This window comes from Musca vetustissima, unplaced genomic scaffold (genome assembly GCF_032173495.1).
Source record: "Musca vetustissima isolate MV318-11 ecotype Yass unplaced genomic scaffold, APGP_CSIRO_Mvet_v1 utg12267, whole genome shotgun sequence".
NCBI classification, from domain to species: Eukaryota; Metazoa; Arthropoda; class Insecta; order Diptera; family Muscidae; genus Musca; species Musca vetustissima.
This window is the reverse complement of record NW_026883932.1, coordinates 1-52,714: the sequence shown is the minus strand read 5'-3', so window position 1 is coordinate 52,714 and position 52,714 is coordinate 1. Positions and strand designations below refer to the sequence as shown.

General features: G+C 34.7%; 1 protein-coding gene across 1 annotated transcript; it reads left to right on the top strand.

Annotated features, from left to right (window-relative positions):
• Positions 1–13,787: 13,787 nt before the first annotated feature.
• Positions 13,788–49,573, top strand: LOC133330924 (CUGBP Elav-like family member 1). The gene is made up of 3 exons (XM_061539323.1): positions 13,788–13,797; positions 14,174–14,320; positions 49,276–49,573. Exons 1-3 carry the CDS (start codon positions 13,788–13,790, stop codon positions 49,545–49,547), a joined length of 429 nt encoding a protein of 142 aa, XP_061395307.1. The 3' UTR covers positions 49,548–49,573.
• Positions 49,574–52,714: the final 3,141 nt, after the last annotated feature.

Here is a 52,714-nt window from a genome sequence, read left to right as displayed (position 1 = left end):
CCAGAAGCTCTGCAGTTCCAACATGTTCAATATCTCATGCTGGATTTCTGGCAGAAAGTTCCTGCGTAGAATCTCCACAAGAGTCCTGTCATCTAATGGTTTATCTAGACGATCTACCAAGTCAATGACCGAGTCATAAAAATCATCAAATGTCTCATTTTGTTTTTGCTTCCTATCACGTATAAGCTCACGAAAATCAATGTCGGTTCTGGAATCCCTATATTGTTGTCTTAAGGCGGTACAAAGGACCTCCCACTGTACAACACGCACTGTTCGATGGAACCTCCAGAACCAATCACTGGCTTTTCCATCGAAAAGTGCACTAGCACTACGGCAAAGAACATCGAAATCCCCATTTAATGTCTGTCTCGTCAAGGCTTCTACACGATAAATAAAACTATCGACTGGTAGACTAGAAGAATTGCCACTAAACTTCAATCTCCAATTGGAAATTATCTGACTAACCTTGTCAGGACGAGCAGCCAAATCAGGATTCATGTTGGGATTGCTACTGCGAGATCTATTAAATGATAAACTGTCATTATTCGTTGGACCAAAACCATTACCATTATTGTTGCTAGAAGAAGGTAGACCTAACAATTGTTCCAAGGTCCTTTGCTCAACTTCGCCTACGTTTGCTATTGTAGGATTATTATTGACTGGCGAAGAAGCATCAACCATTTGAGTACCGCTGTTTAAATTTAAACGGGCTAAACCAACGTTTTTTTCAACTAAAGATGATATTTGACTAGCTATTGTCTGAACAATCTGAGCTTGCTGATTTCCCATTAATGACGTCACTAACTCTCTAACATTATCCAAAGTCAAAGGCTGAGGCGCACTTGTAGTCGCAGAAGGATTCTGGGAAATATCCTGATTAGAAGTTTCATCAGCTCTGCTGGCATCAAAATTTCTTGCCTTTGAAGACGACCTGGTATTAACTCTACCTGAGACTGAAGGATTCGATTGTTTACCGTCCTTTATTATCCTTGCTCCACAAACAGGACAATCAGAATGGGTTTTTATATAGCTGGTTATACATATTTTATGAAATGAGTGTCTACAAATGGTTTCCGAGAGGACAGAAGGATTCTGAATTGGAGAGCTGCAAATCTTGCTTATTAATATGTTATCTATGCTCAATGAACCAGGAGTAGGTGCCTCTTCCGAACTTCGATCGAGAGGCATCGTGAATAAATTCAATAATACCGCCGAAAAATAATAAAAAAATTTACAAAGACAAAAATCAAAACCAATAATAACCAGAAACCAAAAATAATTTTATTAAACGAGTTTGATTCTATTAGGAAATTGGGTCAAAAATTAGGATATTACAATATAATCAAAAAGTCAACGATGTAGAACAGAGAGAAAAAGGAAATAAGTTTGTAAAAGAACAATAGAGTAGGGACTATAGACTTACACCAACAACGGCTCAAAACATCATCAATAATATTATGAGATTCCTTATCGGTAAAATAATAAAAGCATCTATTCAGTTGTTAAAGTCGAAGACAAATTCTAGAGTACTTTCCAAAAATAGTTTTCATCCAACCAACAACCTCACAGAAAGCTTTCACACAATAGAGTTTTAGAAGGATAACATCATAACCGGTTAAATGTTTCAGCACTACTGCAATTTAAAACATAAAAATTCCGAGGAAATTCTGCTAACCTGATAGAAGGAAGGCCAAAAATAATACCGTCTAAGTCGCTCTAAGCATTTGTTGATCCCACAATGTGCTGATAAAGGATTATCATGATGCTTATGTAAGAGTTCAGGTACCATACTCTTGGGAATCCACAGCTTCCATGCCAGATCATCAGTTATAGGATCACCAACGGCATGGTCTGTTCTTCTATATAGATATCCATCCACAATCTTCAGGTCTGGGGTAGAATCGATGTTGCTTTCAACCTTTCTTAACAATTCCTTATATTCGTCTGAAGAAAAATGTTGAGAATTCAAATCTACAAAAACACCAAGTTCATTCTCAACCTCTGATATCCAACCTAAGGCGGACAAGTCCTCCGTATTGACACGCGAAAGCGCATCAGGAACTATGTTCTGCGACCCTTTTCTGTGTTCTATCTTAAACCGATATCCTTGTAGCTTTAAAGCCCATCTAGCCAGCCGTGTACTTAAGTCGGATTGGGACATGAGCCACTTTAGGGAGGCGTGATCAGTGATCACCGTGAACTCATGTCCCTCGACATAAGCTCGAAACTTCTTAATGCAAAGCATTGCTGCTAAGCATTCTTGTTCGGTGACGCTATTGTTACGTTGGGCTTGGTTGAGTTTCTTAGACATAAATGCTATCGGAAACTCGTCACCCTCCGTATTCTTTTGCACCAAAACACCTCCTATTCCTGTCTTGCTCGCATCGCAGTGTATAAAAAACGGCTGCGTGAAATCAGGACTATGCAAGACAGGGGCTGAACTAAGTATGGATTTTAATTCTACAAAGGATTTCTGTGCCTCATCGGACCATATAAACTTGCGGTTTTTCAGTAAATCGGTTAAAGGACTTGAAATGGCAGCATAATTCCTAATGAACTTCCGGTACCAACCGGACATCCCTAAAAATCGTCTGACCTGTTTAACAGACCTTGGTGTGGGAAATTCTGTAATGGCTGAAATCTTTTCTGGGTCGGTGCGAATAGTTCCATCACCCACTACATGACCTAAGTATCGAACTTCCGACATGCAAAACTTACTCTTCTCCACATTTATCGTTAATCCTGCAATTCGAAGACATTTGGCAACTTCTCTAAGGACCTCGATGTGCCTTTCAAAAGTGGGAGATACCACCAGAAGATCATCCAAGTAAACCATCCAGGGGTATCTGCCAAAATGCATCTTTTAAATCTAGACTTGAAATATATTCTGCCTTGGGCAGTCTACTTAAAATTCCTTCTATATGAGGCAAAGGGTACGCATCCCCCTCTGTAACTGCATTAAGCTTTCTACTGTCTAGGCACAATCGATTCTTGCCAGGTTTTCTGTGTAGAACGATTGGTGAAGACCATGGGCTTGTGGACTCTTCAATAACATCCATGGCCAACATCCTATCAAGCTCCTCGTAGATAAGCTTCTCGATTGCCGGAGAGACTGGGAAATGACGCTGTTTAATGGGTGGTGAATTACCCGTATTAATGGTATGAGTAATAAGGCTTGTTTTCCCCAGACCCTCTTTCGCAAATGAAGGAAAAATATCAATAGCACACTGAAGCTTATATTTTTGGTCTAAGGATAAATTCTTCTGGCCCAAAACAATGTTATTGTCTATCGAAAATGCTAGAGCAGATACACCGCTCAACAAAGAGGGTGGCAACAAATGGAACATCCTCCAAAAGTCAATGCCTAAAATTAAATTCTGAGACAAGTTTGGGACAATATATACGGAAAGTACTTGGCTATCGCCTTTAAAAATTATATCGGTCGAACAAACTCCCACTATATTCTGAGGTTTTCCATCCGCTGTTCTAACAATGGTATTCAACTTCTTGTAAGGTATATTGGAACTAAGAAAATCTATAGCAGCCTGTGATCCAAGACAGGTTACAGACGCACCTGTATCTAAGAGACCTGTCATAACTTTACCTAAAAGCTGTACTTCGGCATAAGGGCGAACGTCTCCTGATCTTTCCAAAACTGACACTGAAAAATTCTTCTTCACAGCCTTTACATTTTTCCAAAATTTCTTCATCCTGTTACTTGATCGACTATACTTTGGTTCCACGTTAAAAATTCGTTCCCTTACTTTCTTATAATTCTCCATCCTAATATGAAATGGAATGATAGGGCGAGGTCCAATATTAGTATGAGAATAAGAATTGTTATCGGATCGGATATTATGTTGGACAAGTTTGTCAGGTTCTATATGTTCCTGTTTGCAATCATCTTTAAAAGGATCACTATGTCCTTTTGAGGAAATGGTGGTATTTTGAGCTATTTTTATATGGTTTGGGAGTACTGTTGAGAGGTTTGGGGTTTCTGTTTTGGTGCACTTTTCAGCGCACTGTTTTGGGAGTTTTTTGGCCTGCTGTTACATGTTTGACAATTTGGCTTATAAACTTGAGGAGTACCGCAGCCATAGCAAAAGACCGTCCGTTCTCCTAAGCACTCATGATACCTATGACCAGAAGCTCTGCAGTTCCAACAAACAGTGGACACTTCTGAAACATCTTCAGGATCAAGCAGTTCAGGTTCTTTTGCATCGCTAAAATCTACTTCCGCAGCACGTCTTGCAAAGTTGCTACTCCTATTGCCATGTCTTCTACTAACATCCTGTAAGAAAAATTCTCGGCGTCTGCATATCTCCCTCAATTTACCAACAGAGTCTATTGACATATTCAATATCTCATGTTGGATCTCTGGCAGAAGATTCCTGCGTAGAATCTCCACGAGAGTCCTGTCATCTAATGGTTTATCTAGACGATCTACCAAGTCAATGACCGAGTCATAAAAAGCATCGAATGTCTCATTTTGTTTTTGCTTCCTATCACGTATAAGCTCACGAAAATCAATGTCGGTTCTGGAATCCCTATATTGTTGTCTTAAGGCGGTACAAAGGACCTCCCACTGTACAACACGCACTGTTCGATGGAACCTCCAGAACCAATCACTGGCTTTTCCGTCGAAAAGTGCACTAGCACTACGGCAAAGAACATCGAAATCCCCATTTAATGTCTGTCTCGTCAAAGCTTCTACACGATAAATAAAACTATCGACTGGTAGACTAGAAGAATTGCCACTAAACTTCAATCTCCAATTGGAAATTATCTGACTAACCTTGTCAGGACGAGCAGCCAAATCAGGATTCATGTTGGGATTGCTACTGCGAGATCTATTAAATGATAAACCGTCATTATTCGTTGGACCAAAACCATTACCATTATTGTTGCTAGAAGAAGGTAGACCTAACAATTGTTCCAAGGTCCTTTGCTCAACTTCGCCTACGTTTGGTATTGTAGGATTATTATTGACCGGCGAAGAAGCATTAACCATTTGAGTACCGCTGTTTAAATTTAAACGGGCTAAACTAGCTTCAACGTTTTTTTCAACTAAAGATGATATTTGATTAGCTATTGACTGAACAATCTGAGCTTGCTGATTTCCCATTAATGACGTCACTATCTCTCTAACATTATCTAAAGTCAAAGGCTGAGGCGCACTTGTAGTCGCAGAAGGATTCTGAGAAATATCCTGATTAGAAGTTTCATCAGCTCTGCTGGCATCAAAATTTCTTGCCTTTGAAGACGACCTGGTATTAACTCTACCTGAGACTGAAGGATTCGATTGTTTACCGTCCTTTATTATCCTTGCTCCACAAACAGGACAATCAGAATGGGTTTTTATATAGCTGGTTATACATATTTTATGAAATGAGTGTCTACAAATGGTTTCCGAGAGGACAGAAGGATTCTGAATTGGAGAGCTGCAAATCTTGCATATTAATATGTTATCTATGCTCAATGAACCAGGAGTAGGTGTCTCTTCCGAACTTCGATCAAGAGGCATCGTGAATAAATTCAATAATACAGCCGAAAAATAAAAAAAATAACAAAGACAAAAATCAAAACCAATAATAACCAGAAACCAAAAATAATTTTATTAAACGAGTTTGATTCTATTAGGAAATTGGGTCAAAAATTAGGATATTACAATATAATCAAAAAGTCAACGATGTAGAACAGAGAGAAAAAGGAAATAAGTTTGTAAAAGAACAATAGAGTAGGGACTATAGACTTACACCAACAACGGCTCAAAACATCATCAATAATATTATGAGATTCCTTATCGGCAAAATAATAATCTAATCAGTTGTTAAAGTTGAAGACAAATTCTAGAGTACTATCCAAAAATTGTTTTCATCCAACCAACAACCTCACAGAAAGCTTTCACACAATAGAGTTTTAGAAGAATAACATCATAACCGGTTAAATGTTTCAGCACTACTGCAATTTAAAACATAAAAATTCCGAGGAAATTCTGCTATCCTGATAGAAGAAGGAAATAGTAGAGAAACAAAATTAAAGTCAAAAACCAAAATTGAGAATGAACCCAGAGTGAAATCACTACGATACGATGATATCAAGAGTTATAATTTCAGAAATCTAGACAAATTTGTTAATCACTCGGGCCCCACGTTGGGCGCCAAAAACTGTAACGTGCGTGGGTGAAAATCTGTTGAAAATATCATGTGAGCTTCTGATGAACTACCTGGCCTGGCACGCATGTATCTCCGGCCTTATTGCTCGCCAGATGGGGTGGGTTTTTGCCATGGTTCATCATTATAGATCGCCAGCTACAAGTTTTAAATTTATTTATACGTGCTCAATAATGCCGACATAATAAAGACACAAGCAAAGAAAATAATAGTGAGAAGAATGTCTATAGCCTAAGGAAGTAGAAAGATCTGTTCATCCAACTGTTGACTTACACGTGCATAGGTGAAAAACGCACGCTTGCCCACCCAACCTGTTTACCATACCAATCCAAAATGAAATTGAAAATGTTTCCATGGTAAACCCATATGAACTTATCCTAAATAATTTTTCCCAACCCCTTTTGCGAATCAAACTCTATTTCTGTCTTATTCCATATTCATATTAACAAAATTTATTCAAAACAAATCCATATTAATTTATTCTAAAAGTATAAGCAATTTTAACAACTAATTATATCATTAAATTTAATCTAGAGAACTAAAAACTATAATCAAGAACATAATTATTAAGCATAGAAAATGAAAAATCTGTATATAGGTATGAAAGATCAACAAAATTAAATAACAATATTCAAGTAAATATGAGATCGATTTCAAGAAAAAATATAGTAGACAAATGATCACCTCAATAAACCATCATCCTTACTAAGCAATAACTAGCTTTGATAAATACAAAATTCGAAAACAAAACAGCAAATGATATTAATTAAAAGTATACAAATTAATGAGAATTCATATTCAAATCGCAGAATATTAAATCATAGAAAACAATCGACGATGAAACAAATTTATAAAAATATATAGCTGAAAATCAATGTAAAGCATTAATGTTATATTTAAATGTGTGTTTGTGTGTATATCTGCTTATGTTTCTTTTGTACAGATCAGCTGTGAGTGCATTGACCTTCGCTCATGCTGATGTACATTGCAGAATAATATATGTATGTGTGTATAAAAATTTGATATGAAAGAAAAATTAAAACCAAAAATTATAAATATATTCAATAAATTATTATGATTAGAATATCATCATAATAAACAATGTTCATTTTCTTTTGTGTATAAAATAAAATAAAAATCAAATCGCTTTGTTTTGTTGTTGTAACAGAAGTACACAATCGAAACAAAAGACTTCTAAGGGAAGCAGTGCATCTCAAACTGTGTACCCTCGGTCAATAATTCAACAGAGCGAGGTATTAAGTTAACAGCCAGTCGCCTGTTAACAGAATAACATTAACATAACTACTGTTGTTAAACATACACAGACCAGAAATAAAAAGGAAACAACAAACAAACACAACAGCAGGGTTATATCCTCTTTTCAGTAAAATAAATATTTTGCACAATTTTAAATATTTAATTAATTCAAATTAATTAGAAATATTTTATTTTAACAAATAAAAAAAAACTGAAAATAACCCAATAACCCAGAGAGAGATAACGGTTTAACCCTCTCTGAATTATATATTGTTGGTGTTTGTCTATTGCCAGTATAACAGTTTTATGACTTACGTTGAATTGCGGTGCTCCCACGATGAAAGGCCTTTCAGGAGGGGGATGGTGGATGTAACAAAAATCTCCGCAACTTCTCTTGAAATTTAATTATTATGCAAATTTTTATTTCGTGTGGTCCGTATGCCAGTTACCAATAATGAACTTTGTTAATTATGTTTCTTTTTTATACATTTTTGTTGTTAAGCTTTTTTTTTTTTTTAGTTTCAATAATTTTTTGTTTGTTTGACGATTTCTCAAACCATACACACAAACACATGTAACACTATATTGTTTCTATTTGTTTCACTTTCGATTGTTTCTATTTTCTTGTGCTCATATTTTTGAAACAACAATATTTTATTAATATGCTATACTTATTTGGTGATCATATTATTTTTTTTTTTAATGATTTTAACAAATTTTTCCAAGACTTGCTTGGTTTTTCTGGGTCGATATTGATTTTTTTTCGCCACCAAACTATTTACAACGACTTTTTCTATTCATTTATGGAAACAAAAGTAAAACTTCACTACACTTTACACTTGTTTGCACAACTGAACCACAGCTATACTGGAGGTTTTGGTAGCCACTAAAACTGACAAAATTTTGCAGTCTCTCTCCAAGAGAAAACAGCTTGTGGACTTGAGAGGGGTATGGTTTTTTTTCCTTATGTGCGGGGGGGAAAGGAAACCTGAGAATAGTGGACAAAAACATACACACAAACTATTAGCGATCAACTAATACAAAATTTTATCAATTTTTCTTTGATCTTACCAGCGATTGTGTAATCAAAAGCGATTTATATGGAAGAAAATATGCACAGCAAAGGTAGAAATAAAATCAACCTTATATATTACGGCAGTAATTTCCAAAAATCAGCAACAATTCTAGATCAGGAAAAACACCAAAATTCAAACCAAAATCCGAAGAAAAATGTGCAGGACAGGATTAAAAATCCAATCTCTGGCACTAAAAAAAAATATCCTTTTGCCAGGATCAAAAAGCAGAAATTTTTCACTTCAAAGAAAACTTCCTGGGTTATACGAAGTGTAGTGACGGTGGCAAATTTCAATCAAAATGACCAATATGTCTCCTCGTTCACTACCATTTATTATCTCGGTTAAAATAAAGGTCAAATGGCTGAATCACCAATACTAACCCGAAATTCAAAAATTAATATGGCTTCTTCGACATTTCATACACCCAAAATACATAGTAGTTAATTGGTGTTGGTAGAAGAAAGAGAAAGTATGATCATCATAAATTTTCACCACTTTCGCCAAGGGGAAATTTGTGACAACATTCATGGCATCACTGTTAATAACAGGAAGTAGTCTTCAGAAAAAACTTACAGCAACCCATAAAACAAAACATTTTTGCTCAAGCAATTGACTGGCGAAAATAAAAAGGGCAAAAAAAAAACGATAATATTAGAAATGAACCACAGCGGGGTTGAACCTGCAACCTCCCGAACGGGAAGCCACGACGCTACCTCTGGCCCAAGCAAGTATTAGACGAAGGTTTGTTTAACTGCGCTATCAAGTAAACTAGTATAACAGTTTACAAGATCAATATAGAAAGAGGGAAGAAGAAGCATCAGTGTAATAAAGAGCTTTTCAAAACATTATTCTAAAAATAGAATATTACAGAATATTAACAACATAACATTCTACTTCTCATCTTACATAGCACCTGTAACAAAAATTATTATTTAACAGAAGAGCTTGTGATGGCCAGGTCAGAGGTGGGCGAACTTCAAATATTGGGGGCCAATAAAAATAAAATTACCAAAATTCAACAATTTATCTACATGCGCCCCTACAATATAAGGTTCCTGTGCAAAATGTAGATATTTGAAAGTATATTTTTCCAAGGACCATTCAATGCGTAGACCTTTTAATGAATATAGTTTAAATGACAATACGAGGCGTATATTTTTTAAAGAATATTATTCAAGGACCATCCAAGGCCTATATTTTTTAAAGAATACTTTTCAAGGACTATCCAAGATCTAGATTTTTTGCAGAACATTTTTCTGTGTAGTTTTTTTAAAGAATATATTTTCAAGCATCCACATAAGGCCTAAATTTTTTAATGAATATTTTTCATGCAGTAACATAAGACGTAGATTTTTCAAAGAATAATTTTTCAAGCATCCACATAAGGCGTAGATTCTTCAAAGAATAAGCATCCACATAAGGCATAGATTTTTAAACAATGTATTTTCTAGGATCTATACAAGCCATAGACTTTTTAAGGAGCATCCACATAAGGCGTAGATTTTTTAAAGAATATTTTTTCAAGCATCCTCATAAGGCGTAGATTTTTAACGAATATTTTTTCAAGCATCCACATATGGCGTAGATTTTTAAACAATGTATTTTCTAGGATCTATACAAGGCATATACTTTTTAAGGACTATCCAAGACCTAGATTTTCAAAGGAATATTTTTTTAAAGGCTTACCATGACCTAGATTTTTTATAGCATATCTTTTCAAAGATCCGCACATGGCGTACATTTCTTATAGAATATTTTTAAAAAGATCCATACAAGGCATATATTTTTAAAAAGATATCCACACAATATATTTTTAGAAAATATTTTTGTCAAGTGTCAATACAGGGCTTAGATTTTTAGTGAAAATTTTTTAAGAGTCCAAAAATTGCGTATATTTTTAGTAAATATTTTTTCAGGGATACACACAAGGCGTAAATTTTGTATAGAAAATACTTCCTCTCCTTCATATGCTTTGAAAAATACTAATTTTAATACCTATACGCCTTGACAGACTTCGAAAAAAATGTATACCCGTCACCACACTGTGGTACAGGGCATTATGTCTTTGTACATATGTTTGTAACAGGCAAAAGGAAACGAGTTCCTTTTGAGAATATGCATAGAATCACTTTTTATTTTGATTTATGCATGTCCGTACATCCGTCTGTCCATGTTAAATTGTAAACAAAGTACAGGTCGCTTTTTTGATTCGAATTGGGTGAAATTTGGCACTATTGAAATTGGGAAAAATCGGATCAACTTTAGATATAGCTCCCATATATATCCGTCTGATTTGATATAAACGGTATACCAAAGTCCTTACATATCTTTCGATTTGCAAGAAATTCGGCAGAGCGTACTGAATTAGATCTAGAATAATGTGTGTTAAGTTTCCTGAAAATCGGTCCAGATTTAGATATAGCTGCCACAAATACTTCCGTCCGATTTAAAGTAAATGATGTACCAAAGTCCCTATATCTCTTTCGATTTGCATGAAATTTGACACCGCGTGAATTAGGTCTAGAATGTTGTGTGTTAAGTTTCGTGAAAATCGGTCCAGATTTAGATATAGCTCCTATATGTATATATATATATATATATATGTATTCCACCAATTTAATGTAAAAGGTTGCCCAAAGTCCCTATATATCTTTCGATTTGCACGAAATTTGCCATAGCGCACTGGATTGAGTATAGAATGTTGTGCGTTTAGTTTCGTGGAAATCTGTTCCGAATTAGATATAGCTCCCATATACATATATAAATGGTATACCAAAGTCCCAAGATATCTTTCGATTTGGACGAAATTTGGCATAACGTACTGAATTGAGTCTAGAATGATGTGTGCTAAGTTTCATGAAAATCGGTTCAGATTTCGATATAGCTCCCATATATATTTTCAAACGATTTAATGTAAATGGGGCGCCTACGTCCCTATATATCTTTCGATTTGCACGAAATTTGGCATAGAGTACTGGATTGTGTCTAGAATAATGTGTGTAAAATCTTTTGAAAATCGGTTCAGATTTTGAAATAGCTCCCATATATATTTTCGCCCGATTTAATGTAAATGGTATACCAAAGTCCCAACATATCTTTCGATTTGCACGAAATTTGGCACAGCGTACTGAATTTGGTCTAGAATGATGTGTGTAAAATTTCTTGAAAATCGGTTCAGATTTAGATATAGCTGCCATATATATTTCCCACCGATTTAATGTAAAAAGTTGCCCAATATCCCTATATATCTTTCGATTTGCACGAAATTTGGCATAGCGTACTGGATGGAGTCTACAATGATGTGTGTTAAGTTTCCTGAAAATCGGTCCAGATTTAGATATAGCTCCCATATATATATTTTTGTCCGATTTAATGTAAATGGTTCACCAGGGTCCCTATTTAGTTTTCGATTTTCACGAAATTTGGCATAGCGCGCTGAATTGAGTCTAGAATGATGTGTGTACAATTTCTTCAAAATCGGTTCAGATTTAGATATAGCTCCCATATATATTTTCGACCGATTTAATGTAAATGGTACACCAAAATCCGCATGTTTGTAATATTGACATGGAATTTTGAACAACTTATAAAATTTAGCATAGAATGACGTAATTGCGTTCTGTAGAAGTTCAGATAGGGTCCATATAAATTGCCGACCGAGTTCGTGTTAATTGGGCTCCAAATATTCAACGGGTGCCCGATTGATTTGATTGAAATCGATTTACATACTTTTGTCCCATTGTAACATACGAATGGCATGTTTATTGAGAGATCTAAGTCGGTTCACACTTTTAGATTAAGGTCGTGTTAATGGCCCTCTGTTAGGATTCATCTGTTTAATATACCCATAGTGGTGAAGGGTATCATATAATCGGCCCCGTCCGACTTTACTACATTCCTTACTGGTTTTTAATAAATCCACGCCTTGTTGATTTCTTGGAAAATTGTTTGCTTTTAATAAATTCACGCCTAGTTGGTTTCTTGGAAAAAATATTTTTTATACCCTACACAACTATGTTGTCAGGGTATTATAGCTTTGTGCAGCCCCAAAAGTTTGTAACGCCGCGAAATATTGGTCCTAGACCCACCTTTAAGTATACCGATCGTCATATCTCGACTAGCTGAGTCGATCTAGACATGTGTGTCCGTCCGTCCGTCCGTCTGTCCATTATAATTTGTAAACACGATACAGGCCACAGTTATGGACCAATCTTCACGAAATTTTGCATGTAGGATGGGTTCTGGCCAATGAAGACCCCTATTGTTTTCGGGAAAGATCGGTTAATATTTAGGGGATGAAATGGACCAAATACTAAATTTTTGTCGGTTTTTCTGATCGCTCCAGAGGCCGCAACAATGGTCCGAACATCGTGAAATTTTGCATGGAGAAGCGGATCGGGCCAAAGAAAAAGCATGCCTGTTTGGAGAAAGATCGGTCAATATTTAGCGGGTCAAATGGACCCTGACTTTTGTGTGAAAAATGACAAAATTTGTATTCTATGGCGTATATATTTACCCCTGAAGGACATATACCCGAGAAGTTGATATTATATCCAAGAGGAGTGGTTGACCTTTAAATTAAGACCAATTATATTGTTGTATGTGCTCGGATGTGGGAGTTACATCTAAATATTTACAGGTATCTCCGTATTCCTATATTAGTTAGTAACCCATTATGACTCTGGAGTGCGGAACTATAGCGCTGATCGCTTTGAAATGTTCCATGAGGTTCCAGTTATGGTCAAGGACAACACCTATAATTTTCGGCGATGATCACTTAATTTTTTGTGTTATTTTCGAGTCGATCTATAGACCTCAAATGAAAGCCGAACATCACAACACAACCCACGGTGAAGGGAATCTGGATAATAGCTGTACTGAATACTCGTAATATTCGGAAAATATGTCAGTGTGAGGAAGAGGTGCTGTTTACCTCTAATCGGGCAAGAGGGTGCAAATATAACGAAATATTGCCCAGTCTCGGAATAAACATCCGCAGAAAATTTGAGTTCCGTGGTAGTTGTGTAGGGTATCGTATGGTCGGCCCCGTCCGACTATACTGCTCCGCTCACTGGTTTTATAATATTTTTGTATAAATCCACCCCTTTGAAAAAAACACTTACGTGGTTTTCCTTGTTGTGAATTGAGTCACAATTTCCTGCAATACCCCATATTCATATATTAGTTGTGCACTAATTATGTTAGAATAGCGCAAAAAAAATAAAACTATATAATGTGCTTTTTAAAGTAGCAACAACTTATGTGGTTAAATATAATGAATATGGATATATGTATGTATGGGTGTACACTTCACACACGTTATGCTAATTTTGTGCGTTTATAATTTCCTAACGTGCAAAAAGTTTCCAACACTACGACCTATATGTGGAGAAAAACTAGGTTGAAATTTGAATACAAAATTATGTTAAGTATTATTGTGAGCGTTTTCTCTAAAATAAAAATAAAACAAAAAAATTAAAACTTGTTTTGTTTAAAAATTGTTGAACGTTAAAATTTAAAAATCTGTCATGTGAAAAGGAAATGTGATATAATATAAAAAAGTAGAAAATTATTTTTTGTTGTAATATTTATGTTAAAGATATTTGTTTATATTTTCTTTAAAATTGTTTAAACAATTTCTTAATATAAATTTGTTTTTTTCCCTAGGGGCTGATGCCAATAATTTTGCATCAGCTTATATGTCAACAGCAGCCGGTTTACCACAATTTGGTAGTACCGCTCTGACCACATCACCCTTAGCCAGTGTTGCCTTAAGTTCAGCAGCAGCTGCTGCCGCTGGAAAACAAATTGAGGGTAAGTTTAATTCAAAGTTAATTTTTAATTATATAACATTTATTATGAGAAAGGGGGAATGTGATTTTTATAAAAATATGGACTCTATACCTTAAAAATATTTCTTTCTTTTTATAAAAAATTGGAAATATTTTCGCTAACACCCCAACCCAATACCATGTTACCTGAAATTATTTTACATCTAAAATATCAACCAAAATACATTCTGTCAATAAATATAAATTCATGCATGAGTGAAAATATTCGATTTATCCTCCCGGAAAAAAACACCATAAAAAATCTCACCCACAACAACTGAACGGAACAGATTTCCAGTTGCCAGTGACAGTTTTAAGATATACATTACACACACATACTCACGGAAAGGAAAACGAATTCGGTATTACATTATTTGTGTCATGGTATGAATAAGCGATTGAATGACTCTTCTCCATACACATGCAGTATTTTTTGGGAAGCAACAGCTTTGTCATCATCGTCGTCATCAGCCATGGAGAAAGCAGTGTAATCTTCGTCACTGCCATGGCTGCTGCTGCCACCACCATAATAATCATCATCGTCGTCGTCGTCTTTGGCATTGTCAACATTCTCAATATGCTGTTGGTGGAATCTGTTTGCTGGCTCACTAACTGCATCAGCAAATATGGCACGGTGACACTGTTCCACTGCCAGGACACAACCAGAGAAATGTATTAAAGTATTTTTATTTCCTGCATATTTTTCCGTTTTCCTTCTGATCATCGTTTTTTCAATGCTTTTTGGGGTACACTACACGGTCTACAAATCGATACACTTTTTGAAAAGTAATGTTATACGAACCAAAAAAATATTTTTAACAAGAACAAAACAGACGTAGATCTATTAAAAATATTTTTCAAATAGGCAACAAGGCGTGGATCTATTAAAATAACCAAGCCTAGATTTAAGCCTTGTGTGGATGCTTGAAACCAGTAAGGAAAGTAGTAAAGTCGGACTGGGCCGACTATATGATATGATATACTTTGGGTATATTCTACATATGTATCCTAAAATACGTCGCCTTTTCGAAAGAACATTGACATGACATTGAAGGCACTTAAATATGTGATTTTTATTCTAAACATAATTCAGTACGCTATGCGAAAATTCGTGCAAATATAATAATTTTAAGTGACTTTGGTCCACCATTTACTTAAAATCGGACGAAACTATATACGGAAGTTATCTAAATCTGAACCGATTTTCACGAAACTTAACACACATCATTCTAGACAAAATTCAGTACGCTATACCTAAATTCGTGCAAATCAAAGGATTTGCAGGGACTTTGGTACACCATTTACCTAAAATCGGGCGAAACTATATATGGGAGCTATATCTAAATCTGAACTGATTTTTCCAAAATTTAGCACACATCATTGTCGACTTAATTTAATCCCTGCAAATCTATTGATTTTCAGGGACTTTGGTGCACCATTTACTTAAAATCGGAGGGATATATATGGGAGCTATATCTAAATCTGAACCGATTTTCACGAAACCTAACACACATCGTTCTAGACATAATTCAGTACGCCATACCAAAATTCGTGCAAATTAAAAGATTTTCAGGAACTTTGGTGCACCATTTACCTAAAATCGGACGAAAATATATATGGGAGCTATATCTAAATCTGAACCGATTTTCTCAAATTTCAAAAGGGTTCGTCCTTGGGCCAAAGCAATGGGCTGTGCCAAATTTCATCCAATTCGGATCATAAATGTGACCTGTATTTTGCTCACAAAAATACATGGACGGACGGACATGCATAAATCGACTCAGAATGTGATTCTATGCATATTCTCAAAAGGAACCATGGGTCTATCTCGATTCCTTTTGCCTGTTACAAACATATGCACAAAGACATAATACCCTGTACCACAGTGTGGTTAAGGGTATAATAATATTCTTTAAAAAATCTACGCCTTGTGTGGATGCTTGAAAAAATATTCTTTAAAAAATCCACGCCTTGTGTGGATGCTTGAAAAAATATTCTTTAAAAAATCCACGCCTTGTGTGGATGCTTGAAAAAATATTCTTTAAAAAATCCACGCCTTGTGTGGATGCTTGAAAAAATATTCTTTAAAAAATCCACGCCTTGTGTGGATGCTTGAAAAAATATTCTTTAAAAAATCCACGCCTTGTGTGGATGCTTGAAAAAATATTCTTTAAAAAATCCACGCCTTGTGTGGATGCTTGAAAAAATATTCTTTAAAAAATCCACGCCTTGTGTGGATGCTTGAAAAAATATTCTTTAAAAAATCCACGCCTTGTGTGGATGCTTGAAAAAATATTCTTTAAAAAATCCACGCCTTGTGTGGATGCTTGAAAAAATATTCTTTAAAAAATCTTTAAAAATCTATGGATGCTTGAAAAAATATGCTATAAAAAATCTACGCCTTGTGTGGATGCTTGAAGAAGTATTCTTTAAAAAATCTACGCCCTATGTGGATGCTTGAAAAAATATTCTTTAAAAAATCTTTAAAAATCTATGGATGCTTGAAAAAATATGCTATAAAAAATCTATGCCTTGTGTGGATGCTTGAAAAATATTCTTTAAAAAATCTACGCCTTGTGTGGATGCTTGAAAAAATATTCTTTAAAAAATCCACGCCTTGTGTGGATGCTTGAAAAAATATTCTTTAAAAAATCCACGCCTTGTGTGGATGCTTGAAAAAATATTCTTTAAAAAATCTACGCCTTGTGGGGATGCTTGAAAAAATATTCTTTAAAAAATCTACGCCTTGTGTGGATGCTTGAAAAATATTCTCTCAAAAATCTACGGTTGGAGTGGTTCACTTTATTCGACTTCATATCCCCTTTTTAGGATATTTGCCAATGTTAAATTTTTCCCAAGGTTGTGTTTTTTTTTTCATTTTTCTTATTTTGTTGCAATTTCCTCCATATATCCTCATATTGATAAGCAGCTTCCGTTAAATCATGTTCAAATTCACTTATACATTGTGTTCGGGATATGGAGGAATAGTACGAAGTGGGTCTAATGTGTGAGCAGCAAAATTTTCATGATTATTTCTTGTTTGTGTTGTCATAGGTTTCATAGTTTTTTTCACATCACTTGGATGTTCATACATACTTTCCGACTTTTTCATCCTTTCATTTCATGTTTGTATCATCGTATCCTATCGCAACATTGGCAACAATGTTATTTATATCACACAAGCGAGCATTGAGAAGTTTGTGTGTATGTGTGTGTTTGTGTACATACTATAATTTTCCAAAGGATTTCTGGTAGATCATTGAAGTGCTGAAAGCAAACACACAAAAAAAAACGAAAACTTTCATAATTTCTATATGCTTCCGATTCAATATTTCCCTTCTCCTGGTACGGTAGTAGAAAAGGACAAAGTCATTGTGCTAATGTGAATTAAATCGTTAAATGATTTGGCGGAGAGAAAAATGTTGGTTATTTTAATCGAATTTTGTTTTTAAAGAGATGGCTACCTTTAAAGTACTATTGTAGATAAATGCACTTCTAGAGGCCTTAAACATATATATGATAGAACTTTCATAAAATTCTATCATGAGGTGTATTACATGTATTAGAATATCAAAAGATCATCAAGGGGAAGAACAACAGATGTCCGCAATTGATAGAAACCCTTTTTTCTGTTTTTCTCTACAGAACCGTAGGCTTGAAAAAGTTTAGCAAAACAAAGTTTTTGTTTAAAATTACCAAAAAAAATTCTTATTAAATATTTTTGTGTCGTCATGGATTATTACGATGAACATAAATTGCTGCATTGCGATAAAACACCACAGACCCCATAGAGGCATTAAGATATTTTTCCACCAGCACTTCGACCAACAACTGTCTATAAACAAGCTTTCTTATCGGTGGATACACCAAAATTATAAAATCGTCACAGGTGATGACGCATAGATATATGCGTAAGAGCTCGAAACATTCGGCATTTTATGTTTTGGAAGATAAGTCAAATACAGTGGCATTTATTAATTCGAAAAAGATCAAAGAAATGTCCTTATTTTTGATGGAAATTCTAACAGTTAGAAAGACTACATGTCTGGCTTTCGTATGGACTAGGATTATTGACTTCGCACAACAATTAACAAAATGACGGAACTTTGGGATTTTTTTTTTTTTTTTTTTTTTTTGAAAAATCGCCTTTTTTTGACCACAAACTAAGTTAAAAAAAAAATAAGGAAGATCTTCACGCGTTTAAAGTTTGTGAAGCCCCCTTGCAATCAACGGATGCTAACACAATAAATCGGCTATATCTTAAGAAATTTTTGAGATTTTCACTTGAAAATTTATAGGGATATTCTTGAATTAGTGTAGGATCAAATTAAATCAAAACAAAAAATTAAATTTTTTGAAACCGAGAATGGGTGGTAGGACCCCACCCATGGGACGGTCTATTCTAAGTGATACACCATAGCTCTCACAAATCGGCTTGCATATAATGTCTTATTTGTATTCCATGTAAAATGATCAAGGTTTTAACAACTACATTCGTCATGATAATGAAATTAGTCTTAGCCGAACTTCTTATATCATTCATCATTAAATATGCATTCAAAATCCGTTTAATCGATAAATAACTTTGAATGGGGAGTATGTCTATGTTCCTCGAAACTTGGCTAGGAACTTCTTAACAAAAGATATTCAATACCCAGACCAATATTTAATATTTAAGTATTTATTAACAGAAATTTCAGCCAATTCGGCTAAAACTTTCATTTGGGTCCCGCTTTGTTTATAAACGGACTATACCGAAAAATTGAACCTATATAAAAATTCCATACCCATCAAGAATTCGAAATGACAGTTCGGCTAAACTATTGGCAATACCGAAAATTAGGCGTGACAGTGATAATTTTTAGCAGAGATGATCAGAAACGACCCATAATACCAAGTTACAGCACCTCCAGTTCAATAATGCCACAAGAATCACAAAAATATCTAACATTGGGCGGGATATGTATATGGGCGCTATGTTAAAACATGGCCCTATATCGTTCAACTTTTGCGAAGAAGTTTTTCACTCAACAGAAGAGAGAATGTCAAATTAAACTACAAGGGTTGGATATCTGTCCAATATAATTATATTTTGTTCCGATTGTCTGTAGAAATCACGACAGAACCTGAAATACTTAAAATAGAGCTTTGAACGTTAGCACGTGCCACCCCTTGTCAAATGTCTAATATTCCTGCAAAAATTAGAAAAAATTGGTCAAAAGAAATTGGCCTTCAGCCACCATTTTAGGACAGTAGCATTATTCGGGTAGTCATCATATAAGGATACCTTCCAGATGTCGATGTTTCGGAGAGATTGCACACGTTCTTAAACAAAATTGACTGTAACGTAGTATTTTGGATTTTCATTTATTCCTATTTGGAAATGAGCTACATGATCGGAGTTGCAATGAAAAGGAAAGTCAGATAGATACTACATTCCTAGCATATTGTATTTATATCGAATTTGTTGCAAAATTGCAACTAGGAATTAAATTCAACCGTGTCATGGTTCGGGCATTTGGCATCACACCAGAACATTATTTTTTTCAGAGCAGATTTTTCTTGTAGTGACGGACTTTTTTTCATACAATATTTTTCTTCCATGGTATACAACTGCATATTGGGCAATCTTAGAAAGTTAAGAAGGTGGCCTTGAACGTTAAAACGCCGGACAACAATCGAGAGATGCCATAGGAACTAGGTTTAAATCCCAGACAGGCTCAAGCTGAGTTCTTGTATTATTTATGCCTTTTTAGGGTGAAAGATTATTCATGTAAATGTTTTTATCTATTTCTTCACATTTTCATCCAAATTGACTCATTGACTGTCGAGTGTTCCTTCCAAAAATCTTCAATATTGGTCATATTTATAGGTTAGTTCCCATATAAACAAAATTGCCCATAATTGTACATTTGGATTCTAATTAACTAGAAAATCTAAAACAAAATAGCAGTACTATCTCAAATTTCGGTACCACCATTATGGACATTTTTAGCTACGCTTTTCAACAGAATTAACTCTAGTTTGATAATACGAATTTTTATTAGGAAGAAAAATTATAATTATGAATATCGATCCATGTTCTGATATAGTCTGCGTATAACGGTAGCCCCAATTTTTGACATTTTTCGGATTTCCGGCACGTTTTCAAACCAATTAGCTGTACTTACATATGTTGGGTTTAATGGGAAGCAAACCTCTCTTAATAGAAATTACCAATTCCGTCCATCATCAAAAATCCTGCTAACAAAAGTTATAAATATTGGGCGATTTGATAGTGGTATTTTGATAGTGTAAGGATAATTTTCCAACTGTTGTGGCTATATTTTGGCATTGCGAGGTGTCTGTAATTTGACAACCCGGAACCTTGATGGGTAAATGACGTATTTACAGAACATTGTCGATATAAATCAATGATTCTACATAGCCCCCATATTCATTTCACGCATCACTTTTAACCGTCCCCCTTTTCTCACCTGAGTACGGTAGTTTAGTATATTGTTTTCTCATGGCAGCAACATGCCATTGCATTATCTAAAATTAGCGATCGATTTTTATACTGTCTTAATATCCTCCTCATGGTGGAGGGTATAAAAAGTAGGTCCGAATGATGTCTGTTTTAAAAAAATAATTTATAGGTACAAATTCTATACAGAAATAGATAAATAGTTCTAAGCTGATTTCGGTATATTTTAAGATATTTAATTTAGAAATGTAGCGCCTGGGAATTGAGCTACGGTGGCTTTCATCCTCAAATGGAATTACACACCTGCCAAAATCTTATTGCACAATGTTATTAACTACCTTCCGGTTAGTTCATATCCCATGTTAATGCGACATTCACTTTTATCACAAATTATATGGTCCGTCTATAGAAAGGGATTTAAAAATTGTTCTCAATTGACCCTTATTTTTTATTTTAGTAATAGTAGGTTATTACAAATCAAATATATCTCGGCTGTTTAAAACATTTTATACAAAAGACAACGCTCTGACTGCGGCATCTGTGCACATAGCCACATATCTGTTTACCTTAAACTTAGCACCACTTAAAAACGATGCAACTTTCCCGACTCCATGTCCACATACTTCTTTCGATATCAATGCTCCTTTTCCATTAACATTGATATAAATATATGTATATGAATAACAGTCTACAAGAGATACCCTTGAGTATTGAAACGGAAAAGAAGACGAAGAAGAAGAAAAAATGCAATATCATATTAAAAACATAAAAGCGGCTGTATAATATTTCAACACTCGTACTCGCACCAATAAATATCTGCCATAGAGTTTTTTGTTGAAATATCGCTGTATTTTTTCACTCCTTGAAACCAATACGTATAACAACCCTCCACCGCACCGCACCGCACACCAAAAGCTTATATTAATCCATGCTAACATAACGTGGAAAATGCATTATATTTCCCATACCCTAGTAGGGCTCAAAACTTTAACACTCCGGTGGTAGATGGAAGGATGAAAAAACACTAACTCAAAGGGATTTTGAGTAAACAACCTAAGTAAGAGGTTTCTGACTGCGAGGGAGAGAGATAGGAATAAACTTAAGCCAAATGCAACTTTCATCGTTGCAAACATGTGTCGGGCGGTAGGGTAAACAGTTTTCACTGCATCGACTCCTTTATAAAAACATGTGTGCTATGCACACACACACTCACATACATGCTCACTACCAATACAATATGTGTTTCCTTTGGAGTTTTGTTACCACTATTGTTGTTGTTGTTCATGTTGCATCCAGTGTAACTATCTCTGCCGATGTATGTGTACACGTGTGCGTTTGTGTGCCTGTGTTTACACAGGAAATACGTATTGCCAGCATAAGGAAGTATGTTACTACTACCGCTTTTTTCTACCGTTGTTCGCTTTCTTCGTTTCTTCTTCTTCTACGTTTGCCATGCAAACCTCCAATACTCCAAACCCAAACAGGAAGTTTATTTGTAACAACTGGAAATCCTTTTACTCTTCTTCACAACAACGACTACAAGATATAATAAAAAAATAGCATCCACAACAACTACAACTAATAATACGAATGAACCTAACAAAACCTACTTGAACTGAACTAAGGAGAAGTACCCAGAAGGACGCAGAAAAAAACCATGCCGGTTAACTCAACTTCAAAGTGGGTGCCAGTACTGGCATAAACTCATCATTTGGCCACATGTTACTCTGTGTTGTGGTATAATAGAGTGGGGAGGACATTATGTAATGTTGCGAAATAATATGATTAATTCTCATTGAGAACAAAATCACATCACCAAAAATTTTCAATATTGGTTCAAGTTTTAGGGTAGACCCCATATGTGTTTACCCAGAATCCAAGCTTGTCCTGCCTCTTAAAAAAATATTTAAAACTGACCTTGAAAAACATTTGAAAACCCCAAGCTTGTATTCGTCCTTAATTTTTATCTTAAATCCACGCATTGCGTTGGTGCTTGATTTTTTAATCCTCGCGTTACGGTGGTCCTTGGAAAATATGTTCCATGAATCCTGGTCTAGTGTTGGGCCTCGAAAAAAATATTCTATACAAAATTAACGCCTTAAACTCGTCTTAAAAACATTTTAAATATACATGCCTATCTTGGCTCTTGAAAAAATAATTTTTAAAAATATTATCCTGTCCATCGAAAAAATAAATTAAAAAAAAACACTCCTTGCATTTCTCCATGAAAACGAATTTTTCAAAAATGCAGGCCTTGAAAAAAATTCTCGAGAAAAAAGTTCTATCATTTGAAAAATATTGTATACAAAATAAATGCTTTGATTTTTTTTAATCAGCGCCCATCCGTGTCGTTCAAAAATAATTTTTTTACCAGTAATGCAGTGAAGTCGGACGGGGTCGACTATATGATGCCTTTTCACCACTTTGGGCATATTCAACAGATGATTCCTAACAGACGTCGCATTTTTAAAGGACCAGTAAAATGAAATTGAATCCATAACCATGTCATTCTGCAACCTATACTAAATTTTTCATTTGGTCAGATATAGAAGATATATCTAAATCTGAACCGATTTCAGATTTAACACACATCTTTCTAGACCTAATTGATTACGCTGTGCCAAATTTCGTGCAAATCGCACCATTTAGATTATATCGGACGAAAATATATGGAAGCTATATCTAAATCTGAACCGATTTTCAGGAAACTTAACACAATTATTCTAGACCTAATTCATTACGCTGTGTCAAATTTCGTGCAAATCGAGAGATATATAGGGACTTTGATGCACCATTTACTTTAAGTCGGACGAAAGTATATATGGGAGCTATATCTAAATCTGAACCGATTTTCAGGAAACTTAACACACATCATTCTAGACCTTAGTCAGTACGCTGTGCCAAATTTCGTGCAAACTTAAAGATATGTAGGGACATTGGTACACCATTTACCTTAAATCGGACGAAAATATATATGGGAGATATATCTAAATATCGACCGATTTTCAGGAAACATAACACACATCATTCTAGACCTAATTCATTACGCTGTGCCAAATTACGTGTAAATCGAGAGATATATAGGGACTTTGATGCACCATTTACCTTAAATCGGACGAAAATATATATGGGAGCTATATCTAAATCTGAACCGATTTTCAGGAAACTTAACGCACATCATTCTAGACCTAATTCATTACGCTGTGCCAAATTACGTGCAAATCGAGAGATATATAGGGACTTTGATGCACCATTTACATTAAATCGGACGAAAATATATATGGGAGCTATATCTAAATCGGAACCAATTTTCACGAAAGTCAGCATACGTCATTCTAGACTCAATTAAGTTGGCTATGTCAAATTTCGTGCAAATCGAAAGATATGTATAGAGACATTGGTGCACCATTTACTTAAAATCGGACGAAAATATATGTGGGACCTATATATAAATCTGAACCGATTTTTACGAAACTTTGCACATTTAGTCTAGAACTCAATTAAGTACTCTGTGCCAAATATCGTGCAAAACGAAAGATATTTGCGGACTTTGGTACACCATTTACCTTAAATCGAACGAAAATATATATAGGAGCTATATCTAAATCGGAACCGATTTTCTCGCACATCATTCTAGATCTAATTCATTAAGATGTGCCAAATTTCGTCCAAATCGAAACATATAAGGACTTTTGTGCACCATTTACATTAAATCGGACGAAGATATATATGGGAGGTATATATAAATCTGAACCGATTTTTCCCAATTTCAATAGGGTTCGTTCTTGGGTCAAATAAGTGACCTATGCCAAGTTTCATCCAATTCGGATCATAAATGCGACCTGTACTTTGTTTACAAATTAACATGGACAGACAGACGGGCGGTTGGACGGACATGCATAAATCGACTTAGAAAGTGATTCTATGCATATTCTCAAAAGGAACCATGTGTCTATCTCGTTTCCCTTTGCCTGTTACAAACATATACACAAAGACATAATGCCCTGTACCACAGTGTGGTGAAGGGTATAAAAATCCGAGGTTATCCTGGTTCCCGGTTGAAAATATTCTTTAAAAATCCACGCCTTATATTGGTCGTTGAAAATATTCTTTAAAAATCCACGCCTTATATTGGTCGTTGAAAATATTCTTTAAAAATCCACGCCTTATATTGGTCGTTGAAAATATTCTTTAAAAATCCCCGCATTAGATTAGTCCTTGAAAAAATATTCTTTAAAAAATCCACGCCTTGTGTGGATGAAAAATATCCCATGAATTACCACGCCAGTTCTAGTTCATGAAAAATATTTCCTAAGTTTTAGTCCTTGAAAAATAGTTTTTTTTTAATTTATGATTTTGTTTCCTACCCCCTCTAATAAACACATTTCATCCATTGTACTCTCACTGACATTCCTTGTGCAATGATATACATTGTTATTGTCTATTTCTGCGGCTGTTCGTCTTTTCTTCCTTTTGACTTTTGTTATGTTGTTTCTTTAGGCCACGAGGGATTCCATGGTATTTTTTTGCATTTTTTCCTCAGTTGTTATGTTTCTTTTTATTCTTGCACTCCCTCAACATGAGTAAATGTTGTTGGTTTTGTTCTTCTTTTGCTACAAAATGCCAACTTGAAAGTATTGTTCGACTTAAAGAAAACCAAGAGATAGAAAATATCATTACGTCTATTAAATTGTTCATAAGATTACAGACAAACAAAAACACACACACACCCTCACACATCGACGCAATCTCTCCATTGAATGTTACAATTTCTCAAAGTCTCTTAGGGATTTCGGAGGATATATCCCATTGTGTGTGTGTGCCCTGCCTTCCTACCTCTCTCTCAGCATTCATCCTTTCGTTGGCAAGAAGCTAGCAGCTAACAGACCATTCAAAAAATAAGGAGATTATTTTAAGCATGTGTTAGATTGCTCATGTGTTGCTGTTGTTGCTATTGCTGTTGCTGTACAACAACATGATAAAATAAACCAAAAAAGGATTTAATTTTATTGATTTTGTTCGATGATGTTAGCTAGAGATAAAGGCAAAAGATATTTTAAATCTTCTACTTCTGCTTGTGTTTCTTCTTCTACTTCATCCTGGGAGAATGAAATCGGATTTTTATTTAACTTTCCTATGGAGTTCGACATTAGAGACTTGGTTGGTTATTAATATCACCTGGGAATCGTCATTTGTTCAGCTTAAAGCTAGCATTTTTATATCGATAATCATTTTGATAATGTTCAAGGATTTGCCTTCCCCGAAGGAGAAGGAAATATAGAAAATTGTCTGCTCACAAATGATTGAGGTGACAATTTGTAGAACGTTTTGTTAGAGCATTAAAAGAGATTACGCCAGGACAAAGTATACACATGTCTGCGTGTGTGATTTAGTAGAGGATAAGAAGCAATTAATTTTCTATAGTAGGATGTTTTGTAATAAAAAATGTAATAAAAATTTTAGAATAAATAACAACAAAAAATATTAAAAAAATTCGTGGCTCTATTGGTCCTGGAAAATACTATTTAAAAAATCCAAGCCTTGTTATGGTCCTGGAAAAATATTCTTTAAAAAATCCATACTTTGTTAGGGTCCTTAAAATATTCTTTAATAATCCAAGCCTTGTTGGGGTCTTTTTAAATATTTTTTTCAAAGTCCAAGCCTTGTTATTTCTTACAAAATCCATGCCATGTTATGGTCCTGGAAAAATATTCTTTAAAAAATCCAAACCTTGTTTGGGTCCTTAAAATATTTTTTCAAAATCCAAGCCTTGTTATGGTCCTAGAAAAATATTCTTTAAAAAATACATGCCTTGTTAGGGTCCTTAAAATATCCTTTAAAAACTCCACGACTTGTTATAGCCCTTGAATAATATTTTTTAAAAAACCACGCCTTGAGATTGTGTCGAAAAAAATTCTTTAAAAAATCCACACCTTGTTATGGTCCTTAAAAAATCCACGCTTATGGTGGTGCAAAAATCCACGGTTTGATATGTTGTCACAGGAAACCTGTTTTTGCAGATGTCGACGTAATTACAAAGTAAACCATATTTGTAGCACGAAATAACCATATTATTATATCCTTGCAACAAGGTACATATATATGTACGTACGTCTTACTTCTGATACCTCATATTCAAGCTCTCATCGTTGCCAACATTATTATATTTTCTTGCTCAGTCTTTATGTTTCATAAATTGTCTGTATGTGTTAACAAATTTATATTTAAATGCATACACATAGGTATGTGAATTTATTCCAAATACATACAATGCAAGGACGTATGTACGTATCTGTGTGTTGAGGGACTTATTAAACTGGCTCATAGGATAAAAAAGAACAGGAAAGTACCAACTGTTTGTATTTTACAATTTATTTGGCCACATTGGCTGCCTTTATTATATTCCAGAGAATTATGCGAAAAAAAGAGAGAGGGAAGATGGGTTTGCCTGAAATGATTATGGAAATTATTGTTGCCATCTTTGTTGGGTTATTTTTAACCGTAGAAAAAGTTAAACGTAGAGAGCGTAGCAAAAAAGATTTCTTGTTTGCCTGCTACAGGTGCGGGCTGAAGACAGTATTTATTATTATCATTTTGATGAGGTAATTTAACAAATACAAAAAGCAACAGCTTCAAACGACAACGGATGAATAGAAGGACGAAGGAACGAACGAATGAAGGAGCAAATATAAATGTTACCGGTAATATAAATTTAAATAAGTGATATTTAAGGGAAGCTTTTTTTCAAATAAATGTCTATGAAAGACTATTTTGTTATATTCTATGGATGTTATGAATGAGGACGAAGATAGAATAAGAATATATATTTTTGTAAATTTTATTATATATTTAAATAGATAAATTTGACAGAAAATTTTAATTTTCTGTAAATTTTGCGTTATTTGATTTTATCAGGATAGCTTGCTGTTGCGTTTTAATAACATTTTATATTTGTGTTGGCTTTTTTAAAATATTATCCTATAGTGCTGTAACGATAATGTGGGACAATATTATCTTTTTCCAAGGAAGTTTTCTCATTTCTAAAATTCCTAAATACCAAAATATGACCAACAGTTGGTACAGTACATGTGCAAAATTTAGTGTTAATCGAAAAACCTTTGGGTGTTTGATCCACCATTTACATGGAATGGGATGTAATAATATATAAACCGTATATACGTCTGACCGATTTCAATCCTTTAATCCAGACCGTTAATCGAAAAACTTTGGATAGCTTGCTGTGGTGTTTTAATAACATTTTGTATTTGTGTTGACTTTTTAAAATATTATCCTATAGTGTTGTAACGATCATGTGGTACAATGTTATATTTTTCCAAGGAAGTCTTCTCATTTCTAAAATTCGTAAATACCAAAATGTGACCAACAATTGGTACATGTAGAGTCAACATTAATACGCCCCAAAGTACTCTAAATATGGCCCTCAAAACAGTCTATGAGAATTTGACCAATTTTTCTTGAGTCAAGTTCGCTACGAATATTTTTACTCATCTCCAACACAGATGGTAAAACAATTTGTATCATATCAATTCAGTTTTTTAGTGTCCTATATTAATTTTGTTATAGAAGAAATATGGGCGACTGTATGCGATGTCTATATGATTCCAATACCGTGCTCATTCTCCCCTGCTTGGGTTTCTAGTAACTCTCTGATTACTGATGTCCCCTCTAAGTAGAGGAGATTCAAGGTTTACTTTCGCCTCATATGGTTGAATAGGGGGACCCAAGTGTTACAGACACATCATAGACTTAGACGACTGATACCGAACAAGCAGGAAGTCCTTTTGACACTTGTTCACTGATTTTCCAATTTAATTTTCTCTTCCTTTGGAAAACAAAACGTTTCTCTTCGGAAAACGAAAGGATTAACAATGATACGACCTGGAGTTTAAGATAGATACATTCCGAATCGTTGGTATGTCAATGCCCAGAATGCTTCGTCCATGTATTGGTGGTTGACGATTGATACGTTGGGTGGAAATAGGACCTTCACGTTGATGTAGTGTTCATTAAGGTAGTATTCAATGTTTCTCTTCATAGAGAAATAACGTAAATGCAATAGCTGAAGATTCACCGTGAAAGTTTCTACAGATTTTGACAAGTTGTATTGATTTACGTATTCCACTTCTCCAAATTGTGATATTTTTGTTATAAGGAGTACCTTTTGACTCGATTTTGACTTCGTCGAATAGTGCACTTTCGGCTTTTGACGGGACCTAATTGGTCGCAAGTACGGTAATAGCAAGCTTAGAAGTACCAAGGGTAGACTATTTTATTTCTGTAATAACATTTGGACCACCACGCCGATGTCGATAAATACATTATATAGATTTTATGCTTAGTGTGTGGTATTGAACCCTAAGCCGAAAGTGGCGGTAGAAAACCGAAGTCAGACTAAATTTGCATAATGGTAGAAGGCAAAACTTTCGGACCTTCGGAACATTATGCATTTTTGCTTATTCAAATAAAAATACCTCCACTACAATAAAATTCGAAGACTTAGCATCGATGATTCTGTGAATAGTATTTAGAGTACTTGGATCGAATTATTGTTGTCATTAAGTATACGGCGCTGTAATTGTAATTGACCGTGTTTTATACTAAATTTGTGTATATGGTAGAGGCCAAAACCATTCGGACCAGTGCAGCATAATGTTTTTTCTATATTCAAATATAAGTAACAAATATAATATAAGTAGCAAATATAAGAAAATTGACCGACTCAACATCGATGAATAGTGTTTAGGGTACTTGAGTCGTATTAATGTTGACATTACATATACGGTACAGTGATTGAAGACCTTCCTTGAAAAATTATCAACATAATTCCGCATTTTAATAAAGAGACCTAATATCCCTAATAGGGTACATGTGTACTTATGACTATTGAAGAATATCTAGAGACATAAACGGATACAAAGGGAAATTTATACCCAATTTTTTAGCTTTTGCCTTGAAATTTTACTGCTTTCATATTTTGATTTTTGAAAGCTAGTCTGACTATGAACGAAGAACTCCACAATCCATCTCAGATATATGGCCACATAATAACATGTTATATCCCTCAATTGTCAATGCTTCGCAAAAAAATATCACATCTCTTGAATAATCCATTTATACCTTTATATGTATATATATATATTCGTTCTCATTAAGATTATATATGATTTTAGCTGATATTCGATCTATGAATTATCTTCCTCAAAGATGTTCCTTGTATGTAGTTTGCGAAACCTTTGCGAGAACATAACAACCTCTAAACGTGTACCCATTTTTTCACCCCTAAAAAATCGCTTTAAAAACGATGACAAAAAACGCCCGAATCATCAAAACAGAAAATATCACTCTCCCCATATTTAGATCCTTTATGTCTGGCCATAAAATTAACATAACAAAAAACTGCTTGTTAACGGTTTGCCTTTTTTTGCCAGTTAACACCATTTCTCATCATTGTAAGTGGTTTTTGGAGAATTTAATTGGTGGCTTCTGCCACCACTCTTGAAAGTTGTTTGCTCTGCCTAATTAAGTGTGACATGTCGTAAAAGGCTTTTGTCATAACGACAGAGTCACAGTAGAGATAACATACCCTGTATCAAATTATGCCAAAGCAATGGTTGTGTTTTACATTATTTCCACACATTTTCTTGTGGTGTCATCACTTTTTTAATGCCACTGAATGAGGGTGTATGTCGTCGCACTGGAGAAAAATTGTGGGCTGTTTTAATTTTAAAAATATCTTTGGCTGGGTATATTGGGGGGTATTAATTTACATTTACCGACTGTAAATGAACACTGGATGGTTATTCTGCCTTTTTATGCGGTTATATGCCTCTTATGTTTCTATATACATATGTGTGTATATATTGTCAGCACAATTTTATTAATAAAATGTTAATTTATTCAAATATAAAGTTCACCAGCAAATTCTATATTATGATGGTAGGCCCTTTTTCTGAAACTTAGTTAATATGAGCAGTCATATGAATTAATATATGAGGTGCAGGTTGGATATCAAAAAAAAAAGAAGGATGCTTCAGGAGTAAATAAAGTACTGTCATACAGTACGGTTATAGGTATAGGAGGCATACAAGGTGACTACAAATGGTAAGGTGGATACAGAAAATGAACGCTATATATACAGATATTTCTACATTAGAACTAAATCTATAATCACCGTAAATAACTAAGATGAAGCATCTCTGCTAATTTTGATTCAGTGTGTCTAATATCCTGTGTCACGATGGGATCTAGCATATTTTGGTGACCCTGCTTCACTCAATGTATAACATAGGGCGATCTTTGCACAATGTTATGTCTCTCGTATCATTGAAATGTTCTTCGGGTCACAAATTTCGTATTAACCGAAGAAACGTTGTGTGTTTGGTGCATCATTTAAATAAAATGGGAATAAATATTATAAGAACGTTATTCCAGACAGCCAATTGTCAATCTAAACAAGTGAAAAAGCGTTAAGTTCGGCCGGGCCGAACTTTGGATACCCTCTACCATAGATATAATGACAGGTACTACAAATGAAAATATAGGGAGCATATCGAAAAGTGGACCTATACCGACATTTCTAAAAACGGATTATGTAAACCATAATACAAATTTCAGAAATTTTTAATGGATAATTATACCCTCAGCGTTATGGCTAATGAGGGCGTATACACTTTAACATAGTGAAAATGTGCCTCATCGATATATTGGTTCTAGACCCCATGTTTCTTTGGACCAAATCCGTTTCAGAAAATTTAGATTTCATCCAAACTTTGCCCATCTTATGCTTTCTTTCAAACTTAGTTCAAATTCGGTCCACTCCTTCTGGAACCTCCGCACAGGGGCTAGGTCTAAATGCGGCTATAGTTCATTAACGAACCTTAATTTATAATTTTGTATCTCGATATCCTCCGCAGGTGAAATGATTACAAAAGAGTCTTAGAACCAAACTCAAAACGCGTAATAAATCAGATAATATGGGGACTACCCGAAAAAGGAGATTTGTTACCATATACGACTACAAAATACCAAATTGCAGCAAATTCGGTTGTAAACGCGCTCAAGAACCCCAAAATACCGAAAATTAGGGGTAACCTTATATGGGGCTATCCGAAAAAATGGATCTATATTCATAATTTATTGTTGAGAGATTTAGTACCTATTAAGAACTCAAAATACTAAATTACCGCTGATTCGGCGGAAAAATACTATCAAAAACCTCAAAATACTGAAAATAAGGAGGTACCGTTATATGGGGCCTACCAGAAAAAGTGGGCCTATATTTATAATTTTTTGTGGAGACGTTTAGTACGTTTAGAACCCAATGCAGCAAATTTCAGCGAATTCGGTTGAAAAACGCGCTCAAGAACCCCAAAATACCGAAAATTGGGGGGTACCCTTATATGGGAGCTATGCCTAAACGTGGACCAATAAAGCCCATCTTCGAACTTGACTTGCCTGCAGACAAAAGACGACTCTATGCAAAATGTTGGCGATATATCTCAATTCGGTTAGACGCTAGAGTGATTACCACAGACAGACGGACATGGCTATATCGTCACAGAATTTTACGCTGATCAAGAATATATATAATTTATAGGATCCGAAATGATTATTTCGATGAGTTACAAACGGAAAAACAAAATTAATATATCCTCTATACTACTCTTGCGCCATTTATATCAAATCGGAAAAATAATATGAGGGCTATATCCTGATGCAACTTAAAAAGAAAATAAAACACATTGATGCAGTCTCTCCTCCGTTCAATCGAACATATTTTGAGAGTTTGCAGCATCATATTAAATAAAATCGGTCTATACTATATATAAAAGCTTTATTCGACATGTCCAACTATAAATGGGAGCTGTATCCCATTTCTAAACAATTGAAGACACTTTATTCAAACTGTGAGGGCTCACCCTCATGATGTTAGGGAGATACGCTACCAAAAGAGAAAAATTATTAACCGTCATATAAGTCTACCCTCCAATGGTGGAGGATATAATTTTTATACCCTCTACCATTGAAATATCGCCAAAATTGTGCATAGGTCAAGTGTGAAGATTGTCATAGCTCCCATATAATTGTACCCCCAATTTTCGGTATTTTGTGGATTTTGAGCGCATTTTCAGGTAGAATTCGCCGAAATTTAATATTTAATGTTATAATTGGCTCCCAAATTTTTCTGCCAAAAATATAGATGCACTTTATCGGGTAGCTCTTATCTAACATTACCTCATAATTTTCAGGGATTTGGGGATTTTGAGCCTATTTTTTCACATAATTCGCTGTAATTTGGTACATTAGGTTCTACTTGGGCACCAAATCTATTTGCCAAAAAGAATAAATATTTGTCCAATTTGTGCGTAGCTTCCAAATAACGTTACCCCAAAATTTCGGTATTTTGATGAATTTGAACGCGTTTTTCAACCGTTTTACACCATAGTATGGGGGATATTCATTACTCGAAAATGTCATTTTATACCCTACAAAGTATGGGATGCTAAGATGATTTAGCCATCTTTTGTAATCAATCTACCTTCGGAGAATACCAAGAAGTAGAACGTCAGGTTCGCGAATGAACTATATCGACACATATAATAACACCTATTGATTTTTAGTATATTTAATATTTAGCGTAAAGGAAGATATTGTAATTCAAAAATGTTAGGTTGGAAATTGAGCTATTTCGGTTCCAGTTAGTCATAGCACCTCATATAATGATTACTCCAAGTGTTCGATAATTCCTACACGATGTAATTATTATTGGTCTAGCTTTAGGTATAGCCTCCATAGCCGTATAAATTTTTTTCTAAAATGAAAATGTTCACATTGAACCCTATCCCCCGAAATAAAATTCTGTGTATGTTTAAGATGGCCTCATATAACTTTGTTCACTAATTTGAGGATTTTAGACACATATCCCATCCTACCATGGGTTATCAATATCTGTCCATGTTTTGGGGTTTTGAGATTTTAAAAAACAAATTTGATATTCTTCTAAACATATTAACAACTGAAAATTAGTCCATACGTGTATATAGCTAATCTTCGAACTAAATGTACATGTTTAAGAAGCTCGACACAAAATTTTGGCAAAATATCTCTATTCGTTTAGAAGATAGAGTAAGCACCCTCGTGAAGAGTATATAAATACCATTTTCTATATTTTAAATGTTTGAGTGCAAAAGCTATATTTCTTCTTTATTAAAATATTTAAACATATAACGGAAAACTGTTACTTTTTTCGTCATCTCCTTCAGAGGGTATCGACGTATTCAATTGTGTTCGCCCTCTATCCTGATGTGTTCTCTACAGGTTCTGTTAATTTCCATGGCCTTAGTTTAATTGATGTTAATCTCATGTCCAACATTACCATTCAGTCTATCGATGTCTTTAAATATTGACTACAGGTTAGAAACCTTGTACAAGAGCATACATATACCAAGCGGACGCTTTTACTTTGTATTGTAGGAAATGATAGCCGTATAAATAATGAGTTACAAAAGAAAACCAGTAAGGAAAGTAGTAAAGTCGGACTGGGCCAACTATATGATACCCTTCACCACTTTGGGTATATTCTACATATGGGTATTCTCATTTTTTTAATTCCATTACAAAACAATTGTTTTGATTTGATCATTATCAATAAATGAACCGACTAACATCAATCCATATACATGGTTTTCTGCAACCTATGCTAAATTTAAATGGGACAAATTTGGGTAAATCGATTTATAGCACACTTGATACACACTATTCGATAATATCGATCAGACACCCGTTGAAATATATATGGAAGCTATGTCTGCATCTGTACCCATTACAAAAACCAGTAAGGAAAGAAGTAAAGTCGACGGGGCCGACTATATGATACCCTTCACCACTTTGGGTATATCCAACATATGGAATCCTAAAAGATGTCGCATTTTTGAAGGACCATTAGCATGAAATTACACATGTCATGCTGCAACCTATACTAAATTTTGGTCAATATAGAGTTGCTTCTTACAATGGGACAAAATTATGTAATTAAATTTAAAGCAGAATATCGAAATCTGAACCGATTTCATCAAAACTTGTCACATGTTAGGTTACATCTATTTCAGTATTTTTTTTTTTTCTTGCATTCGGCCACATTCTGAGTTCTTCATTTACTTACAAATCCAAATTTGGTGCAAATCGAAGGATATATATGGACTTTGGTACACTATATACCTAAAATCGGACGAAAATATACATGGGAGCTATACCTAAATCTGAACCGATTTTCACGAAATTTAACACACATCGTTCTAGACTTAATTCAGTACGCTATGCCGAATTTCGTGCAAATCGTAGGATATATAGGGACTTTGGTACACCATTTACCTTAAATCAGACGAAAATATATGGGAGCTATATCTAAAACTTAACCGATTTTCACGAAATTTAACACACATCGTTCTATGCTTAATTCAGCACGCTGTGCCAAATTTCGAAGGATATTTAGGGGCTTTGGTGCACTATTTACCTTAAATCGGATGAAAATATATATGGGAGCTATATCTAAATCTGAACCGATTTTTCCCAATTTTGAATAGGGTTCGTCCTTGGGCCAAATAAGTGAACAGTGCCAAATTTCATCAAAATCGGAACAAAAATGCGACCTGTACTTTGTTAACAAAAATACACGGACGGACGGACATGCATTAATCGACTTAAAAAGTGATTCTATGCATATTCTCAAAAGGAACCATGTGTCTATCTCATTTCCTTTTGCTGTTACAAACATATGCACAAAGACATAATACTCTGTGCCACAGTGTGGTGAAGGGTATAAAAAAACAGCAATCAATCTAGTCTCAATGGAATACCTTGAGCAAAATTTCGTGTCAATCGGAGGAGTATGGTGCACCATTTACCCAAAATCGGACGAAAATATATATGTTGGAGATATATCTATGTCTGCATTTTCAGGAAAATTAACACAGATCATTCTAGGCTGAAGTCAGTACGCAATGTCAAATTTCGTGCAAATCGAACGGTATATATACCATTTACCTTAAATCGGAAAAAATATATATGGGAGCTATATCTAAATCTTAACAAATTTTAACGAAATTTAAAACACGTCATTTTAGACTTAATTCAGTACGCTATACAAATTTCGTGCAAATCGAAAGAAATGTAGAAGCTTTGTACACCTTTTACACAAAATCGGACGAGAATATGTATGTGAGCTATATCCAAATCTGAACCGATTTCCATGAAACTTGGCAGACATGACTCCAGACCCAATTCAAAACGCTGCGCCAAATTTCGTGCAAATCGAAAGATCTATAGGGTCTTGGGTCCACCATTTACATTAGATCGGACGAAAATATATATGAGAGCTATATCTAAATATGAACCGATTTTCACGACACTTCGCACACATCATTCTAGGCTTAATTCAGTACGCTGTGCAAGTCACAAAATATATAGGGATTTTAGTGCACCATTTACCTTAAATCGGACGAAAATATATAAAGGAGCTATATTTAAATCTGAACCGATTTTCACGAAACTTGTACACTCAATTCAGTACGATATGCCAAATTTCGTGCAAATCGAAAGATATATAGGGACTTTAGTGCACAATTTACATTAAATCGGACTAAAATATATATGAGAGCTATATCTAAATCTGAACCAATTTTCACGAAATTTAAACAAACATCGCCCTAGGCTTAATTCAGTACGCTATGCCAAATTTCGTGCAAATCGTAGGATATATAGGGATTTTGGTGCACCAGGAAACTTAGCACTTATTCTTATTTCAAAAAGCCATACAAATTTCGTGCAAATCGAAAGATATTTAGGGACTTTGTTGCACCATTTACCTTAAATGGGACGAAAATATATATGGGAGCAATATCTAAATCTAAACCGATTTTCACGAAACTTAGCTCACATCATTCTAGGCTCAATTCAGTACGCTATTCCAAATTTCGTGCAAATTGAAAGATATTTGGGGACTTTAGTGCACCATTTACCTTAAATCGGACGAAAATATATATGGGAGCTATATCTAAATCTGAACCGATTTCAATAGGGTTTCAATAGGGTTCGTCCTTGTGCCAAATGAATGAGCTGTGCCAAATTTCATCCAATTCGAATAATAAATGCGACCTGTACTTTGTTCACAATTTAACATGGACAGACAGACGGACGGATAAATCGACTTAGAAAGTGATTCTTTGCATATTCTCAAAAGAAACCATGTGTTTATCTGGTTTCCTTTTGCCTGTTACAAACATATGCACAAAGACTTAATACCCTGTACCACAGTGTGGTGAAGGGTATAAAAAACCCATTCACATGGTCTTTTTTTTTATTTAATAATCTAATCTCTAATTCTAGAATGTCCATACAAAATTTCAAGTGAAATTCTCAAGAACTCTTGAAGATATAGCCGATTTATTGTGTTAGCATCAAGTGACGGCAGGGGTGATTCTCAAACTTTAAACTCATTTTTCTCGAAATAATGTTTTACGAATGGCGGGCACGATAACTCAAAAACTAATAATCCGATCGATTCCAAATTTTGGGACGTTTTTCTCTGTGAGTGTATAGCTATCGTATGAACTAGGATAAATCCAATCGGTCGAGATCTTCCTTATTTTTTAACTTGGTTTTTGGTAAAGAATAGGCGATTTTTCAAAAATATATTTTTTAAGGTCCGCCATTTTGTTGATTTTTGGGCGAAGCCAATAATCCTAGTTCATACGAGAGCCAGACATGTACCCTTTCTAACACCGTTGGAATTTTTATATAAATAATATTTTTTTATTTATTTATTTTTTATTTCTTAAAAGATCCCAGGTTATATTTCTCAGTTATTTAAATATTTAAACATATAGAGTTGAGAGACCTGCCAATTGGCAATTTTTCCGTTGTTCATCTTCATAAAAAATCTGTTAATTACCCACTTGCAATGCCAATGCACTCTGTTAAAGCCAGTTTTAAATCTTTTATGTAAATATATAGTGAACGTGTATTAAATAACAAATAACTAAAATACCATAACATATATTCACCCAATATGCCCGACAAAAAATATATAAATAAATAACCAACAATAACGACAGCAAAAAACAACATTTTGCTAATTTACACAACAGATTTGATCCAATGTCCATAAAAATTCGTTAAACATGTTAACATGTCAGGGCAAACAAAAACCACAAATTGAAGCAAATCTGCAATTGTGGTTTCAATTGGTCAACCACCCCCCACTACCCGCACCCTACATATGTTTGCTCACCCAAAAAATGAGAAATAGAACCGAACAAACAAATGGACAAATCAAATTGAATAGGGAGACCGAGAGAGAGAGAGAAAGCGAATAAAAACCCAAAATACATACACACATAAAAATCATGACAGATTGAAAGTGAAATATGTACAATTTGATTAGAGAATATTGACAGTGAAATATCATGAAATAAAACAAAACGAAAACAAAAGAATAACATATGCTAAAATGAATGACAGCCTGAGTTGTGGAGTAAAAAAAGGTGAATCATATAAATCAATATTTGCCAACTAGCCAGACCAATGGAAAAAAGTAGTTATGGCACAAAAACACATACACGCACATACATTCACACAAAACAATTGGGACCATCAATTGAGTTAAAATTTGCATTGTTTTGCGTTGACCTCTATTCCCAAATAACCCAAAAATTTTGGTTAGCCATCATTTTTTTTTTTGTCTGGTGCATATTTAATTGTAATCGGTACAATGGAGCGCATGTGGGATATTTAAAATCATACGCCACAGAGGGCTAAACTAAATTTGTGTGTGTTATATCAACTTTGTAATATTTTATTATGCAGTTGTTTATACACATGATTTATATTATTTATATTTTATATGATTGTTAATAATTAAAAAAAAATTTTAATTAAAAAATGTATTTTATTATAATTAAAATTGTTATTTATTAACTTTTATTTATAATATAATAAATTAATTATTTTATATTTTTATATATTTGTGAGAGTATTATAAGTTTATGTGACCTCAAGAGTTTGTGACGCCAAGAAATATTGGTCTTAGACCCTTCGAGCTGAGTCCATCAATGTGCCACATAATTTGTGAACAAAGTACAGGCCAATCGTAACGAAATTTTGACCGGTTCTGTCCAAAGAAGAGGCCAATTGTTTTTGTTAATGATCGTTTAATATTTAGGCGAAGAAATGAACCAAAGTCGTCTGGGTTTCAACTCACTCTTGAGGTAAAATTAATTATCAAAACTTAATGAAATATCAAATGAATCCAGACTATAATTTTAAAAAATTACAAAATTTGCATTCCATGGCTTATTAATTTACCCAAGAAAAACATAGACCGGAGAAGTTGGCGGTATCTGCAAGAGAAGTAGAGGACCTTTAAATTGATATTATTACGTTGATGAATATTTAGAGAGAACTGTATATTCTAATATTATTTAGTATTCCCATTACCACACTGTAAGACACAAATTTCGTGCTGATGGCTATTCGATTTTGTACAGATTTTCGGTTATGATCAACGACAACATCTATAGATATCGGTGTGGATCAGATCTATGCTTCTATTCGATCAAGATTGTGATTCGAACGTGACGAATGGTAATCAGTCAATATTTAGCGGGTGACAAAATTTACATAAAGCTTAGAATTTATCTACATATCTTTATAAGTTTGTAACTCGGAAAAGAAGACACGTTTTTTTTTGGACCAAGAATGAGCATTTTTGAAATTCGGGAAAATTGGTTCAAATGTCATGTTTATACCCTTCACCACACTGTGGCAAAGGGAAACGAGATAGACACATGGTTCCTTTTGAGAATATGCATAGTATCACATTCTGAGTCGATTTATGCATGTCCGTCCGTCTGTCCGTCTGTAGATGTTAAATTGTAAACAAAGTACAGGCCACATTTATAATCCGATTTGGATGAAATTAGGCACAAATCACTTATTTGGCCCAAGGAAGAACCCTATTAAAATTGAAGAAAATTGGTTCAGATTTAGATATAGCTCCCATATACATTTTCGTCCGATTTAAGGTAAATGGAGAGCCAAAGTCCCTATATATCTTTCGATTTGCACGAAATTTGGCTTAGAGTAATGAATTAACCCTAGAATAATGTGTGCCAAGTTTCGAAAAAATCTGTTCAGATTTAGATATAGCTCCCATATATATTTTCGTCCAATTTTAGGTAAATGGTGCACCAAAGTCTCTATATATCTTTCGATTTGCACGAAATTTGGCATATAGTACTAAATTAGGGCCAGAATGATGTGTGATTAGTTTCGAGAAAATCGGTTCCAATTTAGATACAGCTCCCATATATAGTTTTGTCCGATTTTATGTAAATGGTGCACCAGAGTCCCTACATATCTTTCGATTTGCACGAAATTTGGCATAGAGTACTGAATTAGGGCCAGAATGCTTAGTGTGCTTAGTTTCGAGAAAATCGGTTCCGATTTAGATATAGCTCCCATATGTTGTTTTGTCCGATTTTATGTAAATGGTCCACCAAAGCCCCTATATATCTTTCTGTGAACTGCATGAGTGATAGAGGGCATTCTTGCTTTATACCCGCGTTGGTCCGAAACGGTTGACTTAAATTTGAGCCGTGGTTTAATGATATAAATGAATGTCACATATAAGGGTTTGGAGGACTCTCATTACGATTCTGCGAGGAAATAGTAATAATACAACAGGGCGGATCGAAAACGGCGGTCATTTTTTTATTCCCTTCAAAACTCTGTGGTTCTGGGTATTATGTCTTTGTGCATATTTTTGTAACAGGCAAAAGGAAACGAGATAGACACATGGTTCCTTTTAAGAATAGGCATAGAATCACTTTCTGAGTCGATTTATGCATGTCCGTCCGTCCATGTTAAATTGTAAACAAAGTACAGGTCGCATTTATTACTTGAATTGGATGAAATTTGGCACAGCTCATTCATTTGGCCCATGGACCCTATTGAATTTGGGACAAATCGGTTCAGATTTAGATATAGCTCCCATATGCATTTTCGTCCGATTTTATGTAAATGTTACACCAATGTCCCTATATATCATTCGTTTTGCACGAAATTTGGCATAGCGTACTGAATTGAGTCTAGAATGATGTGTGTTAAGTTTCGTGAAAATCGGTTCAGATTTAGATATAGCTCCCATATATAGTTTCGTCCGAGTTTAGGTAAATGGTGCACCAAAGTCTCTATATTTCTTTCGATTTACACGAAATTTGGCTCAGCGTACTGAATTGGGTGTAGAATGGCGTGTGTTAAGTTTTGTGAAAGTCTGTTCAGATTTATATATAGCTCCCATATATATTTTCGTCCGATTTAAAGTAAATGGGTCTCCAAAGTCCCTATATATCCAATTTGCACGAAATTTTGCATAGCGTACTGAAGTGAGTCCGGCACGTTGTGTGTTAAATTTCGTGAAAATCTGTTTTGAACACTTTGACTTCGTCCATTAATACATTTTCGTCCGAATTAATGTAAATTGTGCACTAAAGACTCAAAGTTTGGACGATTGGCACAAAAATTTGTACAATGTACTTAAGGGGGGGGGGACCCCCCCCCCCCATTCACGGTGTCAAAAATATTTTTGATTTAATTCTAATCTCTAATTCTAGAGTGTCCATACAAAATTTCATATGAAAATCTCAAGAACTCTTGAAGATATAGCCGATTTATTGTATGAAGTGACAGGATGAGCGATTCTCAAACTTTAAACGCATTTTTCTCGAAGCAGTGTTTTGCGAATGGCGGGCACAACAACTCAAAACCTAATAATCCAATTGGTTCCAAATTTTGACACGTTTCTCTGAAAGTGTATAGCTTGTGCATGCACTAGGATGAAGCCAATCGGTGAAGAACTACCTTATTTTTTAACATAGGTTGTAATCAAAAATAGGCGAAATTGAAAAAAAATCAGAGGTCCGCAATCGTGTTAATATTTAGAACGAAGTCAATGATCCTAGTTCATACGAGAACCACACATGAACACACCAAGTAATCAAAGGGTGTCTGATTAAGATATAATTTTAAACAATGCAGCACACCGAACAGCTTGCGTTAAGTTCGCTTTAAGTCGATTAATTAACAAAATTTAGCATAGGTTGTATAGGGATTGATATTAGTCGGATTACAAATATATTAGGATCACATATTTAAGTTTGTTCAATTTCATGTCAATGTTCCTTCGAAAAGGCGACGTCTGTTAGGATACATATGTAGAATATACCCAAAGTGGTGAAGGGTATCATATAGTCGGCACAGTCCGACTTTACTACTTTCCTTACTGGCTTAAAATTGAATTAATCGGTACTAAAAAGGTTACAAAAAGAATCGTAAAAGCATCTCTTGTATATACCCTGAGGTGGTGCAGGGAATCAAATAGTCAATCCATGCGACTTAGATCTTATCCTGACTGTTTTAAAATTGAATATAAATTATTATTTATTTATTTATTTTTTGTAAATAATTTATTTATCAATTTAATTTATTCATTTAATTATTCTATTAAATTGTGTAGCAAACTGCAGTTAATAATAAATTTAACAAATCTATTTAGAACTGCAATGAATGGTAATAACAACACTAACAGACAAAACCACCAGGCATGTCTAGTGTCAACTTAAACCTCAAGTATTCTAATCTCGTTAATAATTTGTCAACAATGTGACAGGACATTTTTCATTATGCCATAGACAATGGCCACAAGTATTTTGTTTGCTTATATATACATCATTTATTATGCAGCATTTGTATATATAGATATAGATATTTAATCCTTTTATAATAATTTCAACAAACATCCTAGAGCATCAACAGTCAGCCAGACAACCTAAACTTAAAGTTGATTGTCCTTCGTCAAGAGCTTAAAGTTTTAATATTTGTCAACCATATGCTTTAGTAGAAAATTGTGGGAAAAATTTTCCATTATACAAAAACCAAATTAAGTTTTGTCGACAATACAATTTAACCCTGAACAAATAACCATTGTCACACACACAATGACACATTGGATGAACAAATTTTTCGTTCTCATTATCGACATGTAGATTAAAAATCAATCATCAGGAATCTATCCCTTTTCAAGGAAAATTCCTTGTAAAAGGAGTTGTATGTAATATTTTTCAGGTTACTTGCAAGTGGTGAGAGCTGCAGCTGAGGGCGTAGCGTAGCGTATTTAATTCTCATCAATGTTAATGATTTGTCAAAAGGTGTTTTGTACAGCAGACACAATGACTGGCTGGCTGGTTGGGTAGGTGTAGAAATTGATCTCTAAGATAAGCTTTCTTGAAGGAAGGATGTTCAAAAGGAATGATAGACAAAACATATTAAATAACCAGTAAGGAAAGATCAAAAGTCGGACGGGGCCGACTATATGATAACCTTCACCACTATGGATACATGCAAGACATGTTAATATCTACAATATCCTGTAGATATAGAAATTTCGCGTACATCAGTCGGGACCTAATTCAGTACTCTGTGCAAAAATTTGCTTCAATCGGAACAATATTGCACTATTTACATTAAATCGGACGATACTATATATGGGAGCTATATCTAAATCTGACCCGATTTCAACAAAACTTCGCATTCATCAATCATGACTTATTTTAGTACGCTTTGCAAAACTTTGTCTCAATCGGATAAATATTGGCAGTGTGGAGCTTCAGTTACATTAAATGGGACAAAACGATATATATCAGCTATATCTAAATCTGAACCGATTCCAGATAAAATTTCGTATTTATCAGCCGGGACCCAATTCAGTACTCTGTGCAAAATTTTGCTTTAGTGGGACCACTATTGAGAGTTTGGTGCACTATTTACATTAAATCGTACGAAACTATACATCGGAGCTATATCTATCTGGCAAATAACTATCTAGACCTAATTCAATACTCTGTGGAAAATTTTTTCTCAATCGGATCCCTATTGGCAGTTTGGTGCATCAATAAGTTAAAATCGGACGAAAATATATATGGGAGCTATATCTAAATCTGAACCGATTTTCTCCAATTTCAATAGGGTTCGTCCCTGGGCCAATTAAGTGACCTGTGCCAAATTTCATCCAAATCGGATCATAAATGCGACCTGTACTTTGTTAACAAAAATACATGGACGGACGGACGGACAGACGGAATGCATAAATCGACTCAGAAAGTGATTCTATGCATATTCTCAAAAGGAACAATGGGTCTATCTCAATTTTTTTGCCTGTTACAAACATGTGCACAAAGACGCAATACCCTGTACCACAGTGTGGTGAAGGGTATAAAAAAGGTTATATGGGGACTACACCTAAAAGGGACGAATATTAAAATTTTTTTGGGAGGAGGTTTGTTACCATATACGACTACAAAAAACCAAAATACCGAAAATTGGAGGGTTCCCTTATATGGGGGCTACCCGAAAAAATCGACCTATATTTATTATTTATAGTGGAGAGATTTGCTTGATACCTACTAAGAACTCGACGTACTAAATTACAGTCAATTCGGTCGAAAAATACGATCAGAACCCCCCAAAATACCACAATTTGGGGGTACCGTTATATGGGGACTACCAGAAAAACTGAACCTATATTTATAATTTTTAGTGGCGTTATTTGGTACCCAAAAAGAACAGTTATAAAACGAGCCCAAGAACCAAATAGGTTAAAATACCGAAAATTGGGGGTACCCTTATATGAGGACTATCCGAAAAAATGGATCTATATTTATAATTTTTAGTAGGGAGATTTGCTACCCAATAAGAACTCAAAGTACCAAATTTCAGGGAATTCGGTCAAAAAATGCGATCAAAACCCCCAAAATACCGCAAAATTGGGGGTACCCTTATATGGGGACTATCCAGAAAAATTTACCTATATGGGAGCTATATCTAAATCTGAACCGATTTCCTCCAATAGGGTTCGTCCTTGGGCCAATTAAGTGTCCTGTGCCAAATTTCATCCAAATCGGATCATAAATGCGACCTGTACTTTGTTAACAAAAATACATGGACGGACGGACAGACGGACGTGCATAAATCGACTCAGAAAGTGATTCTATGCTTATTCTCAAATGGAATCATGTGTCTATCTCGTTTCATCTTGTCTGTTACAAACATATGCACAAATACATAATACCATGTACCACAGTGTGGTCAAGGGTATAAAAATTATGATACAGATATATTCTCTTTGGTTGTGATGTTCAACTATCAGATAATAAACCCCATTTTCTGTTCACTCTATCCTTCCCGCTCTAAAACAAATTTCTATCAAACCAAAATATCTCCGTCATAACTTCAAAAACGTCTTCCCATCATAATACAATATCTAAGACCACCCACAGTCACATACCAGATAAGTATGTTTGTACGTATGTATGTATTTCGCCAGTAAATATGATTCATTCTTGACAAATGCTTATCCCGATGCAGTATCCACGGCCTTTTCACATGAAAATTAAATTATACTGCTCTACGGTAAGGATATGAAGCAAAAATGATGCAGCATCGATGCTGACGTTGCTTATGTAGGTGGATGTCGTTGTTGTTGTTATTGCTGTTGGTGATAATGAGGATGTCACATTTTAGATTGTCACATACACACGCATATATGTACATGTACAAGTGCAAAGTTCAAATTCAATTAAATTAATCGATCTTCCCAAAAATTCATTATATACTTGGATAGGAAGAGATATGTGATGAGAGAAATTTGTGTGAATGTGTGTGTGCATGTTTGATTTAAAAGTTTCTTAAAGTTGGTATAGAGTCTATACCTGTGGTGGTCCTATGGCACATGAGAGATGCATTCATTTACCAAAGAACAATGATGAACATAGAAAAGCCACATTAATGTCATTAATAACTTTGACAGGAGTAATACTAGTAGCAATGTACTTGAAGTGGTGGTGATGGTAGGTTATCATAATATTCTGCACGAATTGAAGTGTAGACTTGGCGAGAGATAATGAAAAGCGAAGTATTGTGGATTAGGAAAGAGCATTGAAAAGAAAGGTGGCATATATGTAGAGAAGGTATTATATGGCAGAAAGTTAAAGTTGTCGGGAGATATATGCTAGAAGCTGTAATGTACTGCCTTAATGCTTTCTAATATTTTGATATTTTAAACAACGAGTATTGATTTTTTTATTCTATATATTACTTACTAATTATTATTTATTCCCGCAACACTTCACCGTTGCATTTGCAAGACTCAATTCTTATTTACAGTAATTCTAAGTCTATATGTTGAAATCCCGACAAAAGTGGCTGTAATTTGTGTATTAAGGGAAACACCCCCAAAAAACAAAATGGTGAACCTTTGAAAAAATATTTTTGGAAAATCGCCAATTTTTTTACCAAAAACTAAGTTAAAAAATAAGGAAGATCTTCACCGATTGACTTTATCCTAGTTCATACGAGAGCTATACACTCCCAGAGAAACGTTGCAAAATTTGGAACCGATTGGATTATTAGTTTTTGAGTTATCGTGCCCGCCATTCGCAAAAAAATTTTTAGAGAAAAACGCGTTTAAAGTTTGAGAAGCCCTTCAGCGGTCACTTGATGCTGACACAATAAATCGGATATATCTTCAAGAGTTCTTGAAATGTTGTAGGGACATTCTTTAATCAGTGTAGGTTCGAATTTTGACCCCGAGAATGGGGGGGTCCCCTTAAGTTCTTCTTAGGTATTAGGTAGCAAATCGTTCTACCATAAATTATCAATATTGGTCCAGTTTTTAGTCCTCCCAAATAGTCCTGACAAATGTTCTTAATAAAAATTATAGATATCAGCCTATCATTAGGTAAAGCTCGAACTGGCTGTGGTTCGATATTTAAAACTTTAATTTTAGTAAATCTCTCAACTAAAAATCGTTATTGGACCATAATCTATTATAGTCCCCATATAATAATACCCCTAACTATTGTTGTTTTGAGAATTTCCGACATGTTTTTTCGCCGAATTGGGTCTAATAAAATAGTTTGATTTCTCATAATGTTGTTATGTTATGTTCGGTCATTTTCTGTTCAAGATCTTAGACCAATTTTCTTATCTGAGAATCAAGATCGATTTAAGATATTTTAAATGTATATTTCGAACTTAAGTTTCTATTGTATTACTCACTTAGCTGGCTCCAGACAGAACATTTAAGCTAACATGAAGCTAAAACCGGTCACACAATAGTCTGTCAGCTGGTGTGAACCCTCGTTCGGTTTTGAAGGGCTCCGAGAGATTATTTCCAATTAATTAATTTGAGGCGGATTGAAAATCTGTTCTATGGTGGATTTGCCAGGTCTGAAAGCGCATTGGATGGTCCAATAATGTCCTTGACCATTGGTTTCAGTCGTTCAGTCGATGGGAAGGAGACTTATTCCTCTATAGTTGGCACATATCGTCTACTTTTTGCGCACGGGATGCAGGGTGCTGAGGTTGCAATCAGTCGGTTTCCATCATCTAGCCAAATTTAATGCATGCTCCTAAGCAGCACCTGACCACTGGTCTTGAATAGTTTGGCCGGTTATCCATCAGCACCTATTCTGACCTCATCTTGGCAAGGTTGTATACACTCTACACCGTAATCTTTTATTGGTTCTGGAGTAACTTCTTTACCACCACTATTTGATAGCAGGAGCTTTGCAAAATGCTCCTTCCAGATCCTCAGTACGCTATTTGCATCTGCCACAAGGTTTCCATCTTCATTTCTACAGGAGGATGTACCTGCACCAAAGCCTTCGGTGCTAAAATTTTCGAACTCCATTTGCTCCCGCTCACGTTTCTCTTATTCATTCTTGTGAAAATACGTTTATCCTCTCTTTTATCTCCCAATAATTCTCTTTCGCATTACGTGCTGCTATTGTTTACAGGATTGCCCTATACGCTGCGTTTTTGACATCAGTAGCATTACGACACTCCTGATCGTACCATGGGTTTCTTAATCTTTTATACCCAAGTGTTGCTTTTACTGCAGTTTGTAGGGAGTAGGTAATTCTTTGCCATTGTGCTTCTATATTCATATCGGATCAAGAATGGGGGTAAGTTGAGCGGAGTAGGCTTCTGCTATCTGTTCTGTTTACAGCTTTTCGACGTCGAGTTTGCCTGTTGTGTTAGATCGCACATTGCTGTTACATTAAGCCCAGTGCGAACATTGGTTGCTAAAACGTAGTGATACGAATCGATATTCGCTCCTCGGATCGATCAAACGTCTAAAACACTGGATAAATGTCTTCCGTCTGTCACAATATGATCAGGTGATAGCCAGATGGCCTTGTGTATGTCGAGATGCTTGAATCTGGGTCTGCTAACTACCATGTTTTTTGCATGCCGCAGTCGCACGTTTCTTCATGGAGGCTGAATTTTCCGACGATGGGGCCAAATATATTGTCCCTTCCGATGTTTGCATTAAAATCTCCTAGCAGAATTTTAATGTCATGGCCAGGGCAGCGGTAATATGCTCTTTCTAGGCGCTCGTAAAATATATATTTGGTCTGATCATCTTTGTCTTCGGATGTAGAAGAACTTCGCTTTTATATTGATTATGGAGATGAGGTATTTTGTTCTCCTATTAACCATAAATCTGCAGCCAAATTTATCTCTCTTTCAATGACAGCTATAATAAAGTGCGTAAGAATCTGATTTACTTACGCCTGTCCCTTTCCATCGCATTTACTGCAAGGCCATAATATCGGTTTTGTACTACTTGAGTACATCCGCCAAAGCGTAAGCTGCGCCAGTTCTGTACAGCGTGCGCACATTCCAAGTGTAGGTTCGCAGATCGTGGTCCTTTTTACGTTTGCGGGTGCCGTTAAAATTATGGGGGTTTGGTTCGTTGGTTTTTCATAGTAGGAAAAGTTTTTCGAGTGTGGGCAACTAACTCGATGCCTCAACCCATTTTTTATAGTTCTTATGGGTGAACTCGTGGCACATATCAGCTCACTATTTCAACGGGAGATAAAAGTAGCTACCCCAGGGCCTATGCTCAAATGATTGTAGGTTGAAAACATGTGATTTGGCATTCCAAATTCTTGGTGAATACAAAATGTTTTTCCAGACAATTTGCAAACTAGGTATATGTTTTTGCATAGCTCCCATGCTATTTGTTGAAGATCCCAGAGCATAAATTACCCACTAGCAGACACTTTTCAATTAGATAGTCTCCTTATTCTTTTTGAAAACACACCACATGGTGTAGGAAAGAAAAAGTTCGATCCAACCGAACATAACGACTTTTTTCTCAATTCTCATTTTTTCCAGCATTATTTTTGTTGGGGTATGACAATTTCACATCGGTCGGACTTATATAATAATTTTGAAAAATATATAACATCTAAACCCATATTCTATATATTTATATTAAATTTTTTTCCTGATACTAAAATATTGCTTCTTTATCATTTCTTTACTTTCAGGTCCTGAAGGCTGTAATCTCTTTATATACCATTTGCCACAGGAATTCACTGACACCGATTTGGCATCGACTTTTCTGCCCTTTGGCAATGTCATTTCCGCCAAAGTTTTCATTGACAAGCAGACAAACTTATCCAAGTGCTTTGGTTTTGTATCATTTGACAATCCCGAATCGGCGCAGGTAGCCATACGAGCAATGAATGGATTTCAGGTGGGCACCAAACGCTTAAAAGTTCAATTGAAAAAGCCCAAAGATGCTTCAAAGCCGTACTAAAGAAAGCAAACAAAAAAAGAGAAAATATAAAAAGTAAAATGGCCAAGGAAAAAATATAAAAAAGGAAATTTTGCTGAAGAGGAGAAAAAACCAAGGAGAGGATAACAAAAGGATAATGTTGATGGATCAGTGAATGGAGTTAAACAGGTGTTTAATTTTTGAATCATTTAACCAAAAGAAAGCAATGCAGCAAATATCTTAGAAAACAAACCAACATTGAAAATGAAAATTTTATTAAAGTAAAAATCTTTATCCTGTTTACTACAAGGATAACAAGGAGGTAAACATTGAGAGCTTAATTTTCTCTTTCTCCCTTTAAGTTTTGCTTATGGCCAAGATTTGAAAAAAAAACAACAAAAAACAATCACAACAACAGTAATAAGACAATTATGTTTTTGTTGGTTCTTCCTTTCATCACCACCTATACCACCACATATACACACACACATACATATACATTTGTAAGTAACTATACGTTAATTAATCACAAAAGGAAGAACCTCTCTTTTTTTAATATTTGTATAACGTTTTGAATTTGAATATTTTTTATGTTTTATGAATTTGAAGAGTTTTATTGAAAAAATATTAGTATGTAGTAGTTTTATAAGTAGTAGAGCTTTTAAAGCTTTCTTTGTTTCATATTTAAAAAAACACAGCTTCAAAAGCCTTTCTTAACGTGAACACGAAAAACAAGCAAGTCTTAGTTTAAGTTTTTTTTACGTTTTGATTGTTATTTAATTTTGAATTTATATCCCTGGATCGGAAAGTGTTATAAGGCCCAGCCCCAAATTTTTTTGTAATTCTTTTAAGTTCAAAACAATTTGTTTTATTTTTATATTTTTAAGTTTAATTTTTTTAATGGAGCACAAAAGCACAAAAAATAACCTAAAAAAATATGTTTGAAATTTTCGTTAAGTGTGTAACTAGAGAATTGTGTTATACTGTATGAAACTGTTATACATATGATGTATTTTAAGTCGAAAATATACACTAAAGGTGTATAAAATATTTATGGTAAATTTATAAAAAAAATAACTTTTGTAAAATTGAATTTCTTATCTATGTTCTAATGTTGCCATAAGTGTTTTTTCCTCTTCATCATCTCTTTTTTTATAGTTAAGTGAAATTGAATTTAATAAATGTTAAATTGTGAAATGAAATCGAACGACCAAAAAACAAAAAACAAATGAATTCTCCAAAGTCGAATTTAATATTTAAATCAAAAACTTTTATTGCTCCTTGTTTAAAATCTTTTTTTTTATTATTTTTGTAAATCCATTTAAAAAAATATAAATCTGCTTGTTTTTTCTGTTACTTCTTTAAATATATTTTTTTATTTAACACAAATCTTTGCTAAGTCACATATGCTTTGATGTTCTTTTTTTATTAAATAATCTTTAAAGAAACGCACACACACATACAAACATATATTTTTAATTGTTTAATGCTCTTTTTTCTGGATTTTGTTATTTATATATATGTAAGCAAAAAACACATACACACATAGCACTGAATTACCACACATCACACTTACATAGTTTTCTTTCTTAATTGTATTGTTCATATATATCTATCTCTCTATATATATCGTTATATATATTTACTTACTATTTGCTGAAATATTTAAATAAAGCTTTGTTTTTTGTTCTTCATCTATATAAAAAATACTTTTTTTAATTTGTGTTTTATTTATTGTTTCTTTTTTTTAATTTACAAAAAATATATTCTTAGAACTAAAAATTTAAACCAGTAAGAAAAGTAGTAAAATCGGACTGAGCCGACTATATGATTGGGTATATTCTACATATGTATCCTAATAGACGTCGCCTTCGAAGGCATGAAATTGACATGAAATTAAACGACGTTAAATATGTGATCTTTATCTATATGTGAACCGACTAACATCAATCCGTACATATATTCTGAAACCTATGCTAAGTTTCATTTCATTCGGGCAGATTTAGAGTCGTTTGCGTACAATAGGACAAATTTATGTAAATCGATTTAAAGGACACTTGATATACGCTATTCGGTCTCCGCACTGTTCAAAATTTAATCTCAATCAAGCACCCGTTCGAAATATATATGGAAGCTATGTCTGCATCTGCACCAATTTTAACAAAACGTAATAACGTCATTATACCCTACACAACTATGTTGTCAGGGTATTATAGCTTTGTGCAGGCCCAAAAGTTTGTAACACCGCGAAATATTGGTCCTAGACCCACCTTTAAGTACACCGATCGTCATATCTCGACTAGCTGAGTCGATATAGACATGTGTGTCCGTCCGTCCGTCTGTCCATATAATTTGTAAACACGATACAGGCCACAGTTATGGACCAATCTTCACGAAATTTGCTTGTAGGATGGGTTCTGGCCAATGAAGACCCCTATTGTTCTTGGGAAAGATCGGTTAATATTTAGGGGATGAAATGGTTCAAATACTAAATTTTTGTCGGGTTTTCTGGTCGCTCCAGAGACCGCAATAATGGCCCGAACATCGTGAAATTTTGCATGGAGAAGAGGATCGGGCCAAAGAATAAGCATGCCTGTTTTGATAAAGATCGGTCAATATTTAGCGGGTCAAATGGACACTGACTTTTGTGTGAAAAATTACAACAGTTGAATTCTATAGCGTATATATTTACCCCTGAAGGACATAGACCCGAGAAGTTGATATTATATCCAAGAAGAGTGGTTGACCTTTAAATTGATACCAATTATATTGTTGTATGTGCTCGGTGTGGGAGTTACACCTAAATATTTACAGGTATCTCAGTATTCGTATAGTACCTAGTAACCCATTATGACTCTAGAGAGCGAAACTATAGCGCTGATCGCTTTGAAATGTTCCATGAGGTTCCAGTTATGGTCAAGGACAACGCCTATAATTTTCGGTGATGATCAGATAATAATGTTGGAATGAAGTGGACCGAAAACTTAATTTTCTTGTGTTATTTTCGAGTCGATCTATAGACCACAAATGAAAGCCGAACATCACAACACAGCCCACGGTGAAGGGAATCTGGTCAATAGCTGTACTGATTACTCGTAATATTCGGAAAATATGTCAGTGTGAAGAAGAGGAGCTGTTTACCTCTAATCGGGCAAGAGGGTGCAAATATCACGAAATATTGCCCAGGCTCGGGTTAAACATCCACAGAA

What these genes read in the sequence shown, in the direction of transcription:
- LOC133330924 (XM_061539323.1), top strand. An exon ending in CGCTGGAAAACAAATTGAGG is followed by an intron (nt 14,321 to 49,275) that starts GTAAGTTTAATT and finishes CTTTACTTTCAG; the next exon opens with GTCCTGAAGGCTGTAATCTC.